This window comes from Tasmannia lanceolata, unplaced genomic scaffold (genome assembly GCF_043159265.1).
Source record: "Tasmannia lanceolata isolate RefF3 unplaced genomic scaffold, GAP_Taslan_0.1 ptg000004l, whole genome shotgun sequence".
Taxonomy (NCBI): Eukaryota; Viridiplantae; Streptophyta; class Magnoliopsida; order Canellales; family Winteraceae; genus Tasmannia; species Tasmannia lanceolata.
This window is the reverse complement of record NW_027518681.1, coordinates 9,705,646-9,777,734: the sequence shown is the minus strand read 5'-3', so window position 1 is coordinate 9,777,734 and position 72,089 is coordinate 9,705,646. Positions and strand designations below refer to the sequence as shown.

General features: G+C 38.1%; 2 protein-coding genes and 1 long non-coding RNA gene across 3 annotated transcripts; all 3 read right to left on the bottom strand.

The window, feature by feature from the left end:
• Positions 1 to 19,055: 19,055 nt before the first annotated feature.
• LOC143876273 (uncharacterized) lies at positions 19,056 to 23,683 on the bottom strand. The gene is made up of 2 exons (XR_013250343.1): positions 22,076 to 23,683; positions 19,056 to 19,748 (listed from the first exon to the last, which is right to left on the bottom strand). It is a non-coding gene; the product is annotated as an uncharacterized LOC143876273 (long non-coding RNA).
• A 1,883-nt stretch (positions 23,684 to 25,566) lies between these two features.
• LOC143876272 (suppressor-like protein) lies at positions 25,567 to 36,753 on the bottom strand. Its single transcript, XM_077378007.1, has 5 exons — positions 35,568 to 36,753; positions 32,597 to 32,935; positions 29,494 to 29,633; positions 26,700 to 26,860; positions 25,567 to 25,924 (listed from the first exon to the last, which is right to left on the bottom strand). Exons 1-5 carry the CDS (start codon positions 36,689 to 36,691, stop codon positions 25,739 to 25,741), a joined length of 1,950 nt encoding a protein of 649 aa, XP_077234122.1. The 5' UTR covers positions 36,692 to 36,753; the 3' UTR covers positions 25,567 to 25,738.
• A 1,495-nt stretch (positions 36,754 to 38,248) lies between these two features.
• LOC143876271 (uncharacterized) lies at positions 38,249 to 50,173 on the bottom strand. The gene is made up of 6 exons (XM_077378006.1): positions 50,012 to 50,173; positions 49,213 to 49,408; positions 48,803 to 48,889; positions 46,947 to 47,330; positions 41,578 to 41,779; positions 38,249 to 39,642 (listed from the first exon to the last, which is right to left on the bottom strand). The coding sequence occupies exons 1-6, from the start codon at positions 50,074 to 50,076 to the stop codon at positions 38,699 to 38,701; spliced, it is 1,878 nt and encodes a 625-aa protein (XP_077234121.1). The 5' UTR covers positions 50,077 to 50,173; the 3' UTR covers positions 38,249 to 38,698.
• Positions 50,174 to 72,089: the final 21,916 nt, after the last annotated feature.

The following is a 72,089-nucleotide window of genomic DNA, read 5'->3' as shown; positions in this document are numbered from 1 at the left end:
ATTATGCGGGTCGCCCCATGATGGCTTACATGATCAATTGTCTGGATTACACATTAATGTTGGGTGTTACTGATAAGGTTATCTTTCTCTTCATGAAAACAAGATTTATTATTGTTCTATTTTAACACATAGCACAAAGAGAGAGACTGTTAGGGAGATCCTAAAATGGGTGAGTCTTCATAAAAGTTCTCATTTTAAAGTTAGTTTTTGTTGTTGGGTTTTTGCATAGAATCCCTCTCGAGGGTCCTCTCGTGAGTTGGACACAAAAACTGATCATTTGGATTGTGATCTTAAAGGAGATTGTCCAATTAGTTGGATTGGGCCCTATTTGGATTGCAAGAAAAACATTTCTGACAGGAAATTTTTCTTGGAATATTTGTTTCATCCCATAATTTAGATGGAAATGATATGATTGTTGTTAATTTAGAGGGACATCATTTTAAATTGAAGGATCCTCTAAATGAAAATTGAATAAGGTCGGTTCAATCCAAATCCTAATCTATAAACCATGCTTTCATAAGTTATATTGTAATTAGTCTGGGATAACCACAATTTAGCCAATAACTACTTACAAATTATTCCCTAATAATCCCTAAATACTACAGTTTTTTTTGTTTTGTTTTTTCAAGTGAAAATACTACTACTGTTTATATCCCTTTCTTCAACAAAACATCATTTAAGTGTCCCTTTTAGTATGCACCATTCCGACCTTTAGGAAAACTATTGGAAAAAAATCAAAATACTAAGGTTTTAGATTTTCAAAAGATAGGAATTAAGGTTTTAGGTTTGTAAGTGGTGCATACTAATCCGGAAATTCGGAAATTCGGAAATTAAGGTTTTAGGTTTGTAAGTGGATAAGGAATTAAGGATTTAGGTTTCAAAAGATAGGTTTGTAAGATAGGAATGGATATTCGGAAATTCGATTACCGTCCGCATCCGAATCCATTTAAAGCGAATATTATCTGAATCCGTTTCAAGCGGATATTATCCGAATCCGTTTATGAGATATCCGGCTCTTAGCGGATGCGAATTTGGTAAATGGTATATCCGATCCGTTTAACATCCGAATCCGAGAAGTAAATCCTTTTTATTTATTATTAATAATATCATTAATATTTATTTTTAGTAATGACACACTATCTTTTGTTTCTATAAGAAAAGTGAATATTCTTTTTAGAAAAAATAAAATAAAAACAAAAATAGCCCAAACTCATTCCATCAAAATAACCCAAACCCATTCCATCATATACAAAAAAAAAAGGAAAAACCCAAAGACCACTACCAACACTATCATCCATCATCATCGCCTTCCTCTTTCTCTATCTGCCTTTGTTTTAAAAGGAAGAAGAGGATCTCATATATTTTAGGGTTTGAGAGTTAATTTTGTGAAGAGAATGTAGAGGTCTAGTTTTAGGGTTTGGAAAATTCATTCGAGTAAGTAGGAGAAAAAAGATAAAGTGCTGCAATAAAATGTTCGAATTTACCGAATAAACGGATACGGATAATATCCGAATTCGAACAATATCCGACATATACGAATTTGGTAATAGATATTAAATATCCGTCGAATCCGAATCCGAATCCGAATTCGGATAGTGTATACAGTAATCGAATTCGGATATAGCCATATCCGCTCCGAATTCGATCCGTTTACACCCCTAGTTGTCTGGGGCTGGTGGAGATCCTCTTTTGGGCCTCGAATTTATTAAATCATTATCATTGGGATTTTCAAAGTACTTTTGGGGCTAGAATTTATTAAATCATTATCATTCCCGAGATGTGGCCTCAACCACAACTATGAGATTATGTGCCGCCTTACAGCGTGATTGTGAGCAACTTTAACGCTTTTTGACGTCAAATCAAGTTACAAGTGGGGTGCATCACTCCTAAGGGGAGACCCTCTTTTGGGGCTAGAATTTATTAAATCGACAAAATTATTGGGATTTTCAAAGTAGGAGATCCTCTTTTCGGGCTAGAATTTATTAAATCATTATCATTCCCGAGATGTGGCCTCAACCACATGAAAATAAACGAAATAAGAGAGACGTTTTAGTAAGTAATTATGCTTTTTTAATTTTGGAAAATGACGTGTGAAACAGTGTGCAACATCCCCTTAAATCGGTATTTAATTTTGGGAAGCTGTGGGTGTGACACGTGGCACAACCTCAGCTTCCCACATTCAGCTTTACTTATATATATAGATATGAGGCGTAAATTCTAGGCTCCACCTAATGCATCGGTTATAGGGAGAGATGGTGGATTCCACCTATCAAAAAAATGGTGGGCCCCACTCCAATCAGGAGTTTCTGTGGAGTTCTTTTGTCCCACCTTATCTAAAGGGAAGTGATATATCCGCCCCTTTTGATCACAGGAACACCCCCTGTCAGTGTTTGTGGCAATCAGGGGCATTGAATTCTTCTGACATAAGTACAACAACCCCTCTTTAGTCATTGATACACTGACAGGGGGTGTTCCTGGTGATCAAAAGGGGCGGATATATCATTTCCCCATATAAAATGAGGTAAAATAGTGGCCACACCCAATGCATGAGTTTGGTGGAGATTGCGATAGTGCCACAGACTGTCATTATCAAAACTAGGCGTAGGACTTGGGTTGAATTTTCAGGATTCAGGTTGAGCTCTTACAATAAATCAGGTCGGGTTCGAGTCGATTCCAATTCATTTTTTTAGCAAAGGCGACCCAAGTTGCACCCCTTATCAAAACATGTTTTTTGAATTTAGTTGAAAATGTTTTTTTTTTTTTTAATATCACATTCAGTGAACAACTTTTAATAAATTTTTTAAATTGAAAGAAATTTTACTTGAAATTTATGTCATCTTTTGATTTTGAATTTCTAATATTTAATTAATTTTTATAGAAAAACAAAACTTTTCCCCCTAGAGTAAATTCCTCGCTCTGTCCCTGGGTCATCCCAAGATATTGGCTTATAAAATCAACACTGTTTGATTGTTGGGGTTATTGGGGTGGATTTAGTAGTAGGATTAGATTAGGCAACTACGATTAGCATAGTTGCTAAGATTAGGATATCTCTTTTCATAGTAATATCTCTTTCCTTGTTTATATCCTAGAGTGCTCTATATAAGCAATAGTTAGGGTTAATTGTAATCAATCCAAGAATAATAGAAATGTCTTAATTTTGTCATGGTATCACCATATGAGAGTGATCGATCCGATCGACCACAACCCAGGTAACAACGTTCTCCGGAGGACGGCCGATCTAGCTGTCCGCCGGGCTGTCACCGCTGCAAATACAGCCTTTCCACTTCTTCCTTGGCATCTTCAATTCCGTCTGACTCTCTTAGACCTAGCAACCCACCCAACCTTTCCCTAGCAGCCACTTCTGCCTTTATTTAATTCCTGCCTTCTGCTTCTCTTTTTGTTGGTAACCACAAGAAAACCATATTGAGAAGGCTAAATGCTTGTCTTCCTCTGCCTATCTCCACATCCCTTTGCTAGAACCAGGGCTAGACATTTTCCCATGGCATCCTGAGCCGTTCTAACTTGCATCCGCAATGTCCAATACGCCATCGGCAATGCCCATAATCAAAGGATGCACACATTTAATCCTCTCTTTCTTCCTGGTGAAACATGGAGATTCATGGGTATTGAAAACATGTGGTGGGAAGTGCAAAACTTTATTTTTTTTTTTTAAATTATTTATTCCCAATACATTTACCTTTCATCATTGTTTTACAAGCCCCGTATCCTTCCTGCCCCACGGCTCTCAATGTTGCATGAGTGCCATATGGATCAGAGAAGTTTACAGTCCCCTATTTACCAAGACACTCCTCTTTCATCCTTTGATAAAATATCAGTCACATAATGGATAAGGGCACCCCTTTCCATTTCTAAAATTTCACATTTTTTCCTTGTTAATTTTGAACTGCCTATTCCTGCAAATATCTCCTTTGTGAATGACCTCCCCATATTTGATATCCGCTCACAAAATAAAAATAAAAATGGAACACATTATCATATTGGCTGTTGTCGTGCTTTTCCTAATGTCACTAAATATTGTTGTGAGTCCCTCGTCGCCGCTCATCTCATTTTCTTTTTATTCTAAATTCTGATTTTTCAATTCTTCATTTTGTATTCAGTTGAGGTACCTCCCTTGAGGTACATGCCTGAAATATAAAATCCTCTCGGTTGAGGTGCTTCATTGAAGTGCGTGCCTAAGAGTCAATTTTCTCTTTCATGAGGATCGCAAAATTGAACCATGAGGCCCATCGAGGCTTTCTTTCGCCCATCAAGGCTTCTTTTTGCCCATCGCGGCTTTGGTCCATAGTGACCCATTTCTATGAGGTTCGGTATTCCTAAACCAACCCATGAGAACTCGCCTATTGATGCTTGAGTTTGATTCATCCCACTGAGGCTCTTCACGGCACATCAACTACCAACGTCTTCTTCAGCAATCAGTTGACATTCGACAATATTATCAGGGATATTCATCATCAAACTTCGGCGGTGCACTTCAAGTCAAATTAAGGATTCTATTTTCTTAAGTGTTATTGTAGTGGAAATTCTATTTTTCATACGGGGGAATTTTATTGTAATCAAACGTACATATGTTTGAGGGGGCATGTTAGAGAATAAGATAAGATATGATCTTCTAAGAATTGATTGTTGGAGTGATTGGGGTGGATTTTGTAGTAGGATTAGATTAGGCAACTAAGATTAGCATAGTTGCTAAGATTAGGATATCTCTTTTCATAGTAATCTCTCTGTCCTTGTTTATCTCCTAAAGTGCTATATATAAACAATAGTTAGGGTTAATTGTAATCAATCCAAGAATAATAGAAATGTCTTTATTTTGTCAGTCTAGTTTACACATGAATATAGGGTGTCCCTGATAAGGCTATCTTTATGGTCATGACAAAAGATTTGTTGTTGTATTTTAACACTAGAATTTATATGATGGGTGGCCATGAAAACACGTGAAGTCTAAAAAAGTAGGTATGACCCACTTTTTTTGATGATCCAAACCGTTCATCTGTTTGGGCACAACGTAAATAAGCTGTGCCCCAAAAATCATTTCCATAGGATGATTTTAACCCTCCGATCTGAACTGATCTGAATATGGAGATTTCCAAAACTCATGTATGGAATCTTCTATAGATCGGAGGGTTAGGATCATCCTATGGAAATAATTTTTGGGACACAACCTATTTACATTATGCACAAACAGATGAATGGTTTGGATCATCAAAAAAAGTGGGCCGTACCTACTTTTTTTAGACTTCACGTGTTTTCACGGCCACCCATCATATAAATTCTCAACTAACACATGGCACACAAAAAAACGGCGCTGTTTGGGACATCCTACAATGGGTGCGTCTTCATAGCAGTTCTCATTTTAAAGTTAGTTTTTGTTAGGGGAGTGATAAATTGACTCCCCATGTGTCTTTCTCTCTCCTCGAGGTTAGAGAGAGAGAGAGGAGAGAGATAGACCATGGGGAGTCAATTTATCTATTTGGGGAGTCGATTTATCACTGCCCTTTTGTTATTGTGTTTTTACATAGTGACCCTTGTAAAGCACATAAATCCAATAACAACTACACACCATGCTTCTTTCTTGTGACATCCATTTCAACAAGGCGCCTCTAAAGTACTCTCATAATTAAAAATTGATCATTTGAATTCATCTTTAAGGTAACTGTCCATCTTAAAATGCTTGTTCATAACTCAACAACTCTAGTTTTAAGCTCATAAGAATAAATTAATTTGGCTTGGTAATGTTTTCCAAACATTTCATAATGATACCTGCTCGTAAAAGTTGCAAGAATGAAAATAAGAAAAAGAAAACCACATTGCAGAACAAATAATGTATTAGCTGAGGACATCTCACATATTGACAGCAAAGGAGTAGTATGGAATATTTTTTTATAGAATGAGAAGACAATTAACAATCCTGATGTCAATTCACTAAGAACAAAATGCTTTGAACAGAACAACTTTACATTGTGAAGGTGCTGCTATTTCTTCAAGTCGGCATTCGTGTCTTCCTCGGCATTTGTCACATTGTCGCCTTCCTCTTCTGGCACTTGGAAGAAAACCCATTTCCTCGTCTCCTAATTATCGGCGTAAAACGGTACAGACATTTTTTCTTACAGCCATTAGACGAGAAAAATACAATTCCAAGTAGGTCACAAGGATCTTACTCATAAACATTGACTTCCCTAATCACATCCTCCACATGTAGAAGAGAGAAAGATTGGGGGTTTTGAAGTTTGTTTTTGAGGTAATATGAGATAAGTTGTTCTTCACTTGGGTGGAATTTGAAAAACAACTTTTTCGTTGTAAACAAGTTGAGTAAGTGTTTTCTTTCCATAGGCCCCTATGGAAACTACGGAAAAAATACAGATACCTCTTGAGTATTCATCAATCTTCACTAATCTCTCCCGAATGGCATTCATTCTGTGAATCCAACAACCCATTGTGATGATGAAGCTCCTAGTGAAAGACACCCCTCCTTTGATATATGTATTGTGAAGGAAGAAGATTTTCTGTAATCTTGGTTGACTTTCATTAACAATTTAGTGCTTATATAAAGCACTCAAGAGATAAATATGGTGAGTAATAAGGATAAGAACAGAGGAGAGATATTCCTAATAAGCTAAGTAGCCTTATCTAAATAATTACCTAATCTACTACCCAATAATCCAATGGTCAAATCTTAATGGATCTGTATATTCTAACGTATATTCGATAGGTTTTCTGACAGCGGATCGGCTACCTTTTATTATCGGCAAAGCATTCCCTTTGACGCTATAACAGAGTTGGGCAAAAGATAAATTACTAGCCGCCATAAAATAGATCTAAATTTAGGATATATTATTACATAAGTTTTTTGACAGCCCGCAAACCACTGTTTACCTACCAGATTTTTCTCGACGTCATAATGGCCAAGAAGGGACTTTAGTCAACATTTATAGCAAGGGACCACCTGTTTGTTGAAATGGCATTTATTTGAAAATTTAACTCTGGAAGAAGGGCAGTCGTGCTAACAAAAAGGGATTTCATTTTGAAAATAAAGACGAAACCATATGTTATGACCATGGTTTAAAATATCGGTTTCGGTACCGGTTTTGGACCCATGGAATTTCAAATTTTCGGCAGAAATAAATGACCGTTTCGGGAAAAGGACATTTCGGTGTCGGTCTCCACTCCGAAATTTAAAACCATGGTTATGACACAAGAAGAGAAGGAAATCAGCTCGAATCCCCACGAAATGTCGAAAAAAAATACACTATGGAAATGACCAAATGGCCGGCCAATTCCACTGTAGTTTTTTGTTTTTCAAATGAAATCCCATTTTAGGATCTCCCTAAGGCTCTGTTCACTTGCGTTCTCGGGAAAGCAAATCCTTGGAAAACAGCCTCTTTTTTTCTTGACAAGACAGAATTCTGGTGTTCACTTGCTTTCCCGGGAAAATAGAATTACACATGTGGAATTTCTACATTAAGTCAAAAAATGACATGGAAAAGCCCATCCCCCCCCGGGCTCTGTTCACTTCTTTTTCCGGGAAAGGAAAAGAAAATATTTCCCGGGAATCTGATGTGGCATTAGGAAAAGAAATCCAGGGAATCTGTGCAGGAAAAGGTTTCCCTGGACTGTTCACTTGCGAGGAAAAGGTTTCCAAGGAAACTGCCTGCCCTTCTTTTCGCACTAGTTTCCCAAGGAAACGAAATCCGTGTGTTTTTGGTCGGAAATGAAATCCCTAAAGGGGGGGGGATGGGCTTTTGCATGTCAAATTCCACATGTGTAATTTTATTTTCCCTGGAAAGCAAGTGAACACCAGAATTCTGTCTTGTCAAGGAAAAAAGAGGCTGTTTTCCAGGGATTTGCTTTCCAGAGAACGCAAGTGAACAGAGCCTTAGGGATTTCATTTCCGACCAAAAACAATCGGATTTCGTTTCCCGGGAAAACTAGTGCAAAAAGAAGGGCAAGCAGTTTCCCTGGAAACCTTTTCCTACGCTAGTGAACAGTCCATAAACAATCCAGGGAAACCTTTTCCTGCACAGATTCCGTGGATTTCTTTTCCTAATGCCACGTCAGATTTCCGGGAAACATTTTCTTTTCCTTTCCCGGGAAAACAAGTGAACAGAGCCTAACAGTCTCTCTTTTAATCACTATCTACCACCGTCTTTATTTCCGGGACAGAGAACTATGGAGGAGCATCCTTAGTATGATAACGAGTTGCATTTATTAATCGCTATTGACCACTTTTTTGCTCCCACGTGTACCTCGTGATGTGATAAAAAAAATGTCAATCTATCTCGTGATCACAACTTGATTGGAGGATCTTGGGCTCTTGATCTATATATCCTCTCTTAATGTTTTGCCAATAAAAGCTAATCATTTATTTTTGTAATCTTCTATCGTATGGATATGATGTTTGTGTGCAGTGGGACTACCAACAATTAGGTCATCTCATAAACGACCGGAAAACACTTCCAAAATGGAAATTTGTCTGGAAAATTATGACGAAAGTGAAAACGACCAACAATTTTGTTAGATATTTTCAAAATGGGAATTGCTAGCGTCCATCGCACGAGGCATTTCGCGGTTGGTCTGTCGCACGTCAGAGTGTTAGACCAGCCACCTCGTGAATGGAGACAAAAGTTGTTGTCTTCATCCACGAGGTGGTTGGTCTGACATGCAACAGACCAGCCGCGAAATGCCTTTTCCGATTTACCCTAGCAAATCCCTTTCAAAATAAATAGGTTTTAGAAAATAGTTTTAATAAAAGCTTTTTGGTTTTAAAAAACGGGTGTTTTTGAAAAGGTGAAAAGAGAGTGATTGTTGGCCTAAGATCATGTGACTTACTAATTTGTTTAGCTCCTCTTAGCCGTTGATCCCAACTTGTTTAGATGATCTTAGGCCACCAAGCCAAGTTTAGGGTTCTGCTAAGAGGAGCTAAACTAATTATTTTATAAGCCTTCGTGCCTTTATCTTATGGGTAGGTGTTCGCTCAGCTTTGGACAAGGATCATGGGGGTCACCTGGTCATGGAAAAAAAAAGATCTATTATTTAACACATAGCACAAAAAGAAAGGCTGTTAGTTTTTACATAGTGCCCCTTGTAAAATGCCATGAATCCAATAACAAGAACTACAGAACATCCTTCTTTTGTTACATCCATTTCAAGGAGGTGCCTCTAATGGCCCATTTGTATTGTACATCTTCACGCAGGTTTTAGCTTGTAAAATCCAGGATTTTACAATTCTAGAATATAAAATCCTTGTATCCATATGGGCCACAAAAAACAGTGAAAATCTGATTTTAATGCGACGATGTGCCTGAGACTCTGAAACCATCTCACTAATAGGGATTTAGTACGAAAATGTTGCAAAAAAAGCCATTTATGGCTCACTGAATGTGACCAAGTTGATTGCAAAGGAGCTTAGACCATCTCACTAAGCGGGATTTCCTAGCCAATTTCGCGCAAAAACCATTCCATAGCTCATTGAATGCGACTTAAGTTGCAAAGATGCATAGACCAACTCACTAAAGGGATTTGCAATGCAATTTCCATAAAAGCCATTTCACGGCTCACTTTTTCAAGATCCAACAGTCACCTAGCAGCAGATTTTGTCTTATTCATCTAATTCATATGATGTGTCTGTCCAATCCTAAAAAGGTGAGCCCCGAAATAGCTTTTTGCCAAGTTGCCTAGCAAATCCCCAAATGATAAATATGGGCATGGTGGTTTTTTCCGTTAGCTGTCAAGAGCGATGCAATTCAGAAAGCCAAGTTTACAAATTAAAAGTGAAAAATCTATACTTACGCCTTTTTTATGGGGCGTAGGTAAGCTGGGGTTTGGAGGGGACCCCTACCAGTTTATTGGATAAAGAGAAAGATGTTACATTCACGAGTACAAGGCACCTTCCCTAACTTGGAACACATGAAAGTGGGAGATCCAAAAACTCAGGATAGACAAAAACAGAGCACTAAACCTAAGAGTTCAAATTGTTCAATACTTTTGAAATACATAATTGGCTAGCTGGATGGGAGCATGTTGGGCTCTTTGGGAATGTCTTAGGAAATTCTTCTTTAGGACCTTATGCCATGGTTCACCTGCTTTGGAGGATGTCTTCGCTCCTCATATCCTTTTCCTGCCCTTTTCCTGTAATTCCATATGCGATACTTTGGATTCCTCCAGTTCTAGGCCCTCTCCTTCATTGTCCTCTGATATCGAATAGCAATTTTTTAATTAGTTTAATATCTTGAGGGGCGATATTTCCAGCACCTCTGATTGTGATGTCTCTGGAGAGGGCTTCTTCTTCTAGGAGCCTATTTTTTTTTATATCAAAGCCTATTCATTTTATAAATAGGAAAGGTTTAAATTCTACAAAGCACTTACATCTGGCTCTTCACAAGTTATTATTGAACATGTGTTTGGAATATTATACAAATTTTTTCAAGCCATTTTTTTTCGCACCCTTCAATCTTGAGATTGAGATCTCTGTTTGGCATTGGAGTACATTTTTTTTACTAAAACCTAAAAAAAGAAGTGAAAGGCTGATATTAATACATCGAAGTTAATGTGGCGACCGAGCTTATAGCACTGAACCTCCATTTTTTGCCCCACAAATGGACACCCTAAGGTGATCCAATGGAGCTGATTTTTGGTGGACACCCTACCCATGGAAGGGCCCATCAAATGAATGCTTTGGATCCCACCCAAAATGTGGCCCACCCTGTTTCTGTGCTCGAACGCAGCAATTTTCTCTCTCTCTCTCTCTCTCTCTCTCTCTCTCTCTATATATATATATATATATATATATATATATATATATATAAGGGAGGTTTTAAGTGACTGCCTGTAAATCTCAGTTTCCTTGTAGTGACATCTCTCGGCTTACACGAGAGTAGCTTACGTCACACTTTATACATGAATTGCTTCGGCTGAATATTTTGCGTATTTTAAACGACATACTAAAATAATTTATGATAATCCCTCCAAATAGGCACAAGCCTATCACCAAATGTCTCTTCTACTAAGAAGACTACCCAGTCACAAAGTTTATCGAAGAGATGTTTTTCATTTGCATTCACACCTTTTTGAGAGACATAAATATATGATAATTAATTTCTAAGGATATGTGCTATGCTAGAATAAATATAATTTAGTTAAATAGAGGCATTTAAAGAATAAATGGTTGTAGTACTTGAGCAGGAGCAACAAATTTGTAATCTAATGGGTAGGGGATTTCTGGAAAGAAATAGACTAAATTGGTGGCAAATTTAAATTATTATTAGAGTGGCCTTCTGGGAATGAATTGATGCCAGGCATTTATATAAACAATTAGATTGAGAAGATTTTTTTGCCTTTAACCATATATAGTTTAACAAAGTTCAGGGCTGCAATCTAATTCGTACACAAGTTAATTGAGAGTAAAATGGTTTCAATAGTTTAAGAAGGGCAATAGATTTATAATCTAATGGTGAAGGAATTCTTGAAAAAAAAGGGTTTAAATTTGGAGTTAAATTTACAATATTATTTGCAAATCATATAAGTTAAAGAATATGCCGATTTGTATATGTCTTGCTTATCTGATTTTCTAAGAAACAGCTCAACTAGGAACCTGAATATGTTTGCAGAATTATCAACATATTTCAAGCCCATCAACTGCAAAATCTTAAAATGTTTGTTCATAACTCAACTGTTATAGTTTCAATCTAGTATGAATAAAAAAAAATGGCAGAAAATAAAGGAATGCATCCACACCCAAACACCCACAAAACTCCATCACCAATGAAGATGATTTCAAGCATGAATTGTGCTTGGTAATCTTTTGCAGACATTTCTTAATGATATCTGCTCATAAGCTGCAAGAATGAAAATAAGAAAATGAAACCAACAATGGAGCACGAATAATGTATTCGCCGAGGGCCTCTCACATATTAATGGCAGAGTAGTGTGGAATATTTTTTTATAGAATGAGAAGACAATTAACAATCCCGGTGTTAATTCGCTGGGAACAGAACTAAAAACAGGTTGTGAATGCCACAGTGGGAAGAGAAAATAAGTAAAAGGAGAGGAACCAAATTTGAGATTTCCTTTTCCTTCAAAATTAAAGCCGAGGTATAGTGTGGAGTGAGTCCTACACCCCTACTTTATAACCATTACCCACTTAGGATCCTGGCATTAGAATTTTGAGGTGATGTTACTTTCATCGATCCAATCCAAATTTAACTTGTGAAGGTGCTGTTTTTTCTTCAAGTCGGCATTCGTGTCTTCCTTGGCATTTGTCACCTTCTCCAACTTTGAAATGTTAATGTGTCCTCTTGGGTTCCCTTTCCTTGGCTGATAGATACTGGTGTATTGACAGAAAATGAAAAAGTCATGTATACGGTAGGGGGTACAAAGAGAGGATGGGTTACAAGAGAGGGAATTCGATGTAACTGTCAATGTAACTGTAGTGTCATTGTTAGAGTTTGAACTTTGAAGGCCATGCTGGTCGTAATCTTCATCAACACTGGGATAACACTCTCCTCGTGTATGATAAGTTGTTGATGCAGTGCCTGAGTGAGGTGTGGGAGAAGGAAAAGAAAGAGAGGAACATTGGTCTTCACTCTTCAGATAGTGGGTGTTGACGATCCAGATCCTACCGATGATACGTGTGGGGTTTGTGCTGATGTGGGCACTTGATAATATGTGATAGTTGCCCGGGACCCCTACCGGTTTATTAATTAAATATAGAAGGGTAAAGTATTACATGAAGAGCAGATCATCAACCATATCATGAAGCAAGGAAAGGGAAGACCCATATTTCTTATCGTTGTAAACAAGTTGAGCAAGATTTATCTGTGCATGGACCCCTATGGCAACTACAGAAGAAACACAGATACCTCTAGAGGATTGATTTCCTCCTTTCTTGTGCGTTGGAATCCAATCTTTTGCCTCTTTATTCGTTACATGCTTCTCTTCAGTATCTTCAAGCAAGGTTTGAAATCTGGATAAGTTTCCGAGCTGATCATCAAAGCCCCAAACCATTTGTTGCTCTCTCATAGCTTCTCCCCGCATCGAAAACAAGAAAAAAAGTAAGCCCCAACTTTCACTTGGGACACCCCTCCTTTGATATGTGTAAAGGAAGAAGATTTTCGTAATCTTTGTTGATTTTCATTGACAATAAGGAGTGCTTATATAAAACATTCAAGAGATAAATATGGTAAATGATATGGATAAGAACTAGGGATAGGCATTCCTAATCAGTTAAGTTGCCTAATCTAAATAATTGCCTTATGGATAAGAACTAGGGATACGCAGTCCTAATCAGTTAAGTTGCCTAATCTAAATAATTACCTTATGGATAAGAACTAGGGATAGGCATTCCTAATTAGTTAAGTTGCCTAATCTAAATAATTACCTAATCTACTACGCAATAATCCAAGGGCAATGATAAATTTGCACCCCATGTAGGATAATTCGCACCCTCTTAACGTGAATTGAAGTTAAAAAGCGTTAAAGTCTGCCGCATTCCCTGCTTTAAATGGGTGCGAATTATCCTCCAAGGGTGTGAATTTATCGTCTCCCTAGTCTAATGGTCAGATCTTAATGGATCTTCTAAGGTATATTAAATAGGTTTTCTAATAGCCGACAAATCACTTTATACTGGGCAAGCTTTCCCTTGACTTTATGACAAAATCCGAATGGCAAAAGATAGTCCACTTGCCGCCATAAAATAGATTTAAATTTATCGTATGTCAACAAGACTTTTCCCGATGTCAACATTTATAGCAAGGACCACCCGGTATTAACAATAGTTAAAATGACATTTATTTAAAAATTTAACTCTAGAAGAAGAGCATTTTGACCATATGGGCTGCTAGGAAAATGGGATTTCGTAGTGACACATGTGCATGAAGACAAGGAAGTGAATACGAATCACCACTAAATGCAAAATAAACACTATGGAAAGGATCAAATCGTAGGCAAACTCCACGTCTGTCTTTATTTTTTAAAGTGTTTTCCTTTTAATCAATATCCACCATCGTTTTTATTTCTGAATCAGAGAACTAAGGAGGAGAGTCCCTCGTATAACAAGGAGGTACATTTATTATCTCGTTGGACGATGAATCTTTCCAAACTATCATTTTTTTTGGCTCCCACGTATACCTCGTGGATGTGATCAATAATGTTGTTCTATCTGGTGATCGAAAGTTGATCAGATGATCTCAGCTTGTTGATCCACGGAGTCTCTTTTAATGCTAAGTGAATAAAAGCTAAATTATAGGATATGATGTTCATTTGGGGTGGGACCATAGTTAGCAAAACGTTATTCTGCAAAAAGAACTGGACAGGAAAAAGTCGAATTTAATATGGTATGGGTTCAAAAAATAAACATAGTAAAAAACTGAAATACAAAAAAAAAAGCTTTTAAAACTGTGTAAATTACAAAATATAGTGGGGGGAAAGTTGAAAAGTTGGCCAAAAACGCGATTTATGTGATTAAAACATTTTTTTTTTAAAAAAGAGACCGTAAACGTTTTAAGAGGAGAATTAAACGGCAAACCATTAAAATGCGTCTTTTTTTTTCTAAAACCAACCTTTTAAATGGCGATTCGCTAAATATGCGTGCGACTAGCAATAATTAGATCAGTTAATAAAGGACCGGAAAACACTTTCAAAATTTTTTATTTTTTTTTTGGAAACTAAAGACGAAATGAAAATGACCGACAATTTAAACATTTCTAGCGGTTTTTAGCCTTTGCAAGGGATTTGAGTTCACTTCCTTATTTTCTTGTGCAGGCCTCTCGACACAGGAACCCGTCTATTTTGCTAGCAGTCCTCTAAAAGATCGATAGTCTTGATTAGACATACGTATCCAATGTGGACCAAAATTTATCATTTAGATTGTCAGATTATTTGTCTAGTCATACTCATGTGCAGAATACTTTGTATTTTTGTATCTTGATTGAAGTGAAATGTATTTTTAAAAGGGATTTGCTAAGGTCCATTGCAAAAGGCTTTTCGCGGCTGGTCTGTCCAACGTCAGATCATCCACCTCGTGAATGATCTGACGTTGGACAGACCAGCCGCGAAAAGCCTTTTGCAATGGACGCTAGCAATTCTCTTTTTAAAAATATATTAAAAAGGGAGTATCCCTGTTAGGAGAGTGGAATTGGTTAAATCCCTACATGGCACATGGCATAGAAATTGTAGGTTTTGTCATTTTAAGAAAAAGCCACAAAAGGAAGTAAAATAACGCGCTCAAGAGATAAATATGGTAAGTGGTAAGATAAGTAATATCGAGAGGTATTCCTAATAAACTAAGTTGCCTAATATAAATAATTACCTAATCTAATACCCAATAATCCAATGGACGTATCTTAATGGATCTGATGTATTCTAACATATAATCGATAGGCTTTCTGACAACAGATTACCTTTTATTGGCCTAGCTTTCCCATGATGCAACCGAGTCCGGAGGGCAAAAGGTAGTCCACTTGCCGCCATAAAATAGATCTAAATTTATGAATGTTTTCAACAGCTGGTAAACCACTTGTTGCGAAAATCCGCCGGGCAAAACAATCCGATCGTGCACAAATTAAACGGAAAAGATAAAAGTAAACACAAGCCAGAAGATGAATACCAAGATTTTACGTGGTTCGGCCAAGCCTACTCCACGGGTGAGAAATCACGATCTTCTATTATGAGAAAAACAAAATACAAGGATGACAATGGATTAATCTCAAACCCACAACCCTTTCCTTACTTTTCAAACCCAAGATTGTACACCGAGAGAAATCCGAGAGAAAACCTCAAGAATTACCCAAGAAGAAACCCTAAAGAGAAAATCCTATATTCTTCTTCTTCTTCTCTCTCTCTCTCCTTTGGCAGTCGACACACCAAAGACCTCTTGTTTTGCCGCAACCCACTATAGAGAAAACCCTGTCTCACGTTATTTTTATTTCCCCAGATCCATCATAGGCAATTTCTATTTTGCCGTTGCCGTTGCCTTTTCCACTGAGTGGTGAAAATAAGGCAACTTTCCCAACACCACCTTTTTACCTATCCGACTTATCCCGAAATCGTAATGGTAGCCAACATTTATAGCAGGGGACCACCCAGTAGTAACTAAGTTAACATGTCATTTATTTGGAAATTTAACTTAAGAAGAAGGGCATTTTAATCAAGAGGGTCTCTAGCCTAGACCCGGCAAAATGGGACCCGTACCCGCGGGTACACCTGGCCCGCAGGGGTACAGGTACCAATTTCAATACCCGCGAAAAAAAATACCCACACCCAATCCGTACCCGTGACCCACGGGTACGTTTGGGTCGGGCGTTGGTGCCCACGGGTGTCTGCGGGTTACCCGCCATTCGATTTTCAACTTTTTATTCATAAGGCCTAAACACTAAACACTAAAAAATAGACTATGTGGGTGGGCCAACAAAACAAGTCAAAGCAATCAGACCATGTAACTGGTAATTTTGGTTGTACCAAAACAAACATTTGTTAAAGTAGATGAAAAATTGTATGATGAATGGGCGTATAAACATGTACTCATCATCCCATCCTTGATATTTGATCCAACAACAGCTGACTTGTTAAGAAGCTGCTGTTGGATCAAATATCAAGGCTTGTACATACATCGTACCACCTTTATGTGTTCATACACCCATTAATCATATAATTTCTTTTCGTATATATATATATATATATATATAATTTTTTCTTTAAATTTGCCGGGTTTCCCGCGGGTATACCCGTACCTGCCCGGGTGGGTTCCGGGTTCATAAAAGGCTACCCGCGCCGGTACCTGTACCCACACGGGTTGTACCCGTACCCGCCCTGGGTACCCGTTTGCCAGGTCTACTCTAGCCAAACATCATTTTATTTGGAAAATAAGGACGAGACCTCAAGGAAGTGAGCTCGAATTCGCATGAAATGCAAAGGCACTATGGAAATGAACAGATCGTCGGTCAATACTACTTTTGTCTTTTGAAATGTTTTCCTTCTAATCAATATCCGCCATCGAATTTATTTCAAGAACAGAGAACTATGGAGGTATGTCCCTCGTGTAACGAGGTGCATTCCCTGTCTCGTTTTTTTCCCTTTGAATGACTGCATTCACTATCTCGTTAAAAGATGAATCTTTCCTAATGACCACTTTTTTTTGGCTCCCACGTGTACCTCTTGGATGAGATCAATCATGTTGGTCTATCTTGTAATCACTAGTTGATTGAATGATCACAGCCTCCACTTGATCCGTGAAGCCTCTTTTAATGTTATGCGAACATAAGCAAGATCGTTGAATTCTGTAGGCTCTTGTCTTATGGATGTGATGTTCATGTGGCACGGGGCTGGGAACATTAGCTCATCTCATAAACCACAGGAAGGAAATTTGTTTGTTGCATTTGGTGGGCATTGGAGCTCACTTCCTTTTCTTCTTGGGCAGTGTCACGACAGAGGATGCCATCTTTATTTTTACAAGACGGATTTCTGCTCTGCTAGCAGTCACCTAAAAGATCAAAGGTCTTGATAAGACATATATACACCCACAGTGGGACAAAAATTGAACATTCGGATTGTGGGATTATTTGTTTATTCATACTCATGTGAAGAATACATCTTATCTTGATCCCAACTTGTTCAGATGATTTTATGCCATCAAGCCTCGTTTAGGTTTCTACTAAGATGAGCTAAACTAATTATTTTTAAGCCTTCGTGCCTTTATCTCAATGGTAGATGGTCATTCAGCATTGGACCAGGATTGTGTGGGTCACCCCATGATGGCTTACATGATCAACTGTCTAGATTACACATGAATATAGGGTGTTCCTGATATGGCTATCTTTCTGGTCATGAGAACAAGATTTATTATGGGACAAATACACTTAGACACCCTGTGGTTTCTGACACAGTCAACTTAATCCCTATTGTTTAAAAAGTTACTAGTAGACCCCCTGTGGTTTCAATTTGTGTAAGGTAGACCCCCTCAGTTGATGGTTCATCTACAGATTGAAGGGTTAGGATGATCCGATGGAGCTGATTTTTTAGGCACACCCTATCTATGTCAGGGCCCATCAAATGAACGTTTTGGATCATCCAAACAATGTGGGCCCACTGTGTTTTTGGTAGTGTTTGGATTCGGGTATGTGCCCACATTGTTTGGATGATCCAAAGCGTTCATTTGATGTGCCCTGACATAGATAGGGTGTGCCCAAAAAATCAGCTCCATCGGTTCATCCTAACCGTTCAATCTTTGGACGAACCGTCAACTGAGGGGGCCTACCTTATACAAATTGAAACCACGGGAGTCTACTTGTAACTTTTTAAACATTAGGGGTCAAGTTGAATGTGTCAGAAACCACAGGGGGTCTAAGTGTAACTTTCCCATTTATTATTGTTCTATTTTAACACAGCACAAAAAGATAGGCTATTAGGGAGGTCCTAAAATGCGTGAATCTTCATAAAAGTTCTCATTTTAAAGTAAGTTTTTGTTATTGGGTTTTTGCATACAACCCCTCTCGAATGTACTCTCGTGAGTTGAACACAAAAATTGATCATTTGGATTGATCTTAATGGAGATTGTCCACCTCTTGGATTATTTTTGGCCCTGTTTGGAAATGATATGATTATGGTTAATTTATAGGAATATCATTTTAAACTGAAGGTCACTCTAAATAAAAAATAGAGGGACTAACTTGAAAGACGGTTTTAGGTGAGAAGGCATGATGATTAAGGTCTTGAATGATTTAGAAGATGGGGCTAAGGATTTCAAATGGCGAGATTGAAGATTAGACATGTATGAGGTTAACAATTGAGACGAGAAGGTATGATCTGGAGGTGCTTCGAGTGAAGAATGTGGCCATATCAGTACATCGAAGTTAGTGTGGCGATAGATCTTCTAAGTAAATTCAGAGGTGCTTCAAGTAAATTCATCCCACCACTGGAAACCAGTATGCCTAGACAAAATATCTGCATTTGCCCTTCCATTGAACTGAAATTACTGAGAAAATTTTGGTAATTTACAAAACTAGGATCCATCATAGATTGCAATTGGACCCTTCTAAACAGAAGAATAAGTGCAAAGCTAATGGCATTAGTGGGCATTGATTTTTTGTTTGTTTACTTGCTGCACATTGGACTTTTGTAGCAAAGCTTGCAAATATTCACACTATCTTAAGAGATAATACACTCCTGTTGAGAATATATTGACCTTGATATTACAAATAACACATAATGAAGAGTAAAAGTACCTCATCAAGCCGGTGTTTGATCATACATGGTTAACATCTAACTCTCCATGAGACTCATAGTTGTAATACTTATAACTTCCTTGTTCGTAGACAAAGCTGGTTCGGGATTGTCTTTCATTCCAAGGCATAGCTTGTATCCATGCGCTTCATATTATCCTGGAGTTCGCACCATAAGATTCTATTGAAAAAGAATCCTAATGATTCATTGGGAGGGATGGCGAAACCAACCAAGAACACATTTATTTATTCTGGAAGGTCATGGGTTGACCCTATGAAAATACAGATTGTATAGGCCCAAAACATGGCTACCGTATCGAAAGCTATAAGTGCAGCTGCGGGAGAACGGAATCATTTCTTCTTGTTAGAATCTTGAGGCAGCTGTAAACCCATGAGACAAAGCAAATGGGAAGCGGGGACCGGAAGGCATTGTTGAGAAGAGAAGGAATTAAGAAGCTCGGTGAACTCCTCCATTTCCTTATATTGTCCTCAATAAGATCTACTCTAGTCTACGATTACCTGTTGTCGGTAGAACAAATATCAACAATAAGTCCTCAAATGATAGAATTCCAACAAAAAAGTGGAACTGCGCTTAGAAAATAAAGAACCAAAAGAATTTTCACATGCTAACATAAGTACATACTTCTAATATATATTTAAGACTTTTTTCTTAATGGTAGGACTGTTTTGGAGTAATGGAGACTTCATACACTAAATCTGAGGCACTACTAGCTCTTTATGGCGAACAAGAAAAGGGTAGCACTGTCCACAGACATGATTCATTCAAAAAATAACTACTTTTATGACTAAATTTTTGAGTAATTATAGACCATGAGAATTGAAAGCTAAAATTTATGACTTTTTCAAATGGTAAAGCTTAAATTTATGAGCTCAGTAACCAAATGATTATTGTTATGATATAATCTGAATGATCAACCTTGGGTCCAGCATAGCATACTTGTGTGATCAAGACCATTGATTTGGTGCAACCAAATGAGGCAACATACATGATTCTGCTCTCCCACCACATGCACGCCGCTTCTATAAGATTAATGCAGACAAAAATCAACTACTTGACTAAAAGATGCATTATTTGATCAATCTTCTAGGATCATCCAGTTTTAGTCGGATCAGCACCTGGGTTAGATTTGTGGTTGCCCACCATTTCAATGGATTCAATTATTTATGCATGACATGCATTAGGTCTAGAGTCACAGAGCCACATTTATTTGTTTCTTTTTTTTAATTGTGAAGAAAGGGAAAAAAAAAAAAGGAAACAAATGGGACCAGCACCAATTGCCTAGACTTGTGGTTTCCCACTATTTCAATGGATTCAATTATGTACACATGACATGCATAGGGCCTAGCGCCACATTTATTTGTTTCTTTTTTTTCCTTCAATATAATTATTTGATATTGAAGGATGTTTAATAGCTATAAAGAAATGTACACTTACAAGGTATTTAACAGCTATATATATATATATATATATATATAGAGAGAGAGAGAGAGAGAGAGAGGGGGGGGGGGGGGGGGGGGGGGGGAGCGAGGGGGGGAGAGGACAAGGATTGTACACTCGAGCGCACCAAGCTTATGGTGCGCTCGAGTGCCCCAATCACATGGGTCCCACATTTTTTGTGGTGATCCAAAGCATTCATTTGCAAGGCCCTATAATAGATAGGGTGTGTACCAAAAATCAGTTCCATTGAATCATCCTAATCCCTCCAAAGGTGGAGGACAAAATAGGGCAGATTTGTGGACAAACAGTTTTTGTCTATTTTGACCTCCACAAATGGATGGGTTAAGATGATCCTATGGAGCTGATTTTTTGAACACATCCCATCAATGTAAGGGCCTTTCAAATGAATGCTTTAGATCATGCTAACAAAGTGGGCCCACATGTGATTAGGCACTCGAGCGCATCATAAGCTTGGTGCGCTTGAGCATACAATCCTTTTCCTTATATATATATATATATATATATATATATAGAGAGAGAGAGAGAGAGAGAGAGAGAGAGAGAGAGAGAGAGAGAAGTGTTCCTACGCAGGGAGTTACCTGCACATTAGTGGCTTCAAAAGCCACCAATTGGTTCGTATGGCGGGACCACCTTTGCGGGGTCCACAAAAAGCGACCAATCGGCGGCTTTTGAAGCCACTAATGAGCAGGTAACTCCCTGTGCAGTTGCACATGAACACTTTTCTCATATATATATATATATATATATATATATATATATATATATATAAAAGCTAAAAAGAAAGGAATTTACATCTCCAAGGTAGTTCAAATCTAAAGGGAAAATTACATTTATGAGGTTTTAAATAACTTCGGATTTTGTCCATGGCTACAGAGATTTTCCCACCACTATACATGGTATAGACATGAAATAGAAAGCCTCAACTCAAGAATGGCCACTACTAAAGAAAGGTAGGGCACTTGAAAATCGAACGGCATATATAATCCAGTTTGACAGATGTTGCAAAAAGAGAGCGCCATAACTCTGATGAGTAAAACTTAACTCATTATCAATGAGTAAGTAAAGGTAGGCAGGCAGTTTAATGCTTTGTAAATCAAATACCAAACCATCTAAATGCAATATTGTCTTGGATGAGGGCATCTCACGCATTAAGAACAAAGGAGTGGTACGAAATATTATTCATAGAATGAGAAGACAATCAAGAAACCTATGTTAATTCAATAAGAACAAAATGGTTTGAATAGAACAAACAGGCGGCAACTGCCAGTGCAGTAAGAGAAAACAAGTAAACATAGAGAAACCAAATTTGAGGTTTCCTTTTTCTTTAAAATTAAAGACAAGGTAAAGTGAAGAGAGACTCGTATACCTTGAGTCGACAACCATGACCCATGAGGCTTTAGAATTTTGAGGTTGGTGTGAGGCTTGAGGCCTAAAAGCTCATCCACATCAACTCCCCGATGGCTGGAATTCTCATTACTTTCATCGCTCCAATTCAAATTTATATTGTGAAGCTGCTATTTTCACATTCTCCAAATGTGAATGCCTTAAGTACCTGCTCATCAACTCCTCCATCCAAATTGAAATTATGGAGGTGCTGCATTCGTCACATTCTCCAACTTTGAAATGCAAATGTCTCCTCATGGGTCTACCAAGTCTTTTAACTCTCTTATCCCACAACCATTTTCTTTGCCCTAAAAAAATTAGGGCAAGAAGACTTACCAACTTCCCAAATCTTGGTCACATACAACTCTAATAACCCTTCATAGCAAGATGTTGCTAGTTTGCTAGCTTTACTTGGTAGCTTTATAATGTAATAATGGTTGAAAAAAGGCTACTTTGCTAACTTGGTGAATTCTCAGAGTATCAACAATAGAAATATGAGCCAATTCATAAAAGTCATTAGGAGTGACAGGGTAAAGCGGCAGGAAAGGTGGTTTGGGAGGGTATTCGAAATAAAAGATATTAGGAGTGACAGCTAACGCAGGAGTGACAGCTAACCAGGAGGAGTTGGTTCCTTTTTTTCTATTTCTGTGGGTTCTGCCAAAAGTGTGTTTAGGTCGAATGTAATTATAATTTTGTCTTAAAGGATATTAAAAGAAAGACCCCACATCAAATTTGTATGTAATCTAATAGATTCATAAAATGCATCAGGATCTAAATTTGTAAAGAAGGACCTCCATATCAAATTTGTATGCCATCTAATAGATTCATAGAAGGCATCATGACGTAAATTTGTCTTGAGGATGTTGAAAGAAGGACCTCCACATCAAATTTGTATGTCATCTAATACATTCATAAAAGGCATCAGGACGTGGATTTGTCTTGAGGATGTTGAAAGGACGACCTCCACGTCAAATTTGTACCACAAAATACATGATTTGCCTTGAGAATGTTGAAATAAAGACCGACGCATCAAATTCGTTGGTAAGTGACGATAGCTGGGTTTTAAGTTTAACAAAATACCAATTTCTACTAATTGATAACTTGTAAACCCTGATTTTCGAATTATTCCATCACTTACTCCCTCTTCTTTTCGTTGTAAACAAGCTGAGCAAAAGGTTATGTTGGAAAGCACAAATCCCTTTCGAGGATTCATCAATCCTCACCAATCTCTCCCTAATAGTATTCATCCTACGAGGGATCTCATGGAAAAACAGAAGTTGGTTTGAAGTAAAACAACAGAAGCAAATACTCTGTACCTCCTCCTGCTTGATGGTTTGATTTCCTCCTTTTTCTTCAGCACGTTGAAGGAGGGTTTGAAATCTGGAAAATCTGCTATAAAAGTTTCCCAGCAGATCATCAAAGATCAAAACGATTTGAAGCTCTCTCATACTTTCTCCCTGCATCGAAATAAAGAAGAGATCGACGAACGCTGCGCTTATGCGATCACAAAGAGGGAAAGCAGAGCCTATATATAGACTGAACCCTAACCCTAATACTTTGTGAAGATGTAAGCCCCTTTTTTTCCCCAGGCACACCCCTCCACCGACAGCAATAAAATAAAATAAGGGCTTTGATAAATGGGACGTGTCTTTATAGCAGTTCTCATTTTTAAAGTTTTAGCTTTTTGTCATTGGGCTCTGCCCCTTGTAAAGAATCATCAATCCAAGAACAACATTCCAAGCCGTTTCTTTCTTGATTTAGAAGGTAATGATGTGATTATGGTTAATTTAGTGGGTTATCATCATAAATTGAAGGTCCCTCTAAACAAAAATTGATTAAGGTTGGTTCACATTATCATTTTCCAGTGTTAAAAAGTAAAAAAGTAAAAAGTAGGAAATTTTAGAAACATTTTTCCTATCCCAACTCTCCCTCCCCCGCCCCCAAAAAAAATAAAAATAAAAAATCCACCAATCCAAATAGGCCCTCAAGTAATTTTTACCCATAAATCCCTAATCTATAAACCATATTCTAATATAAATTATATTCCAATTAGTTGGGGATAACCAAAATTTATTTCAAGAAGTATGACTTATTAGAAGATTATTTTTAAAAGTCCCTAAATACTACTACTCCTGCTTAGACACTAATTGTTTTTTTTTTTGGACAAATATCATTTAAGAGTCTAGAAGCATGATGGTTCATCCCTCTATTTTTTTTAATGAAAATCATGTGTTTTTACATGAAAACACCACGATAAAACCTCTTTTAGTTTTAGGGATAATCATGATTTTAGACTTGTTACAGGGTATTTTTATCAATAAAATTTTGTTGCAGCATTTACGGAAATTTAGGAAATATTTTGAAAAAAAAAAAAAGTCTAAATATCAAGGCTTAAAGTTTTTAAGTGGTGAATAGTAAAATTGAGAAAGTCTAAACTGAAGGGAGCCCGTGCAAAAAAGAGGCAAAAGGGCTCTCGTATTGGCCACACATCACCATCATGCATTAATAGCGGCTGAAAAGTCAGAGCATGATGGTGATGTGCAGCCAATGGGAGAGCCCTTTTCGCCTCTTTTTTTTTTGCAAGGGCTCCCTTCAGTTTAGACTTCCTCAGTTAAATTTAGGGTTTTTTTTTTTTTTTTTCGAATGGTAAAAATTAGTGTTGAGGGCTTTTGAATAGTAGAAATTAAGATTTTGGATTTTCAAATGAGAACAAATGGAAAGACTAGGATTTTAGGCGAGAAGGCATGATAATTAAGGATTTGAACGATTTAGAAGATGGGACTTAAGGATTTCAGATGGTAAAATGGGTGTTTAGCAATTATGAGGTTAACGATTCAGACGAGAAGGTATGATCCTCAATGAGCAGCCCTTATTATTCTAATTAAAAGTAGCTAAAGCGAAAAGAGTATCAAAAAGATAAACTATACTTCCTCATCCATTCATGATATTAGGTTTGGAGGATTGCAATGGAAATTGCAATCCGTGCCGGTAGTGATCTCCTAATTCACCTACCTTTCCTACTCATCAAGGCATATCATAATAAAATATTGCCAAAGGAGCCTGGGATCAAAGAAGGAACACACTAATAAGATGCTTGCAAAAGCCCCATACTTTGTTATTTCTAGGTTGTAACAGAGTTCACTAACATACAAGCCAAGATCTTCGAAGTAAATTCAGACTTCAGAGGTGCTTAAAGTGCATTCAACCCACCAATCGAAACCAAGCATACCCAAACAAACATCATCCTTTTGCCCTTCCACTGATCTGAAATCAGTGGTAAAATTTTGGTAATTTGAAAAACTACGGCTTCATCATACCTTGTCATTGCTCACACAAGATGACACCACCCTTCTAAATAGAAGATTAAGTGAAAAGCTAATGATGGCATTTGTTGGCATTGGTTTTGTGTTTGTTTACTTTGCTGGAAATTGGACTTTTTTAGCAAAGCTTGCAAAAATTCACACTAAGGCATAATACAGTAATGTTGAATATATATTGACCTTGATATTACAAATAACTTATGATGAAATAAAAAGTTGAAGGCTTACAGCATCAAGCAGGCGTTTGATCATTACGTGTTTCGGATTTATATGCCCAACATGGCTACCATGTCGAAAATTATAAGAGTAACTGCAGGGGAAATGAATCATTTCTTCTTGTTCGAATCTTGAGGCAGCTGTAAACCCATGAGCCCAAGCAAATTGGAAGCAGGGCCCGGAAGCCCTTGTTGAGAAGAGAAGGAATCAAGAAGGCTCTTCACAAGGTTAACGTCTACATCTACAGGGGTGAACTCCTCCTCCATTTCCTTCGAAGCACTTGATGTTCCTTGAATCTGTTATCCGATGATATGTAGTTAGTTGAATATGAGGTTAAAAACAGGAAATCTAGTTGATGAAAATAATATCAGATCATATTATAGATGCACAGTATGGACTGGCTATAAAGTAGGCAAGCTGTAATGCAAACATATCGATGTGGACGTCAATACATAAAATATTTTATTCAAATATCATAAACAAAAAATTCAGCAAGAAACCTCCTGAAGATGAGTTCCAATCCCTCTTATTTTCAAATCAAGGGGTAGTTAGGCTTCTGGATAGTGGAGATTCCAAAATCCTGGTTTATCCATTGTTTTGTTGCACGATTAAAATAGGAATAGGAATCTCATGTACCCTGATTCCCACTTAACCCCGAGAAATAGGTGACTGCAACCCGAGGATTAAGTGGGAAAACGGTTCAGACGAGATCTTATTCCATCTCCACTGTCTAAAAACCAAACAGCCCTAAAATCCTAGGGGGCTGTTTGATTGAGTGATAGATGTTCTAGATAAGATCTACTCTAGTATATCATTACCTGTTGTTGCTAGCACAAATATCCATAATAAGTTCTCAAAAGTGCTCTTTATCTTAAAAGGATAAATGTAATTCGAACCAAAAGGTGGAATTGCATTTAATCTCATTTTTTGAAGATAGTGTTTTTCAGGGATATAAATCGTAGAGATTATTGAGAACAACCAATCAGGAATACAAAGCAATCCAGGATAAGACCTTATCCATGAAAGGTGTCAAGCAGTCTCAATGGAAGATATTGAAGAGAAAAGACCAACCTCATTGTCATCTGCGGATTGTTCATTTGCTCGAATGAAGCTCTTCTTAAGAGTGGTTGTCTTGAGTTCCTCATTCAATGCATCAGAATAGGAATGCATAAAAGTGTCTCCCATATCCTCATCGTTTGGATCAGCAGGATCACTCCCATCTTCAGATTCATCTGCATCATTGTAATCATTCAGTATCAGTAAGACTAGAGAAAATGGAGAAGCAAAATAACTTACACATGCTTACGCATGTTCATACTCATAATATAATATTTAAGACTTTTGGAATAATGGAGACTTCATACACTAAATCTGAGTCACTAATAGATCTTTATGGCAAACAGAAAGGGGTAGCGCTGTGCACGGACATGATTCATGCAAAAAATAACTGCTTTTATGACTAGTTTTTATTTATAGACAGCAAGAATTGAGAGCCTAAATTTATAAGTTTGGTACCCAAATGATTATTATTATGATAAAATCTTAATGATCAACCTTGGGTTCGGCATAGCAAACTCTTGTGATCAAGACCATTGATTTGGGGCAACCAAATGAGGCAGCGTACATGATTCGGCTCTCACACCACATGCGTGCCACATCTATAGTACTAATGATGACAAAAATCAACGATTTGGCTTAAAGATGCCTTGATCAAGCTTCTAGGATCATCCAATTTTAGTGGGACCAGCACCAATGGGCTAGACTTGCTGATGTGGTTTGGTAGCGTAGCGGAAGCACACAGATCACTCAAATCTCAGAAATTTTAAAGATTCTCCTCTAGATCAGAATCTGGCCATGCTCGGTAGAAAGAGGAGCTCAAAAAGAAAAAGGATGGACTGATCTTTGAACATTCCTTGTGAATCTTGTTGAATTACATATGGAAGAAATCTCAGATAGGACTTAGGAAACAGGTCAGCGGAGTTTTAATAAAATTCAATGCAAAAGGAGTCGATTAGAGTTATGTGACAGTGAGTTCAACTTCAAGTGAACTTTCCCTCTACATGTGACAGAAGCTTGCGTCAATGGCTTTAGATCCATTACTAAACTGATAGCTACTGTGGTTCACACCTTCATGACAGAATGAAAGTCTATTTCATAGCAGAAATCTTTCAAAGAACCTCTACTTGAAGTAAAGGGAAAAAAACGACAATAAGGACTGCTCATCCAACAGCTCTACTCCTTGACAGTAACTTTGTCGATCTTGGACTAGAGGGTATAAGATCAGAAAGCAAATATTCCATCAACAAAAGCCTCCAAGAGTGGACAGAATTCATAAACAAGAGCAGGAAATTCAAGAATCATGGACAAAACACAATCAATTTTTGTTACCTATTGGTATAAAAGAACCGTCACAATTGATATGGAAGAAATAAGGGGTTAGGAGGACTTGCATGAAAGAAATCCCCCACATCATTGAGAAGGAAACTCCACCTTCCCCCAAGGGAGAACTACACGACCAGAAATTTTACATCATCCTCAAAAACCTCCCCCACAAGCAACCTCCATCCTATTTATAAAGTAGTACTTTCTAGAGCTTAGACAGCTACAAAAGCCAGCTCATTTCAGTTACCTCCAACTGTATATGATGATGTGGCATAGTCTGTTACAACAAACCCCAATGTGGCAGTTAGGTACCCAATCATCCAACCTTGCAAAACTCCCTTTGCTTCATCTCTTCACACTCCTTCAATCTTCTACACTTGCACACTCTTCATTACACAATGCCTCCACTCTCTCTTCATAAGTCATAACACATACTTGCATGACATGTATACCTTCATACACACACATTCACTCAAACTCCTTACACCACACAACTGTCACTACACAATCATCCAACTCACACACTTAAATCATACACATATCCTACACAACAAAAGATATTACACTCCCACTCACATACAACATATTCCCCACAAACATGAATAGGACAAAAAAATTACTACTACTCTAGGCTAAGAAAATAGTACATACTACTCCAAGGCCGTACCTGTGTCAGCATCACTTCTGTTGACATGCATAAGGCCTAGAGCCACATTTATTTGTTTCTTTTCTTGTCTTGCGGCCCAGGGAAAAAAGAAACAAATGGAACCAGCACCATTGTGACCCAAGAAAAAAAAGAAACGAATGGAACCAGCACCAACGGGCTAGACTTGAGGTTGCCCACGATTTCAATGCATTCAATTATGTACAAATGACATGCATACGGCCTACAACCACATCTATTTGTTTCTTTTTTCCTTCAATACAGTTGTTTGTTACATAGGATGTTTAATAGCTATAAAGAAATGTACATTTATAAGGCATTTAACAGCTATACTGAAAAATACATTTATGAGATATCAAATAGCTACAAAGAAAGAAATTTACATCTATAAATTAATATCTAAACAGAAAATTACATTTACAAGGTTTTAAATAACATTGGGTTTTGTGCATGGCTACAGAGGTTTTCCTCCCACTATATATAGTATGGATACTAAACAGAAAGCCCCAACTCCAAAAATGGCCACTACTAAAGAAAGGTAGGGCACTTGAAAGTCGAACAATACGTATATCATCCGGTATGGCATGTTTGCAAGAAGGGAACATTATAATTCTGATGAGTTAAACCTAACTCAGTATCAATGAGCAAAGGCATGAGGCAGGTTAATGATTTTTTTTTTTTTCAGAATGGTAAGATATTATTAAAGAGGCAGGTTAATGATTTGTGAATCAAATACCAAACCATTAAAAGATAATATATCTCCTCAATATGTGGTAGATTGAAATATTACTATCATAAAACATGTAACATAAAACACACCGAAATCCATATCTGATGATGAAGTATGGCCTTCTTCAGAATCAGCACCACAAGTTGTGCCTTCGGGGCCTAAGTGTCCCATTACTGATTCAATGTCTTTAATAAAGCGCTCCATGTCAATCTCCACTTCTTTTGAGTCCCTTGAAAAGAGAAAGGAAATATGTCAGAAAATGCTCTAGCTGTCAACCCTCACCTAATACAACACAAATATGCACTTTCCAACACGATCCCATTTCCTAAAACTATTATTTAACAAAAACTGTAAAACAAAGCATATCATAATACAACTTTTGGGAACAAAAAATACCCCATTCAACAGAGAAATGAACGCTAAAGAGTTCAAGTTGCTGAGATCTAAGCTTTAGTAAATGTGACTGAAAAGGCTACTGAAAAATAAACATGTCAGTAAAAGAAATACTGACGAAGGTATCTTACTCGAGTATATCATAAATTATTAGCTCCATCTAACTTAAGAAGATTAAACAAATAAATTATTGAAGGTGGCCTTTAAGCGGGTGATCATAACCTATCTAACTGCAGGCTGCTATAAGTAAATGTTATGATTGAAGTTAAAAGTTTATACTGAATAAATTATATCTTGATTAAAATACAAATTCAACAATCACTTGGTTATCTATCTCCTGTCCTGTGGAACAGGTCAAAAGAAATAACCAGGACAGTTGGATGCATTAGTAGAAAAAAAGTAAATTATGGAAATACAAAGCAGATATGTACAGGGAGTTCTGTGCAATGCTATTCAACATCCAAGGAAGGACCACAGAAGTATGGCCATTAACAATTCTTCTTGAAGGTAACTGAAATTTATTAAAGAAAAAAAAGGACAAAGCAACATCGGCGGGCAGCAAGTGGCCTATATACAAATAAGGCCTAGTGACACCCAACTTAGTGAACTTATGGGCTAAGTTGTTGGCGCTCTTCGGAATATGAGAGAACACTATATCCAGACAACAAAGTATGGGTGCAACTCGAGTCGGGTTGAGGCCAACCCTAGCCCAGCCCGAGTTAGCATTCCCTCGACCTAATCCAATCCAACCCAAGCCTCGGGTTGAGGATGGTCAACCCTAACCCAACCCGCCTCTAAATCTCTCAACCCTAACCCAACCCATCTTACACGAAATTGGGTCAGGTTGGGTTCAGGTTCAACTAGGGCAAAACAGAAAAATGCAAGTAAAAAGCATAACCAGAAGAAAATCATGATAAAATTAGACGGAGGTTGGGTTTGGGTCAGGTTGCCAAGGCCTCAACCCTAACCCAAAAAGAAAGGGCGGCCCAGTGCACGAGGCTCCCGCCATTGCGAGGTTTGGGGAGGGCTAGATGTATGCAGCCTTACCCAACCCGAAATTAAATAGGGTTAGGCCGGTTGGCTTTTCTCAACCCTAACCCAACCCAACCCAACCCGAGCCAAAATCGGGTTGAACCCGTCGGGTTCAGGTCGAGCCCGACCCAAGTTGCACCCCTACAACAAAGACAATCACCACATTCATAATTTCCACACTATATTGTGCCCTAATCTCTCATGCATTTTTATGACGGGGCTTTTGTCTGTAAAATGTGCACTCATGTATGTATATGTCACCTGAATTTGGGTGTCTGTATGCATGTATAGGTAGGTATCAATCAGTAAATAATGCACCAAGTACTTTAAAATTTTATTCAAAAGAGACAAATCATGTATTCTTTTAGAATTTCAAATTGCAATTGCTAAGAAAACTAATCGCAGCTTCTCTAATTGTCTAATCAGCATCATGTACAATCTTCTGAGAAATTTCTGAAGTTCTTCTAAAGTGTTATATTGTATATCATAAATATGATTAACCTGTCATTTCAGAACCCTAATAGATTTTCAAAAGAGGAACTATACATCCAACATCAATATATAGACACTTGAAAGAGCTATTATTTCAGGTTGTGTGGTACACTGTTTCACTGTGCTTCCAGCAAATAGTCATTGTATTAGTCCATGATTCTTGCTAAATATTATTTGGCTTCACTTCTATTACCTCCTATTTCTGCCTATGAATGTTAGTCGTGGCTGGATACCTCTTCCAGAAGAATATTTTAGTTTTTTGTCACTTGGTTCGTTGAATAAATAAAGAATGTGTCATATACACGGCAAACACATCAACAAGGATTTAGGACAGAAACCCCAGCTCGCACTTTTCCTTGTCCTTTACTATTATTCAGCATGTGCGACACTCGTGGAGAGAGAGGATGGGGGATAAAGAGTGAAAATCAATTCCAGGGATATGTTTCTAGGAGGGTTACCTGCAACTTGTAGTGATTCCTGGTGGCAGCTAAAACATTTGTATGATGAACACAGGAAGTACAAAGGAAGGTTATGATCAAAATAGCAGTTACCACAGGTGCATGAAGTAGGAGGAATGAGATCCTTTGTCCTAAAAAAAGATTCCCGACGATAAGAAATTCATAGTCATAGAAATTCATAGTCATGGACAAACAAAGACCCTACACTATTAACTTGAGATTTAGTCCCCTATGTCCCCAGTTAATCATAATCATTAAATCATATAAGGACATTCCGAAAAAATATGAATGTAGGCCACATAGACATGACTATCCTTCTATGGTGTCAGATAGAAATTGGAGCAATGGTGTGAAAAACTGAAAATATGGCATAGCTGTAAGTTTTCTCACTTTTAAATAAGTCCAAGATTAAGATGGCCTTGTATATATATGAGACCCTAGCGGGTCGGGAGACATAGTAATAGAGCAATGCATTAATTTTGATCCTCTAGTTGAAGAGCGCAATTCTGCATGCACAAGCTAAAATTCAATACACTTGATGTGCAAATGTATAAAATGGCCAGCTCTAAATAATTCTTCACTAACAGACATTGTTAGAAACAACTGAAAATTTACAAATCTAGAGGACAAATAGATGAAAGGTATGCATTTCAAATTAATTCAAAGAAAAAACTCAAAAATTCCAGCAAGTCACGGTTAAAAAAGTGCATTTCAAAATTCAAAGCAAGAAGCAGGTTTTCATACATCTCAAAAAGTCAATGTTCCCACTTAATGTAATTCCCAAAAGATTGAAACAATTAAAGAACCGTGCATCAACCTGTTTTCAGGAACCTCTGCTCCCTCAAAGCTGGAAACCTTCTGGACAAATGCTTGCATAGATTTAGCTACGTCACCGAGATGAAAATCATCTAATGGTGTATTAGAAGAGTGATTAGTGCCAGTCTGTTCTCCTGACTTTTGGTTTTTCCTATGTTGTGACTCATACATCTCCATCTCTTTCTGTCTCTCTAAAATGGCCGAGTTCAATTCATCCTCACCACCGTAGAGCCAAGAGTCATCATCTGAAGCAGGAAGGTCAGACCCCTTGAAATCATCGACGGAATGGGGTAAAGCAAGAATCTCATCAATGCGTCTCACCGGAGCATTCATCATGTCACTGCAACAAAGTAAAGTCAATATCAGTTTATCTTTTAACACGATTAAATCATCATGCGAAAGCGGGCCCCAGAAACTGTGGTTTAAAGGTATCCTGTCCAAACAATGTTATAAGCTTCTGGGTTTGAACTTTGAACAATTAAAACGGTAACAAGTAGAAAAGGGGAGTTGAAATCCACACTCCCTTATTCTGATATTAGCACTCCTCTTTTATATTATACTCTTCCCATTGCCTGGTAAAATTCCCCACAAGTTATCAACAGAATTAGATAACTTTAAAATAGAGAAGGGTGCCAAAATATAAAAACAAGTGAGGGAATATCATATCCTTTAGAAAAATAAAAGAAAGGTAGAAAACGTTGAAGGTTCGAGAAAAAGCAAGAAAAATATACCAAAGTATAACCAAGAATTTTTCAGAATAATTCATCAAACAGTAATTTAGCATGCCTGCAACCATATAACAGATTCAATAGACTCTAGCATTTACAGATTCAACAGAGACTCTACCAAATATTCTAATAGTAATTTTTTTTTGAATGGTAATATTCTAACAGTGATGTGGCTATAAAAAAAGAAAAAGTTCCGTTGCAAATATTATTCTTTTCAGAATTAACATGTATATATTAAGAATGATAAGAGGCAGTTAAAGAAAACATGGACGTGATGTCCCACTGCCACCCGAGACCTTACAAACCGTTGAAACCCCTTTTAGTCAAAGAAGAATGGCAAAGCAAAGCCTAACAAACCACTGCCACAAACCTCATGGGACTGAAACGAAGAAGATACAGAAATATTTTGCAGAAACTGAAATCCTGCTGCATAACAAAAGAAACAGCAGGAGAAAAAACTAAACTCTGTGACATAAAAACAAGAAGACCTAAGCTCAACAGGCACTCTATAGTTGGAGAAGGGAGATTCCATTGGAGAATCACTCTCAATCTTGGCACTCTATAGTTGATATTTTATTCCATTTCCTTAAGATGTAGCTAACTAGAAAGCCACCAAAACTTTCCAAGGACCTTGGCACCACATAATTGAAATTTTTAATACCTGAAATGATTCTTCCCGAACTCTCCTTGCCTTTGAATATCTTGTCATTACTTCCTCCCAAATTGAACGAGAAGATCTTTGATCAATTAAGGTGTTAGGTTGCTTACCTAAGGTAAGCTTAGAATTGGACCTCCCAGCAACAACCCCCATTTTCCTTTCCCATAGGTTAGGTCACTGACGGCTATTCGAAATGCAACAAGGGGGCTTTTCGCCTTTTATTACCTTCCAAAGGATAGTTCCTTTCGGGCTGAGAGGTCTAGCTTTCCAATTTCTCCATAACTGGCAATGAAGACTAGAAAGATCTTTTGAAGCAAGAGAGAATCCCACTCCAAATTCTATAAGTTCTTGAGCAATGGATGAATAGATATGACAAGGATTCCTCTTTCTTGTATCTTAGAGGACATCTACTAGGAAGTTAGAATTTCTTCATTTTTTAATCATTGGTGTCGATCTTTTCTGCAACAGTTGTCCAACAAAGTGCCTCTATTTTTTCAATAAAAAAACCTCTATCAAGGAGGGACCAAGGCCACCCAAGCACTTGCTAAGGGGATGTCAAACCATCATCTTCAATTAGGTATATAAACAACAACTTAACCAAAAACAAACCATGGGTAACCAGAGCCCAAATTCCGCACATTGGGTTCTAAAGGTGAAAGAAGAAAATTTCTTCTAGAATACTAAAATATCTCACTCTTCTTTTTTGGGTTTCTTCTAATCACTATGGAGCAAAATACCACACACACCTACACCCGCCACTCATAGCACTCTTTTATACTCAACTTTCTACAGTCAACTAAACTCAAGAACATTTGAAAAGACTCACTAATTCACTATCCATCCCAAAACCTAATATTATCCCCCAGCTTTACCCTAAACTTAGTTAAGGGTTGAATTGAAAGACTCCAAAGATGAAAAGTCAAAAACCACAGTTGCCTGAGTGAGAACTAGGAAGTTTTATACTGCAACTAGGAAGTTTCCAGTAACTATGGAAAAAATGAACCACCACACTATCGAATCAAGCCTTTTCATATATAGGACATGGTAAAATAACTATGGTTAAATAACACAAAACACACTCCCTCCTCTCCAATTAGCAGGACCCCCTTCAACCCATCTCTCAAACCTGGAGGATATCCATTTTCCACCCTACATACCTCTTTCCACACCACCAAACAACAATACTACTTCCCACCAACTCCATTTAGGCCAAAGCCACCTAGAGATAGGGTCTCCAGTTTACATTATCAGAGAAACAAAACTAGCCATTCAAGTCACTTGGAACATAATTTGGAGCACCCATCATCAAGAACATACATTGGTGTAACTTAACAGGCATATTCAGCAAAAAACTATGAGAATGGTAAACTATGAATAATAGTTAACTTCACTGTTTTTCCCCTCTTCCATTCTTCACTCTTTAACAGTGCAAATAACAAACAAACACTTGAGCTCCAACAATATCTAATCCTATTAACTCAATGAAAAGAGTTTGCTTAACCATCGGTTTATCACTTTCTACAACAAAAGAGAAGAAACACCTTCATAAACTATGGAATACCAATACACAGGGAATCGAAATATACCTCGTTCGAGAAAATAAGGAACTGTTTTTATAGTACTCTAGCGCATTATCCATGAGAACCCGATACTCTTTCGATCCAGGAAGAAGTCCCTTGAAATACCCATTACTTTCTAAGCTCTCTTTGAACGCATCCCAAGCCCTTCCTTTCCCTTCCACCCCTCTCTGACGCCTTTCCTGATACATCATCTCAAACCCACACGCAATCTTCATCCCCAATTCTGCTTCCATATAAACAACATGATCCGCCCTCGGTGGCATCGGATAACACCTAGGCGCCTGAAATGTCTGTTGCATCAGCTGAGCATACATCGCCCTCGACATCCGAACCAAAACCCTAACCATCTCTTCTCTCCCATTACTCAAAAACTTCTCCATCTTCGCCGCATACTTCATAGAATCAATATCCCTGTCATAAAAACCCTCTACCGCAAGCGCAATCAGACAAGGCTCATGTTTCAGTACTTGCGCAATAGAAACCGGAACCCTAACCCTAACTTGATGCATATTCTCTCTAGCCCTCTCCGGATAACTAGAAATTCGACGGTTTAATGCGGATTGAACTGAATCCGATGCCCTAGTCTCTCCAACCCCATTTGCTAAAAAATTTAAAGAATCTAACAATGTGGGGGTTGTTGGGATTAGGGTTTTGGGGATGATATGAAGGGCGCCATGGCGGATAAAAATCCGATTAGGGCTGGTGTCTGGATTGATCCAACGGGGGAGAGAGAAGGCGCATTCGATGAGGAGGAATTCACCGTCGGAATCGGAGATTTGAATTGAGAGGGAAGGGAATTGGCGGGAGATTTCGAAAAGGAGGAAGACGATGAACCATTCGTCTTCTAGGTTATCGCCAAAGCGGGTTTTGCCATGAAAGTGGGGGATTTGAGGGTTTGAATTGGGAGAAGAGAGGGAAAGATTGAAGGGTTGGTGTTGCCATATGTAAGAGGAGAGGTAGGGAGATATGGAATTGAGGATTTGGAGGTGTTGGGAGGAGAGTTCATGGGGTTTGGGAGGTGGGTTTGAGAGGGATGAATCTGGGTAAATTGAGTAGAAGACTGCGTCTTCTGGGATTCTGGAATTTGGGTTGGGGAAGAAGGAGGAGGAGGAGGGAGGGTTTTTCTCCATTGGTTGTGTTCTTGAAGGTTCTTGAAAATGGGAGGGAATGTGAGAGTGTTACAAGGAGAGAATAGATGTGGGGTTTATATACTTTATTATGGGCGTTGATAAATCCACCCCTTCAGGAGAAACTCGCCCCCCTGTTACCTGTACGACCCAGTATTTAACTGTGACTGAGAGAGAGAGAGAGAGAGAAGAGAGAGAAGAGAGAGAGAGAGAGAGAGGGTGTAGGCCCGTATAGTCAAGTAATTTTCAAAAATTACTGTAGGCATTATGCAATATAATGATGCAAACTGTCCATTTAATGGGCCATAGCATAAATAGTTCCTGCCCTCATAATCATTTCTATAGGATGATCTATAGAGGTTTCCATAGTAAGTTGCTCATCTATAGGTCGGAGGGCTAGGATCATCCTATGGACATGAGTTTTTTGGGCACAACCTATCTACGCTGTGGTCTGTCAGAGGGATGGTTTGGATCATCCTATGGTGTAAGTCATATCAGTGGGGCGGTTTGGATCATCCTATGGTGTAAGTCATACAGTACTTTATCCTTATTTTAATTTCTGGTAGGGGTCCCGCCTAACCCGAGCTTGCCCAATGCCCATAAAAGAAAGTCATACAGTACTTTTTAAAAAGACTGGACTATAAGGGCTTGATGGACCACCAAAAAAACCTAGTGATAATCCAACTGTACTTGGTGGGGCACACTTTATATCAAAAACTCAAATACTAAATCAAAATCTGTCTTATAGAATCCAGGGTTTCATCCAAAACTAAGGGTGTCAATTTTGGCTCGGGCTTGGAGGCTCGCTCGAGCTCGGCTCGAATCCTTAACGAGCCGAGCCGAGCCGGCTCACCAGACTCGTTAAGCTTAACGAGCCGAGCCCAATTTCGGCTCGGCTTATTAAAGCTCGTTAAGAATTTAATATATTTAAATATATATTATATATTAATTTATACATTAAAAGGCTTGTCCAGGGAGTGAAAGGGGGGGGCAAAATATGTCACTTCATTTTTGGAACCCCATTTGTTACTAGGACCACCCCCCATAGTGTAAAAAAAGTAGTCAAATTACACTAGTAGGGCTGTCCAGGGAAGATGAGGGGTGTGAACATAATATAACCCGAGCTCGGTAAAGCTCGCAAGCCTGGCCGAGCCTGATTCGAGCCCGAGCCGAGCCGAGCTTTTGAGCTTAACGAGCCGAGCCGAGCCTGGCCAAGCTCGGCTCGGCTCGTTTACACCCGTATCCAAAACGGCATATAATTGCTTTCCTGAAAATGTCATCAAAACAATAAAATCTAGGATTTAAAAATCAGCATTGTTTTAAATTAGTAATGGTTGAAAGTTGATCTGTATTAAATGCATAACCATCCTTGCAGCCAATGGGAGCACCCTTTCACCTCATTTCAACAAGGGCGCCCCTCAGTTTAGAATTCCTCAAGGAAGCATATAATGCCACATTCTTCAATGCTTTTCCCTCCAAGATTTTGGCCCAAATCCAAGCAAATTACTGTTTAAATTCTGAGATTGGCTGAGAAGGAAGGGTTAACTAACGCGACCTCAATACCCAACACACTACTCCATTCACATTAGCCCATTCCTCACTTTGGTAGTTTCTTTTAGTATAACATGAACTATAAAAAAAAATGATCAGCTTTTTCACCTTTCTTTACATACACCTCTCATCTGTAAATTTGGAACTGCCCTTCCCCAGCTCACTTGTTTGTATTGGGTGGTCACATGCAGTATCCAAGTGATAAAAAACCATAATTCACAACCTCAAGATACGCGTCTCTCCGAAACATCATAGAAAGAAAAAAAATATCTCATTTCAAGATGATTTCTCTTCATCAAGTTTGGAATTTTCACCCACTCAAATCAGTTCTATCTACAACCAAGGTTAGCTTGTCGCCTACCACCTCATTTGGCAAAATCAGACCGCTGATCAACCACAGCCTCAGTAGCCATGGATTGAATTCCACCCACCTCTGTATTTGACGAACCCATATACTTCTCAACAGCAGTTTGCCTCACAAGAAGTATCAGACATTGTTTGATTCTCGCCCATTCCCATATTTTGCAAATCTGTATGCTTCTCAGTCAAAATTGGGTTTTCATCCACTATCAAGCTAGGCAAAGCTGTATGGTTTCCAACCGCGTTTAGAGACTCACTCACTTCCATGTATGAAAAATCTGACTGCTTTTCATCTAAGATTGGATTGTCACCCACTTCCATGTCTAGCAAATCGATCTGGTTCTCAATCATGGCTAAATTTTCCCTCACTTCCATGTTGGATAAATCTTTCTGCTTCTCAACCATAGTTGGATTTTCATCTGTCTTGTTAACTACAGCTTGATTCTCATTCACTGTAGTTTGATGATTCTCAATGGCTTCCATAGTTAGTGAATCTTTCAGCTCATCAACCAAAGTTGGATTCTCACCACCCCCTATGTTCAGTGCACACAAAGGAGTTGCTGACTTGGATGCTTGGATCCCTTGCTGAGCTGGCAGGTTTGATGATGTGGCAGCAACTGGCAGGGGAGGCTGATTGCCAGGCTGTACAACACATGGCATCCAGCAAGAATGAACAGGTGCCCGCAATGGCGTGGGCTTTGGCGGCTTGGGCTTCCGAATATAGTTACCTTTACCACGCAGTTGAGATGTGGGCAGTGATGATTTGGAGAGTGAAGTTTCACCTTGTCTGATATGGACAGCATTTTGAGACCGTGCAGCCTTGAGCAGAGAGGCGGCGGTGGAAGGATTGGCAGTGCGGGCCCCAGCAGCAAATGCAACCTCCTGTATAGTAGAACACTTCGCCGGAACTGATAACACCTGTGAGGAGCTGTTGAGTGCAGACCTCGTGCTGGCTTCTGAAGATGGAGCACAAACTTGAAAAGGTTCATTTGTAGTAGCAGGAAATGTGAGAGAATTGCTTGTGTTGCTTGAATGTGTGCCAGCTGATTCAAAAGCAGAATCTCAAAAGTTAAATATCCGGAAATGTACATAAAGAATTAGAAAGTATTCTAGACATCCAAGAAAGAAACCAAAACCCCCAAATGTGATCTACGCATAGTTGTCAAACTCTTACAACTCGTACGAGTCAACTCCCGAGTCGAGTCGAGTAGTTGGGCTTCCGAGGCAAGTCGCACGGGTTGCCTCGGTCCAAGACTTGTCCGAATCGTCTACTGACTCGAACGAGTCGTTGAGAGTAAACTGGAAAAAATAAGACTCTTACGAGTCGAGTCGAGTCGCCGGGCCTGGGCTCTCTTGTTTTGATGGTTGAAAACTTGGAAGTTGGAACTAGGAACTTAATTATTTTTGTGCATGCAAGTTACAAGCATATAGTTATGAGCACTGCTAGGAAAATGGGATTCCGTTTTGGAGGAAAAACGGCATCAATTATTGGGCCATGTCCACTAAAAGACAATGGAGGGAGCTCAAATCCCCATAAAAGCAATAAATACACATTAAAAAAGGTCAAATCAATGGTCATTTCAGTCCCGTTTTTATTCTCCAAAAGGAATCCAAAGTGTTTTCTTTAGTTATTTATATTTTTGGCTTAGTACTTTATCTATGTGATATTGGGTTATATTTTTTAAATGCTTCATCTTTTGATATATAAATATATTTTTTTAACTAAATTTCTGTTCTTGTCAAAAACTCTAACGAAACACAAGTCGAGTCATGGGTTGACAACTATGGATCTATGAACAAATTTCAGAAAAAAGTTGTATTGTCCTTATATGAAAGCTGAGGATAAGCAAACAAAGAGTGATCTAGAATTCTTTTTCCTTTTTTTTCGTCGTTGAAGTAACACAAAAGCTTTAGAAAAACTACAAAAAGAAAAATAAATTATAAAGAAAGGCAGAGATTAGCTACGAGTTAATACACCTATATATGCACTCTCTCTAGCAAGAGAATCAGCCATCCGATTAGCTTCTGTTGAATATGTGAAAATAAAGTACTGGTCCCTCCATAAAAAAACTGAAATTTGATCCACTGTGAGCAAATCTCCAAGGATTTAAAGCTACGAGAGAGAACATAGGGACGAGTCTCCTCAACTGATAGCGTGATGAACTCTGGAGTACATCTCAAGAAAAGATCTGTTTGCGGATATTTTTACAAAGTTAGGAAGATAACTCTGTTATTTTTCATTCCTTCATTACAAAATTCTTAAGATCTTGTCTGTATATTTTTAGCAACATCTTCATTGAAATTTTGAAACCACAAGACATAATTTTACATCCAATACATCGTTATTTAGTCAATATCTGAAGTTCAAGAGTACAGGCTTTCTGTTTTGGTTGTTAGGAAGATAACTCTAGTAATGGATAACTAAAACCCAATATCCTCAGTTTCAAGGGGAATATTAGAAGCCACTGTTTCATTTCTTTTTTTGAATGGCAAAGTAAATGTTTAATATTAGTCAACTAACAATATGGATCATTTATTCACTTCCTCTGCTATCTATTCTTTGCTTGCAAGTTGTCCTCTGTCAATTCCTTCATTAGAAAATTCTTAAGATCTTGTTTATCCATAGAGAGCACAACCATAATTGGAATTTTGAAACCAAAAAAGTAAATTTAAATCTGCTACATTGTTATCTAGTTGATATCTAAGGTTTAGGAGTTCTGATTTTCTTTTTAGCTAGGAAAGAAGATAACTGTCTTAATGGATAAATAAAACCCCTCTAATGAGGGACATAAAGGCTCTAGCCCCATCACTTATCATGTTCTGCCAGCCTGAAAGAATTCAACTATGAACCACAAGTGAAAATTTGGTTATTATGAAAAGGAAAAACAAAATTGCCAGTACTGTCTTAAACAATAAATACACATCTGCTTGATTGCTCCCATATTAAGACTAATAAATGGCTGGAGAATTGTCAATACCAGTTGAACACAGAGATGATAAGCTTCCCATCATAGGCATATTGAGAGCGATGGAGACTGCCTCACATGCCGCCAGCTGTGCCTCAGAAAGTGTTGTACTTGTAGAGTTGCTTGGTTTACTTGGTTTCAAGTTGTACTTGTAGAGTGATGGAGCATTACTTGGGTTCAAGTTGGCCTGACGCTTTCTGATGATTGCCCATCTCTGCATATATATTAACAGAAAAATTAATATATATGTTTTCCTAGTCGGCCGACTAGAGAACCTTCTCTAGTCCGCCGACCAAAAAACACAGTGGTCCCACATTATTTGGATAATCCAAAACATTCATTTGATAAGCCCTAGCTTAGATAGGGTGTGCCCAAAAAATCAGCTGCATAGGATCATCCTAACCCTTTGATTTGTCGAGGTTAAAAATGGACAGATTTGTGGAGTTTATAAGCGTCCATTTTAACCTCCATAAATCGAAGGGTTAGGACTTAGGATGATCCTATAGAGATGATTTTTTAGGCACATCCTATCTATGTCAGGGCCCATCAAATGAATGCTTTGGATCATCAAAACAACGTGGGCTCACTGTGTTTTTAACCTCCACTGTCGATTTTTAACCTCCACAAATCGAAGGGCTAGGATGATCCTATGGAGCTGATTTTTTGGGCACACCCTATCTATGCCCGGGCCCATCAAATGAATGCTTTGGATCATCCAAACAACATGGACCCACTGTGTTTTTGGTCGGCAGACTAGAGAAGGTTCTCTAGTCGGCCGACTAGAAAAACTTTCCTCATATATATATATATATCCTCTTGTGAAAGAAAAATAAGTGATTTCGTGCACATGTTCAAAAGGGCATCAAAATAAAATAGAACCTTAAATTTCCTACAGAAGATATCACATAAAAGATGACATGGAATTGTTGAAAGCTCTTGCTAGAAAAGAATATTCAGAACTGATATGAAGTCACAATTTCCTTTGAACCTGACCCTGATAGGAGAGAAGCAGTTTTTGCAATGAACTATACAAGCAAATTTTATAGATTTACTTCTTGTATCTGTCATTTTTTGAACTGTATTTTACATTAGAGAGATGATATCCATACTCCCTTGTATTGGTTTTAGCACCTTTCTTTTATTTTAAAATTTATAATTTCGCATTCGACGGTTTCTCTATAGGAAACCCTGCCAAGACACGCATAGAGGTGTCTTCAGGCCTCCGGGGACTCTAGAGGCAACATCATCTACTCCTTTGCAAGCCCAATAGGCCTAACGAATGCTGTCGAAGTGGAGGTCCGAACTCTTCATAGAGGCATTAGCATCTTTCTCAACCAAACGGAGGGGCAATTAGAGATTGAATGTGACTTAACACATTCTCATGGGCGAAGGAAAAGGCGAGGGAAAGTGGTGACTAGGTCAATTCATAGGCAAGATTAAAGAGATGTGAAGAGATAATCCCTTCTCTTGTTCTCTCATTCCTAGAATTGCCAACGAATTGGAAAATCGTCTGACCTAATTGGGAGCACTGAGATACACCTTGTATATGGGGTCGTCCTTACACCCAGAAGTGTACTTCTAATCTTGCTTTTTATTAATATAGTTACCCTTCCTTCGAAAAAAGGGAAAAAGTGTGATGAGAAGAGAGGAGTGCTGATATAAAAAAATGGAGGGCAGATGTAATATCCTTTTACATGTGTACATATATACAAGAAAACACGTTATGAGGGGATGTTATTTGTTCAGAAATATGTGTTTCTATAAATAAACTTTCATTTGGGAGAAAGCTTTAAAATATAAGGAATTTAACGAATTTAAAGAAATTTACATGTATAAGGTATTTAATAGATAAAACATTTAATACCTATAAAAAGATTTACATTAATAAGGTAGACGATGCCTTAAAAAGAAGATGTGTTTTGTCAAACCCCAAGATTGTTGTCTTTGAGTTGAGCTATTTAAAAAATCAGATTGTGGACGATGAGTATTTTGGAAAGATAGTAGCGAAACTTAAACTTGAAGATAATCCCAACTACTTACTGGTAAATGGGTATTTATTCAAGGGGAATTGCCTGTGCATTCATAATGTGTCACACCAATAACTTATCATTAAAGAAGCACGTTATGAGGGGTAATTTGAAAAGGACAAGACATTCGTACGGGAATGATTTTTTTGGCCAAGCTTGGATCATGGAATTTCTGTTTACGTGAAGTGTTAAACTTGTCTAAAATCCAACGGTACTTCCACTAATGTCAGATTGTACATGCCAATACCTATACAATCTGACCCTTGGATGGAGGTTTCCAAGGATTTTGTGTTTGGTCTTCCCCTGGCTTCAAGGGGTAGAGATGGCATCTTTGTGCTTGTTGATTAGTTCTCTTAGATGGCATGCTTCATCTTATGCAAATCTATAAATGATGTTGATAAGCTGGCCGATTTATTCTTCAAAAAGGTATTAAGGTACCATGGGTTACTGAAGACTATCAAGTCAGACAACAATACTAAGCTTGTGAGTTCTTTTGGAACAATTTGGGGCAAAAATTGGGACTTCTCTAAAACTATGCATCTCATATCATCCGCAAACCAACAGTCAATTGGAGGTAGTAAATCATATGTTGGGAATCATGTTGAGGTCTCAAGTTAAGGTAGTGGGTAATTGGGATCTTGTACTTTGAAAGATTGAATTTGAGTTTAACTGCTCCAAGAATCGCACAATGGGTTACTCTCCATTCCAAATTGTTTGTTTGGAACATTTGGAACGAAAAGAACCAGAGGATCTTTGAATACAAAGCTAAAACAATTGGTGCATTGAGAAGCATTGTCATCGATTCTCCATCATTCAATAGGTCATTGTATCCAAACTGTTTTTGGGTACTCCGAGCTGATCTTTGTCGTGCTTGGGATTACTATTGCCTTGTCTGGTTGGCTCTAATTCTCGTGCCTCACATTAGCATGCCCCTCCTAAGGAATCGTATAAGCTCAATTTTGATGGCTCTATTGTTGAAACACAATTCGTTTGTTACAATCTATGGAGATCTACCACTGGAAATTAACAGACTTCAGTGAGGAAATTTTGGATGGTACTGCTCACCATAGAATCTCATTTTTCCATATCTTTTGGTCAGCTAAAGAGGTTGCAGATCCTCTGGCTCGGGAGGGTGTCTCTAGAGCTTCTATTGCCATCTCTTAGTCCTTCCCTATATTAGATGTATTGTGAATGTTTCCATGGTATCCCTTGTGGTTCTTCTTTCTTTCTTGCTTCATATCGTCACAGTCTTGGAACTCTTCTTATATGTTGCAGTGTTTTAATTAATGAAGTCCTTGCTACCATTTGGGAAAATGATTTGAATCATTTGATATATGAAAATGGAATGCATGAAGACAGATGGATAGACAAGGAGCATAAAGGGCATTCTACGTGATGCTTAATCATAATAATAATTCTGTACTTTATATATGATAATGGTTTTGTGTGAAATGTGGAAAGATCCCCATGTAACTTGGTTGCATGAAACAGGAGAGAGGGTAGGAGATTCCGGTTTGCGAACAAGGAAAAGGAGATGCTTAAAAAATTCAATGTCCTGATTCAACTTTAAAACAGTCCATACAAGATGGTGCAGAACAATTTTGATGGGTCACAGAAGGGACCATAAGCTGTTTGTTGGTCCCACACGAAATGAATGATCCGAACCTGCCAATCGTGGCATGAAAGACTCTTTGATGTGAATTGACTCATGCAGAATCATATAGTGGATCTCTTTGAGCCTAAGCCTTTGCTCCTTGGCCAAGTAGAGGCAAGATTCTTTGGCTTTTGATAAAGTGCTGGTAGTTCAGATTCTTCTATTCATCGCTCCGACGATTTTTAAAGGGTCCTCGAAAGCGGCGTGGGTTGTTCAGCATCTGATATTCTCCTCCGCCGTTAGGTGGGCGGTTGATTAGAGTGAGTTCAGTGGCATCTCTGAATCATCCTTCCGTTTCTCTTGGAATGTGATTAGATTGAGGGTGGCCCCCAAGGGAAGACCATACCCCCGCACCCCCACCCCCACCCCCCCCCCCCCCCCCCCCCCACCCACCTAGATTCTTTAGGCTTAACTATGATGGTTCCAACTTACAGGATCTAGGTCCAGCTACTATTGGGGAGTTTCTTAGAGACGCGGACAGGGCTGTCTGTTGGCTCGGGAGGCAGATTCCAAAGAGGCGAAGATTCTCACTTTCAAGACCGGGATTCTTTTGGTTGATCCAGACCCCTTTGAATCTCTTGTGGTGGAAGGAGGCTCTCTTAATAACATTCATTGGGTTAAAAGACGGGAAGGGGTATCCTTGGAGGAGATTCATTGACACTTTTGAGGAGGCTTTGGATGTAGTGGAGGATACTAGACTTGTTCGACCATGCCTTTCATTGGACCAAATGAAGAAGAGGATTATCTGGCTCTTAGTGGAGTAACTAGAGAATCCTTGGTCATGTTTGATCACTTACCCCCTCTGGCTCATATTTGAATAGCTAGAGGATCCTTGGTTCTGTTTTGACCATCTCAATTTCCATGAGAATTGCCCCATCAATGACAACCTACCCCGCTGGTGCCTAATCCTTGTTCATTTAAACCCAGGACAAAGACTAAGAGAGAATAGGGATGCACCTTAACAAAATAGTAGTTCCTATGACTAATCTGGTCACCTTTGCATCTCGAAGAAATGAATGGATTAAGAGAGAATAGGGATACACACGAACGAAAGAGGAGTTCCTGTGACTAATCCAGTCACCTTTGCATCTCGAAGAAATGAATGGCACCTTTGCTTCAGGTGGTCACTTCATATTATTCTCCTGAGCCCTATGGACGAAGAGCGTTGGGTATGGGTAAAAGGACATTTCATTGACCAATCAATTGTCGAGGTTTCTCTCTTGCTTTTGGTGTTTCAATAATATGCTTCACCATTCAAAAGAAAAATCCTTAAAAACCCCTTTCCGATAGAGGCTTCAGGGTCATCCTCCAACGTGGGACCAGCAAGCCTCGAAGGTCTCGTGGAGGCCAACTAGACCATCTGTTTAAGCATCATACACAGGGTTCACATGTATAAGGGCAAAGATGATGTGTCATGGGAGATTCTCATATGAATAACTTTTTATTGATTGTGGTTGTTATCTGATATGTTAGCCCCTGAAAATATCAAAGAGGAGCACTGGAATTGTGATATAAATGCAATATATTACTTTTTCTGGCATCTTCAAGTGGAGAAGTTGCATTTGAAATTTTCTGAACTAAAATGGTATTTGCAAGCCAAGGTAAGGAAAGAAATCACAAACTACAAAAGACTAACACAATAGCACACACATCAATAGAAGAAACAAGCCGGTGAAACTACAGGTTGAGCTTAAGGAAACCTGAGATAGCTGTGAAGCAGTTCTGTCATGCATGAAATTCCCTCTCACGATCTTTGCCCAGTTCCCTTCACCACATTTTTGCACAGCAGCAATAAGTTTCATATCCTCCTCAGCTGTCCATAGTTTCCTTTTTCTTTTCACGGGCAGACTTGTACTTACTCCTCCATTTCCATCCAACCCTTCTACAGATGGCACTGTCGGTAAAGGTTGTTTCAGAACAGAAACTGGAACTGTAATGTTGGTCCCTTGTGCAAAACACGCTAGCTTTGATTTATGTGGAGTATGTGATGCCAGACCATTAGGTATGTTTATAGTCAAAGGAGCCTCTACGGTTGAAAGGTTCAGGGAACCAGATTTGTTTGGCAAAGCAGAAGCAAGTAGCACCTGACCAAGCCAACAATTCAGATGTCTTTAGACCTAAAGAAATGGATGAGATGTTTAAATTAAATCAGCAAATAATAGAAAATAAATATATCATGTATAAACATACATAAGGTTTTAGAGAATAGCATGCCCCTTATTTTTCTTTCCTTCAATAAGTACCTTCACTTCATTAAAGAAACCAAAAAAATAAAGAAACCCGGAAAAATAAAGAAGCCCAAAATTGAAAATTTCGATATCTAAAAAACAGGGAGTGAGTCCTTCATACACGACTGTCTCAAAAGTTCGTTCTTATCTAGAAGTCTACAATGTTGTTAGCTTCATTAACATGGATAAAGACACACCTAAAGAACAAAAAAAAGTCAAGTCTCCTAAATCTCATTCAAAACCCTCTAAAGGAAAGATGTGACTCTACTTACTCATTGGGTCACATTAAACAAGTTGCCACGGATAAGCTGGGCAAATCTGGAATCGATGGTATCATTTTAGAAATGATAGAGGTAAGATGGTGAGAGCTTTCTCCAGTCCAATTGGTTTGGCTGATGCCAACAAAGCTGAGATTCTTGCACTGTTGATGGGAATCCAGCATTTTTGTTATTAAGTTGTGGGAGTTCGTGGGTTGATGAATAATTGGAAAATGATATATTCTGGGCACTCTCCAAAATTCGGGCCCTAGGAGGCTAGCGTGCTGAGTGGACGGGCTATTAGATCCTTACAAGACACTAGAGTTGTCTTTTCTCACATATTTACAGAGGACAATGATGCAACAGATAGGCTGGCTAAAGAGAACTTGGCCAAGGTAAAACCGAGTCGACTCAAGCGAGTCAATGATTGATGCAGTTGATTTTAATAATTCAAGCAAGTCAAGAGAGTGTATGATTAACTCGGCAGAGCCAAACTCAGACTCAGAGGAACCCAGACAGGGCAAAACCAAGTCGACTCAGGCAAGTCTATGAATAAGTCAGGGAAATGGACATATCACTTGGAAGTTTTCAGTTATGGCTTAAATGCATAATGTATGGATCAAGGATGCCTCATTTATTTAGCTTGTGTCTACTTTTACATGTTTGAATGGTTTATGAAATAATTATTTTCATCATTTGATTCTTTGAATGGCTATAAATTTGAATGCTCGTTTATGGCTACTCATTTTAATTATTTCCATGATTCTTTGAATCCTATTTTTTAATTCTCGTGTACCAGTGTCCATTCTCAGATCTCGACAAATAGCAACATCAAGCCGATTTCAATATATTTGTAGGTTTATGGACCGTGTCAGCTGGACCTTGCTAGCAACTCTAACACATAGGTAACAGCTCCTAGATAGCACATAATAGCCCCTTATCAAGCATGTAATAGAAATACTTGTTTTGAAATGTTGTTAGCTATTCTTATAAAAAAATAAAAAAAATGATTGTCCAAAATGGGATTAAACTGAAGGGAACTGTTCATTGCAAATAGAAGGAAGGTCCTACCTTAACACATGCTGCAGCCTCCGTTGAAGCTTCATTACTAAGAAAAGGAACAGGTTCCAATTCAAATTCCAAATCACTATCATCATCCTGCAAATAAAATACAAGCATCATTCTCATTAAATAATTTTGATACTTTGTATGGTAAGAAAGAAGAGAAGCTGGTATAAAAAGGCAAAAGGTACAGGGGGCTCTAATGTTTCAATCAATTCATGTTGAGTATTACATATAATCTCATTTCTCATTGCTTATGATGTTCTCAACCGAAAACCTAGACAGGTGCTTGCTTTAGAAATACCTCCATGTATTTTAGCCCAAGAATTAACAAAGCATGACAATATTATGTAACCCATTTGTACATTCTACACATAATGGCCCAATAGATTGTTATTTCTAGGAAATGTAACACTGACCAAAGGTTCAGCGCCATCATCATCCAATTTTTGCTCCAATCTGTCACAGTAGGCCAAATGTCTCCATAGCATTTGATATTCCCGCGCACTAGATATCCCAGTTGAAGTCTTCTTCACCAATGTATTCCAATCGATTTTCACACCAGCAAACTGAGCAACTTCCTGAAGTAGAGCGAGTATCGTTGTTGCAGTGTACCTACCATGGAAAGAAACCCAATTAGAATTGTGAGTGGCATTATGTTACATGCCTAATTGTTCGTAACGCAAATAAACAGAGAAAGAGAGGGAAAAGATATGGAAAGAGGTTGATTCAAGGCAACCGGACCTCCTAATGATTCAATTCGAGAGGAAACAAAGTTTCCTTTGCTTTAAAAATTCTCTTCTTCCTTCATTTCCTTGAATACAAAAACTTAAATACAAGAACAAATAGAGTACCACCTCATCAACCCATTTACCCCACTAACATGAACTATAATAAAAACTAAAACCCACAACCCTAACATAAAGAACCATCTAATAACTACTCTGTAACTACAGCACATACACCATAAGAGGTACCTATCACATTACAATAAAATGCAATTTGGGTGCAAACCCCAACTGGCCCTAAACCCTAAATAATCGTTCAGCATATTTATCTTTACAGATTTTATATAAAAAAACCCAATTTGAATAAAGAAGAATTCGATGGTCGAACAATAAGAAAAATTACAAGAACCAAAGTGGGTTCAAATAATAAAAAAATCTTCTTCTTCTATGTTTCTTAGTATTAGGTTTTAGAAAGAGAAAAACAGATTACCTTTGTAGAAGAAGAGAAACATCGTCTTCACTAATCGAACTTTTCTTATTTGTCCCAATCATCATCTCTACGCATTTACAGAGTCGATGATTATAAATGTATGTAAAAAGAGGTATTTGAAGAGAATGAGGTTTTTGGAGCGCAAAAGGGCTGTGTAATTAGCGAATGATAAATTCACACCCCCTGTAGGATAATTCGCGCTTAACGTGAATTGTGGCAGACTTTAACGACTTTTTGACGTTGACAGTGGTTGGAATTATCCTAGAGCGGGTGCGAATTTATCATCGCTAAAACTTATTATTTACCCGTGATTTGGAAGATTTGATAATAAGGCATTTGCTAGCCAATTTCGATAATTGAATTAATCAAACGAATAAGACAAAATCTGTCAAAAAGTTAACCTATGTGGCTGTTCTCACGTGCAAAAGCCAACCGCAAAATCCCTTTTCGCGAAATTGGATAGCAAATCCCATTTCACAAATACGAAATACGGTAATGGTGACTGTGGCCCGCTTTTTAATCGGTTACACAATTTTTAGAAAGAAAGTGATATATTCGTTGGCTTTTCTTCCTTGGGCCGCCCCCTCTAGTGTCTTTACAATACAACAACTCTTTTTACACTAGATGAGAGTGGATAGGTAAGAAAAGGTGACAAATATATCATTCGCGATCCCTTCGCATCCTTATCATATAAAAGTATAAAACGATAAAAGATATTGGACAATTATATTTTCACCCCCCTACAGTATGCATTCACCCCCCGGCCCCTTCGTAACCAGAAGAAGTTAAGATTGAAGCTTCATCATCTCATGGGTTATTATGTTGTGTTACTCAAGACTATCTGCGCCAACATTACTATGTGTGCAAGCCCACAACACAACAATGGAGAATGATTCCAAATCCGAAAACTCGATACTTCACTGAGGGAATTGCGATGATTGTTACTTCTTCTGATCCTTTGAGTTACAAGATAGTTCGATTCTCAAGATTTAGAAAGATGATAAACAACCATCTGCGTTGCGAGATCTTCGTTTCAATGAATTGGGCATGGAAGCAATTGAAGAATATAGAATTGCCTCCATTGGTAGGTTTACCTCCGGGTCCCAGTGTTTTGATCAATGGGACATTCCTTTGCCACAAGAAGAACCCAAATTGAATGGAGATTCACATGTCCAAAAAATACTTGTCGAATGAGAAGGCCATCTTCCATTGCTTTACATCACAAATCATTGGATGGAGCGTTGGGTGATGACAACCAAATACTCAAAAGACAATATGGGAGAAGAAACAAAGAGTGAGCTTAGAACTTAGAAGCTTTGGAAAGAGAGGAACCTGGTTCTGTAGTGAGAGCCTTATATACTGCTGAGATTGCAGTAGTGACGACCCTCTACAGGGTTATCTGGTATGATATAAATGATAGTTTTTTTTTTTTGAATTTTTGAATTTTTCTTTTAATTCAACATTCGCTCTTTAGCTAACTTAATTGGGTTTCTTATGTTTTTTTTTTTTTTTTTTTGGAGGTATAATTGCCAGGAGAACAAATCAGTAGTGAATAGGGTGTGAATCATTTGGCACCTAGAGATTTTTTCAGTTTCCAGTAGGATTTAGTTTCTTGCAATGTGTAAACCAAAAGAATTTCTGCTTTTTTTCACATTTTTAAGTAACAATTTTGATTGTGTAGGCTTATATTTATTTGAAATGCATCATGTGAGAAATTCATACTCTGTCCTTATTTGAAAATAGCGACCTCTCTAGTTTTATTATTTTTTGCAAAGTTAATGTAACAGAATGTTGTGAAAGCATGCACTTCTTCAAGCTATTATATGCAAACAATGAATATAGAACCCATTTTCTATATGCAGTTTACTAGATGAGAGAAATTTCAAGAATTAAATATTTCTAATTTTGGATGGTATTAGAGTTTTACTGCTCGATATGAAGGCCGTATGGGTTGAGAGTAAAACAAATTGATAAAAAAAAAAATCAGGCTTTGAATTCCCTAGAAAACAAGGAAAATTTCAAGCCCCAAACAAATTTCATGGTAAGCGATAAAATATACTACTGAAAAAAGGAAACGTAACTCCCTATGTCATGTTGAATGTAAAAAAAATCATTTTCCCTTCATCCAAAACTTTATTTTGCCTAAGTGGAAGGGCCGTCACTCAACGAATAAAAGTGACTTTACAGATAACAGGTTAATCTTCCCCAAGAGTTCACATCCCTGAACCAGAAAGATGGGCCTGCCAGCCGACGGGTAGGTTTGCGACCTCGATATCAGCTCTTCAATTCAACAATATTGCAGCCACTTTACCGGGCTTTGACCCCCGTCCACGCTAGCCCCCCCACCCCCCACACACACACACCTTCCCTGTGGGCCTGCATTGATCAATCACGATAAAAAGACGTTCTGTAATTAAGAAATATTTAATTACATTTTATTCATGTGATGGGACATCGTGTGACGGTGCATCAGAGTAACGGTCATGATCACCAAGCGCATGTGCTAGTCAATCTCGTGATATTTTTGCATGACTAAGTTGTATGTGAAATCAAGATCGTTGTTATTTGTACAACATTATGAGGTGACCGGGTGGTATGGTCCATCCTAAACATGTAACTCATGCGAGAAATCTCAGCTCATAATATATGAATATTTAGGTTTAGCAAGGCCTCTAATCTCCTTGAATCCTCTTGATTGTACTTGACTTGAGCTCTCTGGCATCTTTCAGGAGTGTTGTGCCCTCCGATCACCGTCGCTAAATAGACATAACTAGTGGTTGTTATAATGAATTTGTCCCTAAATATTGTAAAACACCATTAGTTAAAAAACCGTCGCTATATAACATTTACAACGACAGTATATTAGCGATAAATAATTTTTCGTCGCGAATTAGTGTTTTTCTTGTAGTGAACGAACACATTTATCATCTGCTATCTTTTATTATTCGTTACAGATATATAAGATTTTCTAAGATTTTCTTGCTATCAATAGCCGCATCTCTATCTCCCCCTCCCCCCTCTATCTCTAATTTACCGTTTTTCTCTATTTCTCGTACTCCACTCTTTTACCCGTTAATTACGACAATTTCTCCTACATTTTTCTCTCGGAACTCTTCTCAAACATGTTGAGACTATTGTTGTTTCTCTCTTCTCTTGAATCCTATGTGGTTACCTTTTAATTTAAACATTATCTCCATAATAAATGTATTATTTGACAGGGAAAATCTACTCACCGCTTTTAAGTTTACTGTGTGCGGAAAAGTTGTTTGCATCCTCTATTTATTCGCCCTTCTCTCACCCACCTATTCATCACTCATATACCGAGTTCCTTCGTCTTACCCCACCAACCATCACCACATTCACTCTGCAAACATACCAAGCTCAGGCACCATATCTTAACGACTCTCCCACAACCTTCTCTGCAAAAGGTAAGCGATGGAAAGAGATAACAGAGGTTTGAATTTATACTTAAACCTTTTGTATCATTCTTAGTCTATGTGTTCTCTTTCTATTATGGTTTCCGTGTGATTTGATGCACAGGAAAGAACAACTAGGTGTTGAATCTTCTATTTATAGTAGGGAATCTCTTCATCGTGTTCAGCTAATTTTTCTCTCATACTCATTTCACCAATCGATGGTGAAATCAATGCATAAATATCAATTTGTTATGCTAAAATATAAACCAATCATCCAGCATCAATAAAACATTTGTATTGGGATGAAGTAGGTACAATCTAAGTTATCTATTTCATTTCGTTTTGGCCAAAATATTCCATCCCGGTTCGAAAAACAGAATAGAAACACCTTCTATTCCGTTTCGGCCAGAATTTTGTTCGTTCTTTTCATCCTTGTTCCGGCCGAAACACTCATTTTTTGAAAAATAAAATTATAATATCGCCCCTTAATTATTATTTTTGGCTTTGCCCTAATTTCTAGCTTTTTAACCATTTCAAAGCCGTCTGATGGGTATTTATCCTAATTTTACTTCCTTCACCAGATGTAATCAATATCCCAAAACAGAAACCTTAGCCCGGAGAATCTCACGCGGATAAGGGGAAATCCTGTCAAGTACGTCGTTCCATTTGCGAGGATAGGAAGGGATTCATCTACAACCAATAATACAATGCTGCATTCTCTGCAGAGCCATTCCAATCCTATTTATGGCCACTATTGTAGTGTTTTTTCATCTTCTTTTGATAATAGGTTTTGGAATCTACAACTCCTTTCAGTCTAAATTCTCAACACTGGCCGATAGTGAAATGAGCCTCTGGGTGATCCCTTCAAGAAATTCCTATATAAACCCACCTAAACTCTATATAAACCCATCTAAACCCTATTGATTTTCTTTATTTTATTGATGTATTGTAATAAATTTAATGTTTAAGTAATAAATGTGCCGTTTGGAAAATTTGGTTCATATAACAGTTTCTTATATTTTTGTAGCATTTTTTTTATTTTCTTATATATATATATATATATATATATATATATATATATATATATATATTATTATTTTTTTTAAATTTTCAAACTATTAAAAAAAAATTCTCCACTTGTAGCGTCCATTCCGAAACGAAATGTTTCACTCACCAAAATGAAATGGAATCGATAACTAAGGGTACAATACACCAAAGGTGGCCTAATCATGCATTTGAATTAACAAGTGAAGCACACCATGAGTGAGACTGTAACATATTTTAAGGAAATGGTATATTTGCCCCCTGTTTTTTTACTTGGGACAGCCCCTTTTAGTGTAAAAGAGTAGTCATAAACAAGGTTTTAAATTTCTATTTCGGCTGGAATTTCGAACCTAATCGAAACCGAAATTTTGGCCAAAATTGGGTAGAAAGACGTGAAATGCCGGTTTTTTGGGCCGAAATTTCTGCTGAAATTCTTTAAACAAATAAAATAATAATATTTTATCTAAATTTTTACCGAAATTTCTGAAATTTCGGCTGAAATTTACCAAATTTTGGCCATTTCGTTTTCGGTCTCGACAGAAATCTGATTTCGGTCCAAAATTTCGGATTTCGGTCGAAATTTAAAACCCTGGTCATAAATATTATAGAGGTGGCTGCCCCGAGTTGAAATGGGTTGAATATATCACTTTCTTATATTTTAAGTACACATCAAGGCCCATCAAGGGTTTTATTTTGCAATGTTTGGTTCGCCAAGGACGGGCCTACCCAGTATTTCATTTCACAAGTATGTCATATTGTGAGTGAGTCTATACTTCATTTCTCAACTGAGTCAAACCAGTTATAGTATGTATACCATGTCATACATGGGTGCCTGTGAAGCCAAATATTTTCCAAAAATACTGTGAGCACACTTCAATTGATGATCCAAACCGTTCATTTATTAGGCCACAACATAAGTAGGTTGTAACCTGAAAATCATACCCATAGGATTGACCTAACCCTCTGATATATAGAGGGCCTCTTTAGATTAGTGAGTTAGGATCATTCTATAGATATGATTTACTGGGTGAATCCTATTTAAGTTGTGCCCAACAAATGAACGGTTAGGATCATCCTATAATGTGGGGTCCCACAATCGGACTCAGTCAACCTAAACACATGCGTTAACAAGTGTAATTTGTCTACAAGTACATGCAGAGAGTCCAATGGATCCTGTACGGGAAAGGGCTACGCTGGAAAGGGAGAGAGCTATGCTGCAAAGGGAGAGGGCTACGCTCGAACATCATAGGGCTCTGTACGAAAGGGCGCTGGCTACACACCAACTCGAAATGGCTCAGTTTGAAATCGACTTGGCTCGCATTAACCTCTCGTGGGTTCAACCCCCATTGCCTAATGAAAACCCTACTCTTCAACAACAGCGAGTTGCTCTTATTGAACGTGAGAATGCTCTATTCAGAAGGGACACTGCTCTGCGCGAAGGGGAACTCTCTCTAGTCCAATGGGCCAGAAGTCTCACCCAGAGAGACACCACTCTCCACGAAAGAGAGAGAGCTAGCAGAAACTGAGAAGGAAATAGAGTGAGTGGAGAGACCAATGGGGTGGGCCCACATGCTGTAAGTAGTGGAAATACCAAAACGAGGGCCTCAACTGGTTGGACTCTTAAAAGAACTGATTATAGATCCTTTCCCCCTTGTATTAAGATTTTCCAAACATATTTTAATATTGGGTTTTATTTTGCTGTTTGGGTTTATTAAAATTTATGATGAAGCTTTTTTTTTAGACTAATCTCCTATTTTTATTTATTTGATGGTGAATTTAATTAATGAACCTTGATCGAAGGGATAGGATCATCCAATATGGATGACAAGGTACAGAGACCTGATCGACCGTGATCGTTGCATTGGATTAAGGATTTGATTGAACAATTGAATCTAATCATCTTTATCCTACAAATGGATGGTTAAAACAAATTTGGGAATGATTCATCTGTGTTATGATCGACTGATCGTTGATCTCCACTGTCCATTGGATAGTACTCATTGTGAAATGGTGATCCTAACCGTTGAATCACCACTTCTCCATCTGTGGTTTATATTGATTAGATGTTGGGGCTACATTTTCACCAGCTCTATCGGCGTGAAAATTATACTAATCAAAAGATATCATATCCATTAACAGCTGACCATTGGATTTTTGAGTAGTAGATTAGTTAATTATCTGTATGAGGCAACTTAGCTAATTAGGAATACTTATCCTTTGTTCTTATCCTTATCACTTACTATACATATCTCTTGTTTGCTTTATATAAGTACTCCTCGTTGTGAATGAAAATTAACCAAGATTACAGAAAATCTTCTTCCTTTACCTTACACATACCAAAGGAGGGGTGTCCCTAGCGAAAATGGGGGCTTACATCATCACACAGCACTCAGGCAAGAAAGGAGGAAATCAAACCAGCACGAGGAAGCAGGTAAAGAGTGTCTGCTTGGGTTGCTTTACTTCCATCACACTTATGTTTCAACATAGAATCAATACCATTCAGGAGATACTGGTGAAGATTGATGAATACTCAAGAGGTATCTGTGTTTTTCTCGTAGTTGCCATAGTGGTCTACAGAAAGATTACAGTTGCTCAACTTGTTTACAACGATAAGAATATAGTGTGGGAATTTCTCAATTCGAGAAATTCCCACTCTTCAACCTCTTATAGAGCGTGAGACTGCTCTGTTCCGAAGGGACACTGCTACATGTGAGGGGAACTCTCTCTACTCCGATGGACCTGAAATCTCACCCAAAGAGAAACGATTCTTCATGAGAGGGATTGGGTTCCGGCAAAACCAGAATCGTCCCCTCTTCTACCAGTGACTGAAAAATCTCTTCGGGAAAGGCTCAGAGTCGAACTCACTAAATGGGAGAGAGCTTAGATTCAGAAGGAAACATAGTGAGTTGAGATACTAATGGGGCGGAGCCCACATGTTATAGGGTATGGAAACATCAAAATGAGTAGTAAAATATTGGACAATGATATGGGGACCGAGAATACATAGGAGAGATGTTCAAAATTACTTTTTTTGTGTGTTGATTTTACTAAACCTAAGGCATGCTCACATCACTTGTATTTTTTGGCGAGAACCCATTTGTTCAATTCCCTGCTCGGTGGTGCTCTTGGTCTCCATAGTATTACTCTGAAATAATAGCCCGCTCCCTTTTAGTAGGACTCCCCTTGCTGGACTCTAAAAGATCCAATAGTAGCTCCCTTGCTTCTGATGGGGCCTCTCCTTGTTGTATTCTAATTAAAAGACCCATCTTTCTTTTACAAACCTATTTTAATGTCCGGTTTCATTTAGCTGTTGAGTTTATTAAACTTTATGATGATGCTTTTTTTATTAGACTAATCTTCTATTTTTATTTTGTTGAAGTTGATTTTAATCACCCTCGTTCAAAGGGCTGGAATCATATGATGTGGATGACATGATAGAGAGAGACCCAATCAACCACGATCATGATCAATGCAATAGGGCCCACCTTCAGTTTTGATTGGATAAAGGATTGCATTGAACGAAAGAATTAAATCAATGTTAAATATGATTAATTGCAAATAATGTTCAAAGGTTTTATTAAGGCCGTTGATATCCGCACGACCATGTTTTGATAATGGGCTCGATTCACCTAGTTTTACATTGTTTAGAGTAAAGAAAGAGATTATCAAAGGGGCGTTTCTGGGCCCTTCGCTGTGCTTGAAAAAGCAACGAGGATCGTCGGACTACACACCTTCAAGCACAAGCCATGGTGAGAGGTACATTAAACCCATCTAGTTAAAATCAAGTTTTTCTTTGTTTTCAATGCCAAAGATCCGATGGAATCATTCATGTAATGTTTAGAGTAACAGTTCCATCATTGTTATTTTGTTCTATTGATATATGAGAAAAAACATTTTTCATTCGAATCAAAGTACGGATGGGCCCATTGCAAAATTTACGATGATAGATCATAGATCAGGTTGGCAAATGTTGTTTGCCATCACAAGTCGGGCCTATTGCACTTGGTCCTACTGCCATCGGATGATCCTAGACCTTTGATCAAGAATGATAACATAGATGTTCTCTACGAAATATTTAAGCAAGCCTTATTCATTTGATTAAGATCTTTGTTCGGCATTGAACCCAGACCCACTGGGTCACCATGTGGGTACATCAGATTGACAGTTTTGATCACCAAGCGCATGTTCTAGTCAATCTTGTGATATTTTCTCAGGACTAAGGAGTATATGAAATCAAGATCCCTGTTCTTTGTAGAATCTTATGAGGTGACCCCACGGGTCTGGTCTATGCTAAACATGTAACTCATGCAATAAATTTCAGCTCCCAATTGAGACTTTTATAGCCCTAGTGGAGGTTTTATTATATTAGATATATGAATATTTAGGTTTATCAAGGCCTCTAATCTCCTTGAATCCTCTTGATTGTACTATACTTGAGCTCTCTGGCATCTTTCAAGAGTGTCATGCCCTCCAATCACCGTTGCTAAATAGACATAAGCAGTGGTGGTTATAATTAATTTGTCGCTAGATATTCTAAAACACCACAGTTAAAAAAACTGTCGTTATATAACATTTAGAGCGACAATATATTAGTGACGGATAATTTTTCATCGTGAATTAGTGTTTTTCTTGTAGTGAATGAACGCATATATCATCCGCTATCTTTTATTATTCGTTACAGCTATACAAGATTTTCTTGCTATCAATAGCCTCATCTCTCCACTCGTCTCCACCCGTTATGACAATTTCTCGTACATTTTTCTCTCAAAACTCTTCTCAAACATGTTGAGACTATTATTGTCTCTCTCTTCTCTTGAATCCTATGTGTCACTTTTTAATCTAAACACTATCTCCATAATAAATGAAATATTTGACAGCGAAAATCTACTTACCGCTTTTAAGTTTACTGTGTGCAGAGAAGTTGTTTGCATCATTTATTCGCCCTTCTCTCACCCCACCTATTCATCACTCATAGACCACGTTCCTTCGTCTTACCCCACCAACCATCGCCACATTCACACTGCAAACATGCTAAGGTCAGCCATCATATCTTAACGACTCTCCCACAACCTTCTTTGCAAAAGGTAAGCGATGGAGAGAGATAGCAGAGGTTTGAATTTATACTTAAACCTTTTGTATCAATCTTAGTCAATGCGTTCTCATTCGATTATGGTATCTGTTTGATTTGATGCACAGGAAACTAGGAAAGAACAACTAGGTGTTGAATCATTTATTTGTATTAGGGAATCTCTTCACCTTGTTCAGGTACTTGTTCTCTTTAACACATTTCACCAATCGATGGTGAAATCAATGCCACAAATATCAATTTCTTATGTTAAAATATAAACCAATCATCCACCATCAATAAAATGTGTGTATTGGGACGAAGTATGTACAATCTAAGTTATCGATTTCATTTCGTTTTGGCTAAAATGTTTCATTTCGGTTTGAAAAGCAGAACATAAATACCTTCTATTCTGTTTCGGCCAGAACTTTGTTCTGTTTTGATTGTTTCGTCCTTGTTTCGGCCGAAACACTCATTTTTTGAAAAATAAAATTATAATTTCACCTCGTAATTATTTATTTTAGGTTTTCCCTGTTTTTTAGCTTTTTAACCATTTCATAACCGTCTAATGGGTATTTTGAATTGTTAAAGTATAAAAGATTAAATAACTAGAGTATTAAAGATTAAATAACGCCATTTCCAACAGCTTAAGCTTTTGGAGTAGTCGATAGTTTCACATGAATTTGCAGAACTCACATGTTTGTTTGCTTGAGATTTTCTCTTAGATGGGGACTTATCAAGTTTATGCTGCGATTGTGACCGTCGATCTAGGCTTTCTTTGATTCTTTCACTGACCCTAGATTTTAATTGAGATTCTTCTCAGGGATTCTTTTCCCCTCTCATGTGTTTGTTTCCGGAGAAGATTAAACAACTACTAGTGAAGATGGCTACGCCCATGGCTCAACTCAACGGCTCATGCTCCCCCCAGTTCATAATGGAAAAGGCTCGGCTCAAGAGGGAGCTTGATCAAAACGGCAAACAAATAACTAAGAATGTTGAGAGACGAAGTGAATAGGATCAGCTCGAGCTGAGAAGAGTCGTGCTCAAAAAGTTTATGGACAAGTTTGAGATTGGAGGGGACGATCTTATACAGGAAAAGTTTGGGTTCGAATATTTGAAGCTTCAACATGATATGGAATTTGATCGCTAATAGACGTAAGAAGAAAATAAATGACAAAGTGGAGGGCCCTCAATGAAAATAAAGTGTATGTCTCTTTCATTCTTTCATAGGGGGCCGGAATTGCCACCCTTACGTTTAGCTTGTTCCATGATTGATATATGTGATTTTGTCCTATTTGATAAATGTGAGAGAACATTCTTAATTCGAATCAAAGTACGGATGGGCGCAAAATTTACGGTGATAAATCATAGATCGGGTTCACAAAATGTTGTTCACCATCGCAAGTCGGGCGTATTGCACTTGGTCCTACTTTCAACGAATCATTCTAGACCGTTGATCAAGCATGACAAAAAGATGTTCTGCAAGAAATATTTAATTACATTTTATTCATGTGATTAAGAACTTCATTCTACACTGAACCCAGACCCACTGGGAAACCGTGTGACAGAGCAACATATTAACTAGGGCTGCAACAGGGTCAGCTTGGGTCGGGTTTTTAAAAACCCTAGTCCAACCCTGGATCCCATTATATCGGCCTTGACCCGCCCTGATCCTGAGTCAGGGCCGATAACCTCAACCCAATGCCCGCCCTACAGGGCTCAGTGCTGGCCCTGATTGGGTAGGGCCGTGCCGGCCCTAATTGACCCTAGTGCAAATACCTGTTAAGAGTGCCAAAAATAAAGCAACCACTTATCATATAGAACAAAATGATCAATAAACAGAGAAAGGGAACAAAATAAGACAATATGAATTCAACAACATGACGGGCAACAGAGACAATTAATAATAATAATCTAAAGAAACATCAATCCAAGATAATAGAAAACATTAGCAAAAGAAACATGCACAGATGGTTCAATTCTATAATAGAAAACTTAGGATCGGCCGGGTTAGGGTACCCGAGGCATTAACCCAGAACCCGACCCGACCTGAGTCAGGGTCTAAAAAAATGAACCCTGACCCGTCCCCAGGGTTGGAAAATCCAGCCCTGACCCTGTTCGGGCTCAGGGCGGGTCAGGACTGACAGGGCCAAACTTGCACCCCTAATATTAACGGTCTTGATCACTGAGCGCATGTGCTTGGTAATTTTGTGAGATTTTCGTATGACTAAGGAGTACATGAAATTAAGATCGTTGTTCTTTGTAGAACATTATGAGGTGGCCCCATGGGTCTGGTCCATCCAAAACATGTAACTCATGCAAGAAATCGCGATTCACAATTCAGACTTTCATAGCCTTAGTGGGGGGTTTATTATATTAGATATATGAATATTTAGGTTTATCGAGGCCTCTAATCTCCTTGAATCCTCTTGATTGTACTGGATTTGAGCTCTCTAACATCTTTCAGGAGTGTCATGCCCTCCAATCACCGTCACTAAATAGATATAACTAGTGGCCGGTGTTTATAATTAATTTGTCACTAAATATTCTAAAACAACACTAGTTAAAAAAACCGTCGCTATATAACATTTACAGCGACGGATAATTTTTCATCGCGAATTAGTGTTTTTCTTGTAGTGAACGAACACATTTATCATCTGCTATCTTTTATTATTCGTTATAGCTATACAAGATTTTCTAAGATTTTCTTGCTATCAATAGCCACATCTCTATCCCCCGGCCTCTCTATCACTAGTTTACCATTTTTCTTTGTTTCTCTTACTCCACTCGTCTCTACTCGTTATGACAATTTCTCTTACATTTTTCTCTCAGAACTCTTCTCAAACATGTTGAGACTATTATTGTCTCTCTCTCATCTCTTGAATCCTATGTGGTCACTTTTTAATCTAAACATTATCTCCATAATAAATGTAATATTTGACAGCGAAAATCTACTTACCTCTTGTAAATTTACTGTGTGCAGAGAAGTTATTTGCATCCTCTATTTATTCGCCCTTCTCTCACCCCACCCATTCATCACTCATAGACCACGTTCCTTTGTCTTACCCCACCAACCATCGCCACATTCACACTGCAAGCATACTAAGATCAGGCATCATATCTTAACGACTCTCCGACAACCTTCTCTGAAAAAAGGTAAGCGATGGAGAGAGATAGCAGAGGTTTGAATTTATAATTAAACCTTTTGTATCAATCTTAGTCAATGCGTTCTCATTCGATTATGGTTTCTGTGTGATTTGATGCACAGGAATCTAGGAAAGAACAACTAGGTGTTGAATCATTTATTTGTATTAGGGAATCTTTTCACCTTGTTCAGGTACTTTTTCTCTTTAGCACATTTCACCAATCGATGGTGAAATCAGTGCCACAAATATCAATTTCTTATGTTAAAATATAAACCAATCATCCACCATCAATAAAACGTGTGTATTGGGACGAAGTATGTACAATCTAAGTTGTCGATTTCATTTCATTTTGGCTAAAATGTTTCATTTCAGTTTGAAAAACAGAACAGAAATACCTTCTATTCCGTTTCGGCCAGAACTTTGTTCTGTTTTGATTGTTTCGTCCTTGTTTCGGCCGAAACACTCATTTTTTGAAAAATAAAATTATAATTTCACCTCGTAATTGTTATTTTTGGGTTTACCCTGTTTTTTTAGCTTTTTAACCATTTCATAACCGTCTAATGGGTATTTTCGTCCACTATCCCATTATCTCGGCCCAGACCCGCCCTGATCCTGAGTCAGGGCTGAAAAACCTCAACCCATTGCCCGCCCTACAGGGCTCAGTGCTGGCCATGATTGGGTAGGGCCGTGCCGGCCCTAGCTGACCCTAGTGCAAATACCTGTTAAGAGTGCCAAAAATAAAGCAACCACTTATCATATAGAACAAAATGATCAATAAACAGAGAAAGGGAACAAAATAAGACAATATGAATTCAACAACATGACGGGCAACAGAGACAATTAATAATAATAATCTAAAGAAACATCAATCCAAGATAATAGAAAACATTAGCAAAAGAATGCACAGATGGTTCAATTCTATAATAGAAAACTTAGGGTCGGCTGGGTCAGGGTACCCGAGGTATTAACCCAGAACCCGATCCGACAGGAGTCAGGGTCTAAAAAAATGAACCCTGACCCGCCCCCAGGGTTGGAAAATCCAGCCCTGACCCTGTTCGGGCTCAGGGCTGACAGGGCCAAACTTGCACCCCTACTATTAACGGTCTTGATCACCGAGCGCATGTGCTTGGTAATTTTGTGAGATTTTCGCATGACTAAGGAGTACATGAAATTAAGATCGTTGTTCTTTGTAGAACATTATGAGGTGACCCCATGGGTCTGGTCCATCCAAAACATGTGACTCATGCAAGAAATCGCGATTCACAATTGAGACTTTTATAGCCTTAGTTGGGGGTTTATTATATTAGATATATGAATATTTAGGTTTATCGAGGCCTCTAATCTCCTTGAATCCTCGTGATTGTACTAGACTTGAGCTCTCTAACATCTTTCAGGAGTGTCATGCCCTCCAATCACCGTCACTAAATAGATATAACTAGTGGCCGGTGTTTATAATTAATTTGTCATTAAATATTCTAAAACACCAATAGTTAAAAAAACTTATAGCGACGGATAATTTTTCATCTCGAATTAGTGTTTTTCTTGTAGTGAACGAACACATTTATCATCCACTATCTTTTGTTATTCGTTATAGCTATACAAGATTTTCTAAGATTTTCTTGCTATCAATAGCCACATCTCTATCCCCCGGCCTCTCTATCACTAGTTTACCATTTTTCTTTGTTTCTCTTACTCCACTCGTCTCTACCCGTTATGACAATTTCTCGTACATTTTTCTCTCAGAACTCTTCTCAAACATGTTGAGACTATTATTGTCTCTCTCTCTTCTCTTGAATCCTATGTGGTCACTTTTTAATCTAAACATTATCCCCATAACAAATGTAATATTTGACAGCGAAAATCTACTTACCATTTCATAACCTACAGGGCTCAGTGATGGCCATGATTGGGTAGGGCCGTGCCGGCCCTAGCTGACCCTAGTGCAAATACCTGTTAAGAGTGCCAAAAATAAATCAACCACTTATCATATAGAACAAAATGATCAATAAACAGAGAAAGGGAACAAAATAAGACAATATGAATTCAACAACATGACGGGCAACAGAGACAATAATAATAATCTAAAGAAATATCAATCCAAGATAATAGAAAACATTAGCAAAAGAAACATGCACAGATGGTTCAATTCTATAATAGAAAACTTAGGGTCGGCCGGGTCAGGGTACCCGACGTATTAACCCAGAACCCGATCCGACAGGAGTCAGGGTCTAAAAAAATGAACCTTGACCCGCCCCCAGGGTTGGAAAATCCAGCCTTGACCCTGTTCGGGCTCAGGGCGGGTCAGGGCTGACAAGGCCAAACTTGCACCCCTAATATTAACGGTCTTGATCACTGAGCGCATGTGCTTGGTAATTTTGTGATTTTCACATGACTAAGGAGTACATGAAATTAAGATCGTTGTTCTTTGTAGAACATTATGAGGTGACCCCATGGGTCTGGTCCATCCAAAACATGTAACTCATGCAAGAAATCGCGATTCACAATTGAGACTTTTATAGCCTTAGTTGGGGGTTTATTATATTAGATATATGAATATTTAGGTTTATCGAGGCCTCTAACCTCCTTGAATCCTCTCGATTGTACTGGACTTGAGCTCTCTAACATCTTTCAGGAGTGTCATGCCCTCCAATCATCGTCACTAAATAGATATAACTAGTGGCCGGTGTTTATAATTAATTTGTCACTAACTATTCTAAAACACCACTAGTTAAAAAAAACCCGTCGCTGTATAACATTTACAGCGACGGATAATTTTTCATTGCGAATTAGTGTTTTTTTTGTAGTGAACGAACGCATTTATCATCCGCTATCTTTTGTTATTCGTTATAGCTATACAAGATTTTCTAAGATTTTCTTGCCATCAATAGCCGCATCTCTATCCCCCCGGCCTCTCTATCACTAGTTTACCGTTTTTCTCTGTTTCTCTTACTCCACTCGTCTCTACCCGTTATGACAATTTCTCGTACATTTTTCTCTCAGAACTCTTCTCAAACATGTTGAGACTATTATTGTCTCTCTCTCTCTCTCTTCTCTTGAATCCTATGTGGTCACTTTTTAATCTAAACATTATCTCCATAATAAATGTAATATTTGACAGCGAAAATCTACTTACCGCTTTTAAATTTACTGTGTGCAGAGAAGTTGTTTGCATCATTTATTCGCCCTTTTCTCACCCCACCTATTCATCACTCATAGACCACGTTCCTTCGTCTTACCCCACCAACCATTGCCACATTCACACTTCAAACATACTAAGATCAGGCATCATATCTTAACGACTCTCCCACAACCTTCTCTGCAAAAGGTAAGTGATGGAGAGAGATAGCAGAGGTTTGAATTAATACTTAAACCTTTTGTATCAATCTTAGTCAATGCGTTCTCATTCGATTATGGTTTCTGTTTGATTTGATGGACAGGAAACTAGGAAAGAATAACTAGGTGTTGAATCATTTATTTGTTTTAGGGAATCTCTTCAGCTTGTTCAGGTACATTTTCTCTTTAACACATTTCACCAATCGATGGTGAAATCAATGCCACAAATATCAATTTCTTATATTAAAATATAAACCGATCATCCACCATCAATAAAATGTGTGTATTGGGACGAAGTATGTACAATCTAAGTTATCGATTTCATTTCGTTTTGGCTAAAATGTTTCATTTCGGTTTGAAAAGCAGAACAGAAATACCTTCTATTCCGTTTCGGCCAGAACTTTGTTCTGTTCTGATTGTTTCGTCCTTGTTTCGGCCGAAACACTCATTTTTTGAAAAATAAAATTATAATTTCACCTCGTAATTATTATTTTTAGGTTTACCCTTTTTTTTTTAGCTTTTTAACCATTTCATAACCGTCTAATGAGTATTCACACTGCAAACATACTAAGATCAGGCATCAAATCTTAACGACTCTCCCACAACCTTCTCTGCAAAAGGTAAGCGATGGAGAGAGATAGCAGAGGTTTGAATTTATACTTAAACCTTTTGTATCAATCTTAGTCAATGTGTTCTCATTCGATTATGGTTTCTTTTTTATTTGATGCACAGGAAACTAGGAAAGAACAACTAGGTGTTGAATCATTTATTTGTATTAGGGAATCTCTTCACCTTGTTCAGGTACTTTTTCTCTTTAACACATTTCACCAATCGATGGTGAAATCAATGCCACAAATATCAATTTCATACGTTAAAATATAAACCAATCATCTACCATCAATAAAACGTGTGTATTGGGACGAAGTATGCACAATCTAAGTTATCGATTTCATTTCGTTTTGACTAAAATGTTTCATTTTGGTTTGAAAAGTAGAACATAAATACCTTCTATTCCGTTTCGGACAGAACTTTGTTCTGTTTTGATTGTTCCGTCCTTGTTTCGGCCGAAACACTCATTTTTTGAAAAATAAAATTATAATTTCACCTCGTAATTATTATTTTTAGGTTTACCCTGTTTTTTAGCTTTTTTTAAGCATTTCATAACCAGACAATGGGTATTTTCGTCATCGCCCCCCGCCCTCCCCTCCCCCCCAACACACACACACACACACACACACACACACACACACACACACAAAAGCCTTGAGAAACCCTATATAAACCCACCTAAACTCTATATAAACCTATCTAAACCCTATTAATTTTCTTTATTTTATTGATCTATTGTAATTAATTTAGGGAAATGATTTCAGCACTCCAACGTTTTGATAAAGATGAACGAAGCATCGTCTCATTTAGTTTTTAAAGGCTTGTAAGAGCTTTTTTGAGAAATGTAATATCTTTCTGACGTCACTTTAAATACTAAACGACAAGATGTTGCACGCATCTTATCAAAACATTGCAGCGTTGATATCATTTCCCTAAATTTAATGTTTAAGAAATAAATGTACAGTTTGGTAGATTTGTTTCATATAACAGTTTCTTATATTTTTCAAGCAATTTTTTATTTTCTTACATTAAAAAAAATATCTAACTATTAAAAAAAATTCTCCACTTGTAGTTTCAATTCCAAAACGAAATACCGAAATAGCCAAAACATTCGGTTCCACTTACCAAAACAAAATGGAATCGATAACTAAGGGTACAATACACCAAAGGTGGGCTAATCATGCATCTGAATTAACAAGTGAAGCACACCATGAGTGAGCCTGTAACATATTTTAGCGAAATGATATATTTGCCCCCTATTTTTTTTACTTGGGACGACCCTTCGAGTGTAAAAGAGAAGTCATAAATACAATAGATGCGGCTGCTCTGGGTTAAAAAAGGGATGAATATATCACCACCTTATATTTGAAGTACACATCAAGCCCCATCATGGATTTTATTTTCCATGTTTGGCTCACCAAGGACGGCCTACCATGTATTTCATTTCACAAGTATGTCATATTGGGAGTGAGTCTATACTTCATTTCTCAATTGAGTCAAACCAACAAACCAATTGTAGTATATATACCATGTCATAAACGTGTGCCTGTGAAGACAAATATTTTTCAAAAAATACTGGCCCACTTCAATGGATGATCCATACCATTCATTTATTAGGCCACAACATAAGTAGGTTATGAGTCAAATGGATTTGCTCTTATGGAACGTCTGTTCAGAAGGAACTCTACTCCAATGGACGAGAAGTCTCTCCCGAAGAGAAACGATTCACCGCGAAAGAAAGGGATAGGGTTCGGGCAGAGTAAGTGGAGAGACCAATGGCGTGGGGCCCACATGCTATAGGTAGTGGAAATATCAAAACAAGGGCTGGGATCATTAAACTTTATGATGAAGCTCTTTTATTAGACAAATTTCCTATTTTTATTTTGGTGGTGATGCTTTTTAATTAATGACCCTTGAACGAAGGGCTGGGATCATCCGGTATGGATGACAAGATATAGAGATCCAATCGGCCATGGTTATCGTTTCAATGGGGCCCTTTAGTTTCCATTGGATTAAGGATTGGATTGAACGACTGAATCTAATCATCGGCATCCTATAAATGGATGGTTAAAACAAATTTGAGGAATGATCCATCTGTGTTATGATTATTGATCTCCACTGTCCATTGGATAGTACTCATTGTGAAATGGTGATCCTAACCGTTAAATGACTACTTCTCCATCTGTGGTTTATATCGATTAGATGTTGGGGCTACATTTTTAGAATCTCTATGGCTTGAAAATTATACTAATCAGAAGATGTGTTAGAATATATCATATCCATTAACAGTTGACCATTGGATTATTGGATAGTAGATTAGGTAATTATTCATATTAGGCAACGTAGCTGATTAGGAATACATATCCATTGTTCTTATCCTTATCAGCTGATTAGAAAATCAAACCAACAAGTTGACGCAGGAAATGGCACATAGAATGAATATCATTCGGGAGAGATTGATGAATACTCAAGAGGTATCTGTGTTCCTCGTAGTTGCTATAGGGATCTACAGAAAGATTACATTTGCTCAACTTGTTTACAACGAAAAGAAGATAGTGTGGGAATTTCTCAGTTCAAGAAATTTTCACTCTTCAACCTCTTATGGAACTCGAGACTGCTATGTTTCAAAGGGACACTGTTCTGCGCCAAAACTCTTTCTACTCTGATATACACGAAATCTCTCCGCAGATAAGGTTTGAGCAAAAGCAGAATTGTCCCCTCCGCTGCTTGAAACCGAAATATATTACTCAAAGTCGAATTGTCTGCATGGGAGAGAGATCAGCTTCAGACTGTGTTCTTGATGTGCCTCTCCTTGTTGGACTCTAAAAGACCCATCTTTCTCTTACAAACCTATTTTAATGTCTGGTTTCATTTAGCTGTTGAGTTTATTAAACTCTCCTTGTTGGACTCTAAAAGACACATCTTTCTTTTACAAACCTATTTTAATGTCTCGTTTCATTTAGCTCTTGAGTTTATTAAACTATGTGATGATGCTTTTTTATTAGACTAATCTTCTATTTTTATTTTGTTGAATTTTATTTTAATCGCCCTCAATCAAAGGGCTGGAATCATCTGATATGGATGCCAAGATACAGGGACGCAATCAACGGTGATAGTTGCAATAGGGCCCACAATCTAATCGGATTTGAGACGCTAAGATAGTGAATAAAATTTTTACTTTCCTCTGATTATGTAAATAGGGCTGGGCAGAAAATTCATCCTTCAATATGATATTTTTGTTAGTTTGGTGAAAAGCAGAATTAGCCCTGAGGATTTACTCCTGCTTTAATGCTTCCTTAGGCACATGCCATGGCACCATGACCTCCGTTTTTGTTTAGCAAAATTTGTTTCTCGTTTGCTAGCCATATGAGCTCAAGTGCCAAGTGGACCCACAAATGATCCCAGCCCGTTGAAAAAATTACGGATTGATCCTCAGGATCCTATTCGCAACATTGATGGGACCCACAAATGAAATGACGGACCACACACCACTCAAAGAGTCACAAGTGGACCCTATCAAGTAAGTGACAGGACATGTCTGAAAAAACCTAGTTTAGGAGCCTGTCCTAACTTAGAGTGTGGACCGTCCATTTAAAGGCTGCAAATCAAGAACTTGGATCATCTAATGGGCAGCATATCAAGTCATGGGCCCACCCATGGTAGGACCCACGGAATAAAGGGCAAAAAAGGACAAACCTATTATTTTCTTCTCACTTGTCCATGAGCACTAGTCTTTTCCCAATAATTAAACTTATTTAATTTCTCCTACTTATCATCAACTAGGACAAAACCAACCTTTTAAGACTAAGAGGAAATCCTTTTTTCAGTCAAATTCAGAGGCATCTGTTTCTAGGTCATAGGGGTGCAACTAGGGTCAGGTTTAGTTCGGGTCGAGTTGGATTCAGGTTGAGTTTTCCCAACCAGGGTCAAGTTCAGGTCAGGTTCGGTTTGAGGGTTTGGGCAACCCAACCTGAATGAAACCCGACATTTTTTATAATTGTTTTTTTTTTTTTTTTGTAAGCTTAAAAACTCGGGTTGGACTCAGGGTCAGGTTTGAGTTGGAAAAAAGGTTTCCTCAGGTCTAGTCGGGTCGCGTTGGAAAAAAAGGGTTCCTCAGGTTGGGTCGGGTTAGCCTCAACCCGACCCAACTCAACTCGACTCGAGTTGCACCCCTAAGAAACATGGAAGATTGATAAAATCGGTTAGAAATCGCTTCAAAAAGAAAATCCTCGTGCTATGATTCGGACTCCCAGGTCAGGCGACCGAACCATCTTCGGACGGCTGAACAGACGTGACTGAGAAAAATCAGAAATTCCAAAATCTCTAGTTCCAAGAGCCCTATTGGGCTCGGACGTCCGAGCAGTAGTGGCCGGACGCCCGAACCCTGGACTCGGACGCCTGAACCCTACTGTTTGGGTGTCTGAACCAAATGAATTTTTGGGGGCTTTTGGGTTCAGAATTCGGGTAGTCCAATCTTCAATCTAGCATCCGATTCCCCTCTAATGGATACTATTGGGCATTGCTTCACTAAAGTTCGGTTTCGTGAATACCTGATTCGAGCTAATCATAAGTGAACCTTGTGTGGATACTTTAAGAAAACACCTTGTAAGACTAAATAAAATTGATCGAGATCGTACGTAACGTTGATTGTAGGTAACTGAAGAATAACTGTAACAACGTTATTGAATCCCTGGTCGAGGTGAGTAGTAAGGGACTTCTCTAGTATTTGACAACCTAATTCCTTTTGTGATAGCATATGATATGTGTGCCCTTTTTGTATATTAGCTCATTTGTGCTTATGTTGACAATCGCAGGGTCTACCATGCGTCTGTTTGCCGTGATTCGCATCCTATCCTTCGAAAGATTTGGACTACCCTCTTAAGACAATGACGTGCCCGGCTTATTGCTTATTACTTTGATATCTTCAGTACATATTGTTTATTGACACATAATAAGACATATCTTTTTTTTATTGCAATATTGAACTAATAACTTTATGAGAGGCTTAGATTATTGTGATTTTGGGCCCTTCCCAATGGGGCTAGTTCCTTGGTTCTGGATCCCGCTAGTTGGAAGGTACGCTGGCCCTGTCGACAGACATTTTGTAGGAACAAGTTCCGAGTAAATAAAAATAGCGTGTTTTGTGATCCACAGTGTGTTGTGGTATTTTTGGACTAACCCTATGACCGCAAAGTGTTTATACGTTTCTGTTTCATTCACTTTTGTTATTGGTCAGTTAACTTTCTTGAATTATTTATATCTGTTATTGTTTCAGTTATTGCCTCGGATTTAGTTATATAGTTGAGATACTTTTGATCAACAGTGAGACCTATTGGAATGGGACATGGATTTACATCTCTTGTGCCTATCGTTTATGACTTATTTGTGACTCTTTGGTAATCCCATAGAATATCTTGTTTCATGTGCATGCTTAGACCCTGCTAGATTAGAACCTTATTATTTCA

What these genes read in the sequence shown, in the direction of transcription:
- LOC143876272 (XM_077378007.1), bottom strand. Translation starts at nt 36,691, where the DNA reads ATGGAGAAAAACCCTCCCTCCTCCTCCTCCTTCTTCCCCAACCCAAAT. An exon ending in ATCATCAGATATGGATTTCG is followed by an intron (nt 26,861 to 29,493) that starts GTGTGTTTTATG and finishes ACAATGATGCAG; the next exon opens with ATGAATCTGAAGATGGGAGT. An exon ending in AATCCGCAGATGACAATGAG is followed by an intron (nt 25,925 to 26,699) that starts GTTGGTCTTTTC and finishes ATCGGATAACAG; the next exon opens with ATTCAAGGAACATCAAGTGC.
- LOC143876271 (XM_077378006.1), bottom strand. Translation starts at nt 50,076, where the DNA reads ATGATGATTGGGACAAATAAGAAAAGTTCGATTAGTGAAGACGATGTT. An exon ending in AGGCTGCAGCATGTGTTAAG is followed by an intron (nt 47,331 to 48,802) that starts GTAGGACCTTCC and finishes TGGCTTGGTCAG; the next exon opens with GTGCTACTTGCTTCTGCTTT. An exon ending in CTGCTTCACAGCTATCTCAG is followed by an intron (nt 41,780 to 46,946) that starts GTTTCCTTAAGC and finishes ATATATATGCAG; the next exon opens with AGATGGGCAATCATCAGAAA.